The following is a 72,089-nucleotide window of genomic DNA, read 5'->3' on the forward strand; positions in this document are numbered from 1 at the left end:
GAGATGATGAACGCGTTGTTGATAAGTTCTGGTTTGCCACAAAACTTGATGGGGGGAAGCCATTCTTACGGCTAATCGAATATTAAATCGAGTGCCCCATAGCAAAACACAATCCATTCCATATGAAAAATAGAAAGGAAGGAAGCCCAACTTGAATTATTTTAAAGTATGGGGGTGTTTGGCAAAAGTGCAAGTTCCTAAACCCAAAAAGGTAAAGATAGGACCGAAAACCGTTGATTGTGTTTTCATAAGATATGCGACAAATAGTAAAGCATATCGATTTCTGGTTCATAAATCAGAAAATCCCGACATTCATAATAATACGGTTATAGAATCAGATAATGCTGAGTTCTTTGAAAATATATATCCGTATAAAAAGGAATGTGAGTCGTTTGGTGAAGGATCTAAATGACCTCGGGAAGAAACAAAAGAAAGTACATGTAATCAGGAGGATCCAAGACGTAGTAAACGTCAAAGAACTTCTACTTCATTTGGACCAGATTTTGTGACTTTCTTATTGGAGAATGAGCCTCAAACATTTAAAGAAGCTATGACTTCTTCCGAATCATTGTTTTGGAAAGAGGCAGTCAATAGTGAAATAGAATCCATATTGAACAACCATACATGGGAATTGGTTGATCTTCCTCCTGGAAATAAACCTTTGGGTTCTAAATGGATTTTTAAGAGAAAAATCAAAGATGATGGCACTATTGATAAATTCAAGGCAAGACTCGTAGTCAAAGGGTATAGACAACGAGAAGGTCTAGACTACTTTGATACATACTCTCTAGTTACAAGAATTACGTCCATACGGATGTTAGTAGCATTAGCTACAGTGTATGGTCTTGAAATTCATCAAATGGATGTTAAGGCGGCTTTCTTAAATGGAGAGTTGGAAGAAGAAATTTACATGGAACAACCTAAAGGGTTTGTGGTTCCAGGTAAAGAAAAGAAAGTATGTAGACTTGTTAAGTCTCTTTACGGACTAAAACAAGCACCCAAACAATCGCATGCGAAATTTGACCAAATAATGTTGTCAATTGGTTTTAAGATAAATGAATGTGATAAATGTGTGTACATTAAAAATATTCCAAATCACATAGTCATTGTTTGCCTATATGTGGATGATATGCTGATAATGAGTAATGACATTGCCAACATAAATGCTACTAAGCGTATGCTCAATAGCAAGTTTGATATGAAAGATTTGGGAGTTGCTGATTTAATTCTGGGAATTAAGATCCATAAGACTCCTCAAGGTCTGGCATTGTCACAATCTCATTATATTAAGACAGTACTTGAAAAATTCAAGCACTTGGTCTTTAAAGTTGCAAAGACTCCAATTGACGTGAATCTTGCATTAGCAAAGAATAAAGGCCAAAGCATATCACAATTGGATTATGCTCGTGTGTTGGGATGCTTAATGTATATCATGAATTGTACTCGACCAGATATAGCTTGTGCTATAAGTAAACTGAGTCAATATACGAGCAATCCAGGCCAATCTCATTGGATGGCAATGAAACGAGTTTTGGGATATTTAGAACATACCCAGAACTTTGACTTGCACTACAGTAAATTTTCTGCGGTGATTGAGGGATACTGTGATGCAAATTGGATCACCGGTTCAACTGATTCTAAGTCCACGAGTGGATATGTATTCAGTATTGGTGGAGGAGCGGTATCTTGGAAGTCGTCCAAACAAACATGTATTGCCCGCTCTACAATGGAGGCTGAATTCATAGCCTTAGATAAAGCCGGTGAAGAAGCTGAATGTCTCCGAAATTTCTTAGAAGATATTCCATTTTGGCCCAAACCGTTGGTACCAATATGCATACATTGTGATAGTCAAGCGGTAATTGGAAGGGCTGGGAGCGTTATGTATAACGGTAAATCTCGTTATATACGACGAAGACATAAAACCGTTAGGCAATTACTCTCTAGAAGAATTATCACGATTGACTATGTAAAGTCAAGTGATAATGTGTTGGATCCACTTACAAAAGGCCTAACTAGAGAGGTAGTTAAGAAATCATCAAGGGGAATGGGGCTATGGCCGAGAACAAGTCATTGTGGCGGTAACTCTACCTAGAACACTGGAGATCCCAAGATCTAGGTTCAAGGAGATCAAACAAAGTCATTAATGACAGTTCAACATTGTCAAATAAAATTTTAGTCTATTCTCGTGATGAGACAATGTTCAGTACCAAGGATAAAGCATTAAGGCTTTTCAATGATTTCTAAATTTGATACAGGGTATATCAAATAGTGTATCTATAGGATGACACGTTTAGGAATCACCTATGTAAGTGTGAAGTGTTAGCCGCTTCAAGAAGAACTTTGTAAGGCCAGTTCTCTACGCACTTATGAAACCAGGCGGTGTTCATGGCTGAAACGAACACAACAATGAGAACCAAAGACGATTAAGGGTTGATTGTGTGACTTATGGTTGTCTAGGAATACACCAAAGTTCGACGGTTCAAAGATATCAAATCTACCGATTGACCGAGTATATCCGACATAAGTTCACTACGGAAAGTTCAAAGGGAAACCTACTTATCCAGATGCGATTAATCCTTGCTTGCAAATCACACAGTTTTTCCATGTATACTTCCGTGATATAGCCATTCCCCATTCATGTGGGGGATTGTTGAGGTTTTTGTTATTTAAGATGAAATAGTCTTAAAATGAGGGTGAATGGGAAATGGAGGGAAAATAAAATTTTTGAGTAAAATTTTAAGTTTTCCCCTCTTGACAATGAGACATTGTCCCATATTAGAAGAGAAAAAGAATTTTGGTGGGTATATATATAATTGCTCTTCTTGTAGCTCTTAAAGAGTTAAGAAGAAAGCAAGCCTCGCGCTGTCGTCGTCGCTCGCTCGCTCGGCTCGATTTCGGCTACGGCTTCGGCTTCGGCTTCGGATTTGGATTTGGATTTGGTCAAATGATCGATTGATTGATTAATATTTTAGACCAAATTTATTTATTAATAATAAATATTAACGTAAGATTATCCGCATTTGTAACGGATATGTTCTAATCCGTGTACTGACCACCAGCTACGACAACAAGCCGCCTAATGCAAACAAGCTAATGTATGCTCCACCATGGAGGGTGGACGGTCGTTCTTCTTCAACACTGGCTGCTATATATATGTGCAACAGCTGTTGAAGAAAGACACATACAATACACAAGACACAAAACTGAAAACGCTCAACAGATTTGGCTATACATTGCACTCCTTCCTCTCAGCATTTTCATACGATTTTCTGAGTTTCTACTCTTTCGTTCTGCATTGTTTTAACTTCAAACAAAGCAACTGTAAGTGTGATTTGCTACCAAACTTTGTGTTCGCTGAAACACTGGGGTTTGAAGTACCACTACACCAGTGTGTTATTCGTTCTATCTTGGGAGGAAATAATCCATAACCTTGGGTACTAGGAGGGGATTAAATTCCTTAAGGAAACACTGTGAATTCAGTGGGCTCGAATTAATTACTGTTTCATTACGATAACTTATATTTTGCAGAATTATTATTTATAAATACAGCAATATTGGCGGGACTAACAAAGTATACGTGCGTTTATGTCATATTAATTTTTACAAAATCTGAGCCTGATAGATTATCAACAATTGAAAAAGTTTTATCGGTATTTTATTAATTTATGAGAGTGCTAAAACTTGTGTCCTTATTTTGATCATGCCTTAGTAATCAGATTAGGCATCCCAACTCAGCCAATACTAATCTTTATTATAAATGATATCTCAATCGTATCTTATTATACATATGATGTCTTTCTAAGGTATTTCGTCTTACGTGCGACATATTACATAGGACAATTAATTTTATTCCTATTAGCGAGACAAATAATATACACAACTTTTATTAAAATAAATTATCTTTTATATATATATATATATATATATATATATATATATATATATATATATATATATATATATATAAGGCGTGCATTAAGATTGTACTTATTATATTGACTAATTAGATGAATATTAAAACAAAATCGTTTATCCTGCTTATAAGCTTACTCAAAAATATTCTTATTCATTTTTGCCTGATTTATTGGGTCGGTATCGTAACTGCTTGGATTAAAAATAATAGCATAAAAGACTAAATTTAAAATTAAAAAAATAGTAGTATTAGACAACTAAAATTAAAAACAAAATCGGATACACGACTAAGATGAGAAGCCATAAAATATAGACGAATGCATTAATGAGTCATTTTGACACAACAAAATAATATTCTTGGAACAAAACAAAATGTAAAAAATTAAATAGAAAGTCAAATAATATTTCGTTCAAAGTCCATACAATTAAGTAGTAGATTTGGTAAATCTTATTTGATTTTGAAATTCTAAATTTTAGAAATTTTTACATAATTTAAATAAGGAAGCACTTAATAATTAAAATTTTAGTATATTTCAAAGTCCTAAAAATTAGAAAAAATAAGTAAATAAAAATTATGTCTTATATAAAATCTGGTTTTAGAAGATAAAAAAGACGAACGACATTTCGTTAAGGGTTTCGTGCTTTTAATATAGTACTAGTTTTTATGGACGTGTGTTGCACGATAACAACTACACGTTGATGTTTGATCGCTAATTTTTTTGACATTCATACTTTTCAATTAAGTTCTCAATCAATTATTTATATATATTAAGGAACCAGGAATTAAGTTCACTTATTATCTATATGAACGCAACATTTGATCTGGAAAAAAAGGTAATAATCGTCAAATGTTATTACACTTACATAATATTTGAATTTAAAATGATTCAACATCATCGGCTGAACCTGTGTGAATGATGTATGTACTTATTAACAAGAAATGTAGTCATATCTTAACTAATACTTTTTTATATACAATATTTTTTATGTTTGTTCCCTTATGATACTTTGTATGCTTGGTTATGATTATAACTCTAGTTGTCAACATTGATATCCCTCTTGAAAACACAACATACAAGTCAATTTAATAATAAAGGAAAAGATATTATATAGTTGCTCTCAAAATAATAGCCATAAAAATATACTCCCTCTGTTTCAATTTATGTGAATCTATTTCTTTTTTAGCCTGTGCCAAAAAGAATGACCCATTTCTATTTGAAACAATTTACTTTTATGCAATGATTTATAGTCACACAAAATATATGTGCCTTATTTTTTATACTACAAGTTCAAAAGTCTTTTTTTTTTTCTTAAACTCCGGGCCCAATCAAATTGGTTCACATAAATTGAAGCAGATGTAGTATATTTTTTTGTGAATATATATACATATTGTATGTTATACGAAAAATATATAAATTTTATACATTTTTGCTGCTACGGGATATAAATAGTTTCGACCGCAGGTTAAAAGTGATCATTGTCCATGTAATAATATGTTATATCAATTATAGTCTACACATTTGAAATTATTTGGCTATGTATTTTATTTAATGTAATGACAGTACATAAGCGTACATGCAATTATTTTCGGGCAATCCTAAAAGGATATCTATATCCTTTATTTTCTGTGGTAAAAGTTGAATTTTGTGAATAAACACATATTTAAAAGCACATACGACCATTGTGATTTCTACATAATGAGAAGAGCGAAAGAAAGATTAATCTTAATAAATGAACAATAACTCCGAAAAATTAAATTAAATGTAGTTACATTTCTATGGTTTTTAATCTCAATTTTTATAATTAAGTTTTATTGAAGTAAAATATTGTCATATCAAATTTAAAAAGCAAAAATACTTACGGCATGGCATAGATAATTAAGCTAAGTGTAGTTGGGTTTTTGGGCTTATTATGATTAGATTATAAATTGAGGTAATAGATATAGCTTGGAGAAGACTTTTGTCGCACTTTTATTTTAGTTTGAACGGGTTAATTTCTTAGAATTCAAACAACAATAGCATATTAGAAATCAAATTGTCTGATTAGAATGAGTGTGAAGGAGTAACTTTAACTTTACAGTAGCTCGTCTATTAGGTTTAGTTTTTGCTAAATACTTTTTAGCTGAATTTATGATTTTATCAAATAAGAAACATATAATTTGGGACAAGAATAAAGTTTTAAAACTTTTATAATTCTACACGTAAACTCATGTACAAACTTATTATGATAAATGGAACAGTACTCGTATATACAATATGACAAGTCTTTTTAGTGCTCGTAGAATTCTATTTTGCCAACTTTTTTTATATAAGTAATTATCATAACTCTAAATATTATAATTTTATCCCATTATGGAGTTGCTTCTTCGAAGGAAAATTTTATATTTTAGAATGGATTGAGTCCCAACGGAATAAGGTTACTTAGTCCTAATTCAAAATTATATTTATACCCATCATAAATTGTTATATAGAGGATATATCAACTATAAAGGACAAAAATGTCGATCAATAATTCATGGATATTTTTGTCTCCTAACATTTAGCTTCATAATATTCGTATTTTTATAATAATATAGAATATAGATAGATAGATAAATAGATTTGACCTTACAAGTTTCCAAGTTTTAAAACTTATCAATCGTTATTGGAGCTCTATTTTCAAGCTTCTGTCTTCGTATTAATTTATATAATCTTTTTCAAACTCGTTTTATATAAAAATAAGTTTAAAATAAATATATGAACCCTAATCATGTAAAACTAATAAGAAAATACTTTCCTTTAAATACACATAAATCTTAACAACTAAACCTAATATAAATCTTTTTTATTTAAATTATTTCACAAATTATAAAATTAAGAGATTAAAAATTAAATAAAACATTGCATTATATATATAAAAAATCTTTATTCAAACTATATAAAATAATTCTAATTCATTTCATAATACTTTTCCTAATTTGGGATTTTGAAATGGGAGTGTGAATGCAGCATTAAATTGAACGTGTAAGTTTGCCTCACTATTTAACTATGAATCGTTGTTTTACACAATATATGTTAGAATGATTAATATGAATCCTCTAGTAACCATATGTTTGAAGATCTTCAAATTCATATTTGGAGGAAGTAATGTTTTTCTGTATTTTCTTTTCTCGCATAATGTACGAGCTTCAAGTTATTCTAACTTAGATATAATTTAGTACAAAAATCACCAAGAATGTGTCCAACAACCATCACGAATTCATAATGTAAATTAATGAACCAAGAATGTTCAAACATGTTTGATCGTACGTATACGTGTAACGACTCGATCGGTCGTTTTGAGCTCTAGCATGTCGTTCGACGGTTTGATACCTTAAGTAGTTTCACTTCATGTATTATGACTTGCACGTGTGGTTGATTTTGATTTTTGAAAAGTTCGGAGCTTATTTGGAAGGTGATTTCGGAGTTAGGCGTATGTTCGGGTTGAGTATTGGATGGTCCGAGAGCGATTTGACGCTTATTATCAGAAGTTTATATTTTTTTAAGGTTTGAAATTTGCCAAGTTTGACTTAGAGTGTACTTTGGTGTTTTTGGACTCCATACGGTGTTCCGGGACCTTGGATAGGTTCATTTCTATTGATTGGTACTTGTGTATTAAGTTTGGTCATGACCCGGAGTGTCTAAGTATGATTCGGACGCGTTCGGCGAAGTTTGAATGTTTGGAAGTTAAGAGGATATTTTGATCATCGATTCATGATTTTGATATTATTTGTGGTATTTCGAGTCTTTGGATATGCTTAGATAAGGTATTGGGGCTTATTGATGTGATTGGACGGGGTCCCCGGGGCCCCGGGTGTGATTCGAGGTAGTTTCAGACCAATTCTAATTGTTTGGCTATTGCTGGTTTCTGGTGTCAGGCGTATGCTTCGTGATCACGAAGGACGCATCGCGATCGCGAAGGGTCGTTGGAGCTGGTGAAGATTTTGTTCTTCGTGATCACGAGAAGAGAGTCGCAATCACGGAAGGTGATCAGGTTGATCGCGAGAAGAGGGTCGCGATCAAGGAAGGTTATCAGGTTCTTCTATGCAACTTCTATGCATTCGTCTGGTAGGAATCGTGAACGCGGTGTGGTTTGTGGGTCTATCCTGTTGGGGCAGTTGTTCTACATGATCGTGTGAGGTATTTCGCGATCGCGGAAAAGGAAGTTACTATGGCTGGAAGATTTGCCTTCGCGTTCGTATAGGCTTGGGTTGTCTGTGCATCGCGATTGCGAGAGGGACCTCATGTTCGCAAAGAAGGAATTTTGAGGCAAGGCTGGTTTGGTCTTCGTGAACGCGAGGGAACTTCCGCAATCGCAAAGCGGAAAGATCGGGGCAAAACATGAATTTAATACGTGACTTAGATCACATCTCTCATTTTTCATTTGGGTTAACCGATTTTCGGAGCTCTTTGAGGGGAGATTTTTATCATATATTACAAGGTAAGTGATTCATGCATTGTGAGTTAAATACATGAATTACATGTGAATTATAACATGAAAATTTATAGAAATTATGGGATTTTGGAAGAAAACAAAACCTAAAAATAGTATTTTTGGATTTTGACCATGAAATTGGATATGGAATTGAGAATAAATTATATATTTGAGTTTGTGGTGTTATGGGTAATATTTATCTTCGAAAAATATTTGGAATCCGGACACGTGAGCCTCAGGGGGTGACTTTGTTGACTTTTCGAGCGGAGTTGGGAATTATTATAAATTGGTTAAATTACGAACCCATTAGTCATGAGTAAGCCTAGTAGAGTCTTGTGGATTTGAACGGATACGTCTGTACTTATCCTCGAGAGGCTACATGGCTATTTGGAGAATTTTCCTTTCTTGATTCCTTGTCGTGCGATTTGATTTTGTTGAAGCTTATGTCTTCAGTTCCTTCCTACTCGTTCTAACGTGATCTCAAGCACTTGATATTAGTTGGGCACTGACGAGTAGGGGTATTCATAAAAACCCGAAAAACCAAACCAAATCGACCAAAAAACCCGATACTTTTTAGGTTTAGTTTTGAATTTTAAAAAAAACGATCAAATTTGATTTGGTTTTGGTTTAAATAAAAAAAATAACCAAAAAAAACAGAACCAAACCAACTATAGAAGTAGCTATTTAAATTATTATTTACACCTATATATATGTATATTTTTATATAAAATTTTTAAAATTTTATGGTACGATTAGTCGTTTGTATTTTTAGTCTAGTTCTTTGCTATTATAACAATCTAATTCTTTGCTTTTACATTCTAGTTTGAATGGTAGTTTTCTTTTGCAAAGTACAAGAATTTATTTTTTGTTAAAAATAATTAATTTTTAATTGAGTAATTAAATTATTCATCACTATTTTATTCATCTATCATCAATACATCTTGGTAAATGATATATTTCTCAAAGAGCAATTAGTTTGGTAATGTTACGTTGAAAATGTAGTAGGCGGAATATGTGTTTGGTAGTGTATGTCTCATATTTAAGAAAACCCCCGATAAATAACCGAAAAAACAAAAAAACCGACAAAAAATGAATCGATAAAAAACCGATTTAATTGGTTTGGTTTGGGTCCGATATTTGAAGAACTGACTTACTTGGTTTGGTTTCTTTTTAGGAAAAATCGATCCAAACCGAACCATGAACACCCCTACCGACGAGTTATGGAGATGCTACAAATGTGGTGTAGGATGTATTTGCCTGCGTATGTAGGCAGACTATTATCGTTGTCTTGTGGAGGAGTGCTCTGTCGTTTCAGCCCAGTGTTATGTTGCCCATGGTTTCGAGGCTTTACACAACGTATTATGATGTTCATGTGGTGTTATCGCGCAGTATTGGGTGAACAACAGGGTGTTTACTCATGTGTTGCGGCAGTGAGTGCTTCAGGAAAAGGATTATTTGGTTCGTGATTGGAAGATTCAGTATTTAATTCTAGCGCCGGAGAGGTAATTGGGCAATGGATGTTCAGGCTTTGGCCGATGGAGTAGTGAGATTTGATATCTCCAAACTTGGTCGAATTTTTATCTCTGTTGTGGTGTCGTCGTCCTTGTTTGAACGCATTAAGCCTCGTCAGTATGATGTTCTTCATTTATTTACCTTTGGGGCGCGATATTGTGAAATGGTACCTAAGAAGCGGTCATCGGAGATGACAGTGTGTTGCGACTTCGGTGTCGAATCAGTGTTTCCAGTGTTGATGGTTCGAGAGAGACGATCCTTGAGGAAGCTTAGACTTGATGGAATTCTATTTGTTCGGGTACTACGGAGATGGATCGTGATATGTGGTAGCATTATTAGTGGCAGAGGAACAATAGAGGCCAAATAGTTTGATTAAGAAGATAGTTTAACCATAGTGGGAGTGGCAGTGTATCGTATGAATTTTGTGGTATGATAGCCATATTCTTTTAGAAAGTTTAGAGATATTTTGGTCATGGTGGACATATGACTAAGTCTGTGTATTTTGTTTGGGATGGTGGCTTCTGTACTTGAAAAAAAATCGAAGTTGACAAATGGAGTTGTTTATAATGCGGAGGAAACGTGAATGCTTGATTATCATCTTGGGTATTTTATATGACTTCGAGTTTTGAACACATTGTTGGATCTTCAGTTGATTTTAATGAAAAATAAACAGACTCTTACAGCTGGTGGACGAGTATGCGATCAGGAGGATATACTGATTTTATGGTGGTTGTAACAAGAAAAATGTCGTTGGAATACGTCGATATGGAATTACATAGGTAAGTTATATCTTGTGAGCAGGTTAGGGGTTATACAATTTATGATGAAGTTCCTATGAAGAGTTCTACTTTTCATTCAACGGGATGCACGTACTACGATGTGGGCTTGGATCGCGTGAAGAAGATGGTGTGACTATTAGGAGGTTAAGAATGCGTTTGGGGATGGTAATTCATGGTGTGTTATGATCAATACAACAAGAGCATGTGAGAATTTGGCGGAGTAACAATGTGAGATCATGGTAACTAGAAGGAGAAGTCATTGTGGGTCCTTGAATTTTGCGATTTGCGGCTTAAAGCCAAGTGGGGGTGCCTACCTTCGATGATTGGGTCACGTGGTTATGTGTCTTTGCAATTTCTAGTTATCAGTACGTTGATGGATCAATTATGATTGAGAAAGAGAACATCAGGGGGAAATTCGAGCAACGAATCTAATGGATGTGTGCTACATTTTGCCTTATCAATTCTTGTGAAGATTGTGGGATTTATTCGATTGCTCTTTAAAGTATTTATATGCTAAATGAGCACTAGTTTTTTGGTTATTTAATTAGGACTCGATTAGAGTGGGTGACTATCGATAATGGTTCAAGTGGATTCGAGATTTAAGGTGTGGTGCCTATGGATTTTCGGGATTCGTGATGTGGCTAAAGATTGGGTTTTGCAGCAAAGGGTAAAGGGTAGTTGGAGTATTTCTATATTATTATCAGGTCTACAGTACAATGTTAGAGAGATGGAAGAAACAATTTCTGGTTCACAAGAGGCCTCATCGGAACATATGTAGAAATTGGAAGAACTATTGAGAGTATGAAAAAGTATAAAATGGCTTATGGATATTGAGATGACGCAGTCTCGTGACTTGGGGTCACTTGGGATTAGTGTTGATTGAGGTCCATTATGTGTTTGGAAAAGAGGTATTGCTTCGAAAGCAAGTCAAGAGTAAATCTGAAGAAGGGGGTTCAGTTTAACATTGGCTTGGAACAGCGTGGTAAGGAAAATGATCGGTTCCTTCGGTATGATAAGGCTATATAGTTATTTTGTGGCTATACTTGTGGATTTGGTAGTCTGTGTGACTCATTTGATTTAGAAGACTCAGCTTAATGGTCCGGTTATGTGCAAACTGGTCCCGAAGAGTTATGGCAGTTTAAACCACAACTTGAGGTTTGTGTCTTCTGCGGTTATGGGAAGTGGGTTGCGTGTTGCAATTTTTCCTTTTGAAATGAATCAAGTGAAAGGCTTCTAGTCGATAAAGTATTTATTCTACTTGTGGTTCAGGAGTTATGATGAAATTCTTGTACTATCGTGTAACAACATGAGAGGTGCAGTGAGCGGTATGGAATTGGAATTGAAGGATCAAGGTTGCGATTCACTTTTGACAGTAACGTCACGGGCTCAGAGAAGTAGAGGGATGTCTCAGGTGTTCAAAGTATGCTGGCACTATTTTCGAACAGCCTGAGGATAGTCTGTTTTGTGGAAGAAGTATTGGGTATTGATTTGTGGATGATGGACCAGCACTACATAAAATAGCATGGTTGGTGGCCATTGATGTTCAAATTTTACTTCCTAGTGCGGAAGGTCGTGGGAGAGTATCCCATGGGATGATTGTATAAGTGTGACATGTCAATCATTTAAGTGGTAGAGATTAAAATCAGGTATGAAGATTTTGGTATTGTCGCCGATTGGAGAGTTTATGTATGAGAGACACTCTATTTCTTTGGTTGTGGACAGTGGAAGTTTATTCCGGATTGGACGTTAGATCGTATGTGTCATGTATAAGGTCATTGTGGATCTTTGGAAGGTTATTGACCTATTTTGGGATGATCAAAATCGGCTTTGAGGTCCGTTTGTAGACCTAATATGAATATATATTCTACACCACATCATATATGCTTATTCAGCATAGCAATTCTTATGGATGAGTCTTTGGGTGTTGGATGTTGTTCATGTCGTCATCTATTCCATGTATTACTCTATTATGCCATGTGGGTGGTGAGACAACTTGATTATTCACACGTGTGTTGTGATCATGTGTAGTCTTGTGGTGTTATGTGAGTGAGATGGCTCTCGAGATGTTGATTTGTTTATTGCACCTTAGTCGTTCTTGAGCCTTTGTAGCATATGATGTTATCTGTCTCCCCAGGTTATGTTTATGTACTCAGCGTGCTTGTGGTTGAGATACGGGTGTCTAGTGAGTATGAGCATTTGGCTCGATGGGCATTCCCATCAATGGCGTACGCCGAACTTTTCATAAGCAGTGTCACTATTTTAAGAAGTGAACACGTAAATAAATTATTGTAGCAATATCATATTAAAAAAGTAACAAAATTTGAATCATATTAATAAAAAATAACTCAAGTATATCATTGAACTCTTTATGATGACTTTTCATTTTTTGAAATTTATTCAAAATAACCTGATTAGAAATAATACTAAATTTTGTTAATTTATTTTTTTATAGAAGGCATTAAACAATCAGTCAAAAGCTCATTATTTATTTGATTCTGTAAATCATTTTTAACTTCATAGCTGAGAAAAAAAATGAAGAAGAAAGAAAAAAAATAGCTGAGCAACTTATTGAAATGGATGAAAGGAAATGGTTCGGTGTTTTGTTAATATAGTAATACAAAAGGCACAAAACTTCTAAAACAAGGAAATGAAGCTACGGAGATTCGAATCTTGGCTTTCCCTAGAAAAATAGTGCGCTTGACCAAGAGAGCTTCTTAGCTCTTCATGCCAAGAGGTGTCAATGTATTATATTTATTTAATTTTTATTTTTATTTTTTAATTATATATATTTATTTAATAAAAATTTTCGACAAAGCGGTGTCATGTGACACCGCTTGGTCAAAGGTAAATTTGCCCCTGATTTCCAGGTAGATTTTTATGTGTGGATCGAGTGTCACGCCACCACGAGTATGATGTTTGGATCGGGTTGCACGCCGCTACAATATCATGTGTGGATTGGGTTGCATGCCACAACAGGGAGATGTTGGGTACAGTTCTTTATACTTATTTTGTGTATTTTGTTTCTCACCTCTGAGATAGGTTCATAGTATTTGTTTGGTTGTATTATTCTTTACGCGGGGTGGATAGTTCTGTACTCATATTCGTTTTTCCTTATTGGTCATAATCGAGTTGTAGCTTGTTGTCTCATTCATAACGTTATATGTGATTTTAGATAGTTTTGATGTGGCTTGTCGACCGACCAACTTGTATTGGTTGAGACGAGGTTGCTGCGCTTGGAAGTAGTATAATCAGACTAGTATAATGTATGTTGGAGGGAAAATGTCACTAATCAGTTCAGAAGGCGGTAATAGTTCTTGTCAAGCAGAGAGACTCCATGAATTATTGATTTGGTGGGTGGTTAAGAGTTTCAACACACCTCTTTCATTGTTGCATTATTGCAAGGGTTGGAACAGGGTTTGTGTGTGTCATGAGGTGTATTACGGACACCGATATTGTAAATTTACAGCTATTGTGGTTGGAGGATATTACTATGGGCAAATGAATTATGTGGTTCATTGTATGATTACAGTATTGGTGTATGATCATGTTTTGGTACAAGTTGTTGAGATTGATACAGTGTACGTATACTGAATCAGACTTTGTAGAGAATTTTGTAGTTGGAATTTGATTCTAAGGCTTGCGGGCTAAGGTAGCAGGAAGGATCTTCAGTCTGGATTGAGCTAATGTACTCATATGGATTGTGGTGGTATGGATAGGTACAAGAGGTATTATACATTGATTTTTGCAAACTTTGGAACAATTCTTGGCACGTTCGAGGACGAACATATATTTAAGTGGAGGAGAATGTAACGATCCGGCCAATCGTTTTGAGCTCTAGTTTGTTGTTCGATGGTTTGAGACCTTGATTAGCTTCACTTCATGTATTATGACTTGCACGTATGGTTGGTTTGGATTTTCGAGAAGTCTGGAGCTGATTTGGAAGAATAATTCTCAATTCGGAAGCTTTAAGTTGGAAAAGTTGTCCAAGGTTTGATTTTTGAGTAAATGACCTTGAAATCTAGATTTAAAGGTTACTATAGGTTTGTAAGGTAATTTCAGACTTAGGTGTATGTTCAGGTTGAGTACTTCATGATCCGAGGGCGATTCAACACTTATTATCGGAAGTTTGTATTTTTGAAGGTTTGAAATTCTCTAAGTTTGACTTAGAGTGTAATTTTGTGTTATCAGACTCTGAACAGTGTTTCGGGACCTTGGATATGTTTATTTTATTAATTGGAACTTGTGTTTGAAGTTTGGTCGTGATCCGGAGTGTCTAAGTGTGATTCGGACGTATTCGGCGAAGTTTGAATGTTTATATGTTAAGAGCAGGTTTTGATTGTCGATTCGTGATTTTGATATTATTTGTGGCGTTTTGAGTCTTTAGATATGTTTGGATAAGGTATTGGGACTTGTTGGTGTGACTGGACGGGGTCCCAGGGGCCTCGGGTGTGATTCGAGATGGTTCAGACCAATTCTCATTATTTGGCTATTGCTGGTTTCTGGTGTCAGGCGTGTACTTCGCGATCGCGAAGGGTTGTTGGAGCCAGTGAAGATTTTGTTCATCGCAATCGCGAGAATAGGGTCGCGATCGCGGAAGGTGGTTAGGTTCTTCTATGCGTTAGTGTGGTTGGAGTCGCAAACGCGATGTGGTTTGTAGGAGTGGCTTGATGGGGGAATTGTTCTACGCAATCGCGTGAGGTATTTCACGATTGCGGAAGAGGAAGTTGTTGAGGCTGGAAGATTTGCCTTCCCGTTCGTGGAGCTTGGATCACGTTCGTGTAGGCTTGGGTTGTCTGTGCACCGCGATAACGAGAGGGACCTCGCGTTTGCGAAGAAGAATTTTAGGGTAAGGCTGGTTTGGCCTTCGCGATCGCGAGGGAATTTCTGCGATTGCGAAGAGGAAAGATAGGGGCAAAGCATGAATTTAATACATGACTTAGCTCATTTCCCTCATTTTTCACTTGGGTTAGCCGATTTTCGGAGCTCTTTGAGGGGAGATTTTCATCATATATTATAAGGCAAGTGATTCATACTCATTGTGAGTTAAATACATGAATTATTTATGGATTTTAAGATGAAAATTTGTAGATATTGTGGGATTTTAGAAGAAAAAAACCTAGAAATAGTATTTTTGGATTTTGACCATGAAAGTGGACATGAAATTGAGAATAAATTATATATTTGAGTTTGTGGTGCTATGGGTAATACTTATCTTCAATTGTTTTTCAAATCTGGGCACGTGGGCCCGGGGTCGACTTTGTTGACTTTTCGAGCGGAGGTAAAAATTGTTATAAATTGATTAAATTATAAGTTTTTGAGTATATTTTGATTGGTTTGTACGTTGCTTGACTAGTTCCGGATCGTTTGGCATTGGTTTGAGGAGTTAGAGGGGGCGTTGGAGCTGGTTATCATATTTCGAAGCAAGGTAAGTCTCATGTCTTACCTTATGAGGGGGAAATCACCCCATATGTGTTATATTTGCTATGTGTTACATGTCGTGGGAGTTACGCACGCATGAGGTGACGAGTGTCGTGCGTATGCTAGGATTCCTGATTAGGTCAGGGTAGACTTAGACTCACGCCATACTTTAATTGTAATATTTGAGTTATTCTTTAATGTTTAAATTCTTTAAATTACATTTTTGCGTGAGACTACACTTGAGTAAGTATCAGACTTGCTATTTTAGATATTTGGTGAGCTACTTCATTAGCAGTAGAAGTTGTACTTCTTTTTACGGATCTCTCCCTCATTGTACGAAATAGTCCAAAGAGTTTCTTGAATTCCACAACTCACACATATATTCGTGAGTAGGGCTAGTAACCTGTCAAGTTTCACTATTCCTATGGGATCAGACTAAACGCCTCAGTAGTACCATTATGGATCGGGTCGTACGTCCTTGACAGTATTATGAGATGTATCTATGGTTCGTGCCGGTCTACCTTCGGCAGTGTACACGATTATGGGATCAGGTTGAACGCCTCAGCAGTACTGTCATAGGATTGGGTCGTACGCCACGATAGGAAATCGTGCCATTACTCTTATGGAATTAGGCCGCTCGCCTCGACAGAATCGTGTGTAATATTTGATAAGGAGTTAGAGTACCTATGAGTTTTCGTGACTTGAGATGTGTCATTCTATCTGACGTTGACCATTATGTATCCAATGCGAGGTAGCATCTGGTTACCGAGGACTCCATATTTATTCTTCTGTTGAGGATCGTGCTATGCACGTATATTTGTTTTGTTGCTTTTACCTGCCATGCCTCATACCTGTTTATTTTTATTATTATACCTCATTTATTGGACCACTAGTAAGTGTCAATGTCGACCCATCGTCACTACTTCTTCGGGGTTAGGCTAGATACATACTGAGTACTCATTGATTTACCTACTCATGCTACACTTCTGCACTAATTGTGCAGGTACTAAAACAAGTTCATTTGGTGGTCATCTTGGCGCGTAGGCGCAACTGCTGAGGGGACTTTATGGTGAGCTGCATTCCATGATACGATCCGCAGCCCACACAGAGTCTCCATAATATTCATTTATTTTATCTTGTCTATTTTTATATTCGAGACAAAGGTTGTATCAGTATTGTACTCCCTAGTATATGCTCATGCACTTGTGACATCGGGTTTTGGGGATGTAGATTCTCGTTCTTGGTTGTATTTCTGTATGATATTCATATTTATATTTCGATCTTGTTTGAACGTTTAATATTCTATTAGTATTTTTTTTATTTTATAAAAACGGAGAAATTCCACTCATTTACTTCATCATTTGTTATAAAATTGTATTATAGACTAGCAATCGGTGTGTGTTAAGTTGTTGGCTTACCTAATGACGGCGTTGGACGCCATCACGGCTATAATGAGATTTGGGTCGTGACAATACGAATAAAAATCAAATTAAATATTTTCTACATACATGTTTTAAAAATATTTGTCCGAAGTTAGAATATATTACAAATTGATATTATTTTAGGACCACGAAGTATATGGCTACATAGACTGTTTGCGTCTATGTGAGAAAAAAAAATTGTATACCTAACTTACATTATGAAAATGCTAGCTAGAAAGCTACCAAACTAACCTCATAAGATATAATTGACTACAAAAATAAATTTATTGTAAATTTAACCACCTAATTGGAATTCTATTTACATATATGAATTGCTTCAACTTCTTGGATGAGTTGTGCAACATTCATGGTCCTCCAAAATTAAGACTGTGAGCAATCAGTTTCTTTGGCTTCAGAAACGAATCAAGATTGTGGAAATAAAAAAGAGAACCATTGGAGTTTATCCAAACCCCTAAATATGATTAATATTTACCATTTTAAAATTATAATTATTTATGAGTTTTTATTTTATAACACAAATACATCTTTTGAATATTTATGTTATTTTTTAAGAGTTTATTCTTATTAATATGGGACACACGCGTGCACTAAGTCTAGTATTATACATATGAGAGAGGAAAGGAGAAATGGAAAAAAAATTACAAAATAGAGAATAGAACTCTCACCGATAAAGTAAAAATTTCAGATAGTCAACTAACTAAACTATAAAAATTTCCCAAAAAAGGCTCATCAAAAATTTGTCTCAAATATTAAATTTACCTTTGGAGCTTAGAGCTTGCAGCAAATGAGATCGGAGAGATTCAGTAGCTGATCTAGCATATTAGCTACGGCTTCAAAGTTCAAACAGACCCAATATTGTAATACAGAACATGAACAATTTGAATATTATTAAATTAACAAATATTATATTTTGAACTTATAGTTTCAATTCAAAGAGTCACAAATTCAGTACTAAGAGTTTTAAAAATCAAACCCACTATAAATCTTGAACACCTCTCAGACTCTTTAACTCACATGAATTGGCGATGAATGAATACATGTACGTAAGAAGAAAGTATAGTTCGGATTTACACGAGCAAATCCTGTCCTAAACAAATCGTAAACTAAAATTCTGAAAATCTTAAATTTGTGTACAAATTATTATTATTAGCTGCAAAAGCTGCCTATATTCTATATTTGGCCTTCACTTTTGAAGAAAAAAGGCAATCAAAATTTTGTAACCAAAAGATAAGTAATATTGTTAGGCAAGAGCAAACAATTGGCAAGCTAGTGCTTGTTCAGTTCTTCTCAACTTATTGCAACCCTCTAATTTTTTATTTCTAACCCATGCCTTAATTTAACTTTGTAGATTGATAAAAGTATTTTATTACAGAGTATTTGTTATATGAGGAACGCGACCAAGTTTCCAAGGATTAATTTATCTTAAGATTGACACTCCTTGACTCCTAAAATGAATGTCAATTTCAAGATTTTTTTTCACCCATTCCTGGAGTTTCCCACTCTTTTTTTTTTTAGTTTTTTGGTGGCTCAAACCAACAACCTCAAGATTTAAGGTTGAGGTTTCTTGTCATTCAACCTTGAAAAGAGTTAAATAACAATAACTATTATTATAAGGATGATATTGCATCATTAGAAATTGATAAATATTCCTGTCATTTTTTGCCCTTTAAAATAGTAAGGCATGACACATGACTTGTTATTCCAATACTAAGTCAAATTGTCAAATGATGGAATTAGTCATTGGTTATTCAATACTAATGTTACTATAATCAATTTATCATGATCATACACATCAAACCAATCAAAAAGCGGTCGCTTCTATTAATATGTATATCAAATTTATATATAAATAAGTTTCACTAATATATAATCAAGAATATATATATTTAAAAAAAAATTAGTTTCACATATATATATATATATATATATATATATATATATATATATATATATATATATATATATATATAAAATCAGAGGCGAATCCAAGATTTAAATTATATGAGTTCAACTTTTGAAGTTTTTAGCATTGAACCTATTATATATTTAAAGTTATGAGTTTATATTTACTATTTTTACAATTTTAATGAATTTTTACATATAAAATTTTACTCCGCGTCGAAAATTATGGGTTCAATTGAACCCGTCGACAATGCACTACATCGGCCCCTGTATATTAATATTACTAGTACTTACTGTTGTGATTGTGTTATTGACTTGATGTTGGGGTAGATAAAAACGTGTTTTTTACTGTTATGATAGTTCATTGTGGAAAAAGAAATTAGCTATCACTATGTCAAAATATACAAACCAAATCAAATCAAATTAATGGGATTGGGCCCAATTTTTTTTCAGTTTAGCAATAATCGAATAAATTGATGAATGTATAATCAATTGAAAAATCTGTATATGATAAATTTCACCATGTAATTATTCAATTTCACAAGTCAAACAACAACCTTATGACTTAACTGAGCTAAATGATTAAAACAACAAATATCACTAGTATAACTTCAATATAGTTCTAAAAACTCAAACAAGTACAATGAAATATGTCTTTACAACTTTTCCATGGCTTAAAATTTATAAAGTTTTAAATATATATCTCTATAAAGATAAATATTATGTGAGTGATCAGTTGGTTCTTTTTTTTCGAAAATACAAAACTAACCTAATATTACTGAAAGTTTTACTTTTAAATTTAATGTCAAACTAAACCAAGCTGTCAAAGAACTTGTAGATTTTTTTAAAGGTAAAGTGGTACTTCTCAAAGTCTTTAAGGTATTATTATAAAAATAGGATAAACAAAGAAAAAGAAATTTAAAAAGGAAAAAAAGAAGAAGATGAAGCAGAACGAATGTTGTTTTATGGACGGTGATGAATTATCGAAAGATAGAGCATTATTCGTGCTTTACATTGCCGGCCAATATTGACGTGATGCAGTGGAACTAGCGCCACTTTATGACAGGCAGCATATACAAAAATGAAAAGGAAAAAAAAGGATCTTTCATAAAAAGAATTAAAAAGAAAAAAAGAAAGAAAGAGTGCATGATGTATTGGTGAAATTTATGGCAAAGCGAATTAAAAATAATTTCTTAACTACGTAATGAGATGGTTGAGATTCGTTTAGCTTTAATTAGAGATCAGATGTCGAATAAATGGAATCAACAAATATCTTTTATTTTTATTGATAAAATATGAGAGAAACTAAGACAAAAATTAAACGAGTACACAAAAAAAAAATCATCGTAGTGACTAAGTTCTCAAATAGTCTTTGCGGAAATAAGTTAAAACGTGAAAGGGAGGAGAGTATTGCAAATTTAAGAAATTAGATGGTTTTGGTATACATCTATTTAATCATGCAAAACCACAATAATTCAATAGCTCAAGGGTCTAAGATTTGCTGATTTGATATAAAATCAGGTTTAGAAAAATGTTTACCTCCTCAACACTAAATTCCACACCTGAAATAATGTTGTTCTTTGAAAGTGCACAAAGTGATAAAAAGATAAAGAGTAAAGAATTTTTGTACCTATCTCTAAAGTCAAACAAAACAGTTTGTCATTTTCATTCTTTTTCGCCTTCTCAGACCCGTTTTAAATCAATCCACGAGAATATTCAAGGAAAATAAAATTGAATGCCAGCATTTAGCTCTTGAGACGAAAAAAGGGCATATAGAATATATTTTGGCTTTAGAATTAAAAGAGGAGCATGTTTTTGGGTGGAGAATCTCAAGAATTCCCATCATATATTTACTTCTAGTTTATCTCTTTCTTGTTACATATTCTGATTATCTGCGCTAAAATTGCCTTTTTAACTAAAGTGAAAATTCGCAGGCGTTTGAGGCTGAAAACAACTACAAGTTTGTGAAGAGTAAGCATCTGGACAATATTTGAGTTGAAGTTGAGGGGAAAAAAACATTTGAAATTGAAGTTGAAGTGAAATTTAACCAGCATTTCACTTGAAATGCACATTTAAAGTTTTAAACCGATATTCTATTTTGCAAAAACTCAAATATACGTATTTATGACCAACTACATTGGAGTTTCTTCACTTGTGGCTCGAACTGGTGGCTCGAACCCGAGTTCATAATGGTCAATTCCTAAATCACCTCTGCTTCCAAGGCTATAAAATCAATTATTCGTAAGACGTTCAAGGTGTTCAAAGACCTTCTAAGACTTCATAATATATAGTCAGCGCCAAGGAGTTAGGTCGATTGGAATTTGCGCTCATGATGTACAGAAATACGTTTAATTCCGTAGGCATGAACTTGTTCATATTGTCGATCTCAAAGTCGAATAAAGGAGTAGGGTTGCGATAGGTTGACTGTCAGCGTAAAACTTATCAACTCATGATAAATTCTCGTAATTGATAATACAAAATGAGTTAAGCAAAATGAAAAGAATGAAAATGTACGGAAATAAGTTTGTATACTTATATATATTTAGCTATTGGTTTCGTGATGTTCACTTTTAGATTCAAAACTCGAGTATAATGAAGGGTGAGAATAAGATTACTTTTAATGCAAAGCAAAAGAACTGCATGCTAGGAAATAATCCTCAATGTTAACTTAATATAAACCTTATACGTAATTTAAATTCTTGGTTAATTAAGCCTGACTCACTTCATCCATTCATATTAAATTGGCAGTAATATAGGACTTATTAATATGGAATAAAGGAAAAGAAAAGGACAAAAACCAAGCTCACTCACACAAACTTAACTTTTTTCACTTCAAAAATAAAACATAACCATAAATGCGGTAATTGAAAAATAATCACAGTTTCAAAAGTAATCGAAATTTAGTTATTTTTTATAAAGATAAAATTTGAACAAAAATACCCTTAAAAATTCAAAAATATTCTAACATAATATACTAAAGTTCGAACGAACTTCCAGCATAATGTGTTGAATTTCATAATGTGCTGAAGTTTCAACACAATAGGCGAGAAGTTTATATGTTTGAGTTCCAATATAATAAGATTGAAGTTTATACGCAGGAGCTCCATAATCCTGCATATTATACTGAAACTTTTCATGTTTCAGCAAAATAATAACTATTTTTCAATAATTTTACAAATGCTGACTATTTTCGATTACCAGTCCGAAAATTGACTAGCATGTGCTATTTGATCCATCAACAAGACCATATCTGATTGCCACATCCGTGAAGCCTGCAAAATCACCAAACAGCAAGAACCCAAGAAAGCAAAATCAACTTCTTTCACGGGCCTGGCCCGCAGATCTAAGCCCGATGAATTGGACCTAAGCAAACATCTAAGACCAGATCACCAGTACATACGACATAGCTTATAAAGCAGCCTAACCCAGCCCCAAATTAAACATAGTTAAGAATCTAACATATTATAGTGGAACAAATCTATCTTGTATGTGTTTCTTGTAGTAGTAATATCTACCATACTATTCATCAAAATTGCAATTGCACAAGGAAAATAAAAACAAAAGATCGGCTTAATATCCAAGGGATGAGCTAGGCCTGGAAAAGAAAACTTAAAGAGAACGCATTTACTTGATTAATTTATCAAACTAAGGAGGTATTTGTCAAAATGAGCTACTTCTTTTAGAGTTAATTGGGAAACATTAAAGCGCATTAATTACGTTAAGTTCAAACTTATTTACAAAACCAGCATACTTCAAACTGCCAAAATTGTCACATTGGTTGCTCCATTACATCCCACTATTTTTGGAGCTAAAACTTTTAAAACCACAACAAAGAAATTTGTAAAAAAAAAAAACAAATACCAAAAACATCATTAGAATTCCACAAAGATCTCACTCCTTGTTATGTTTATGTTTCCCTATACCTTTCCCTTTAACACAAGCTTTAACAAAGGTTTTCAGACCCTTCTTATAAGGTGACTTGTTCTTCTCTTCTATAACAAGATTCTCTTCTCTTTTCTTCTTCTTCTTCTTCTTCATAATCTCCAACTCTGATTCTAACTGCAAACACATATTCAACACCCTGTTTTCTACATTGAGCAGCCTCTCAATGAGTGTGCCCTTGTGCTCCGTCTCTGTAATGACGTCGTCTATGGGGCGACAATGCTTCTCCATGCTTCGTGGTGAGAAATCCAGTGATGAAGTTTGCCCGTCGCTCGTTAGTGTCTCGCTTGACGCCGTTGAAGTCTTTGGGGAATGGTCACCTCCTCTAACTTCCTCCAATTTCTTGAGCTGAATGCATATATAAATAATATATCAACTCATTTTTGCTTTTCTATTCAAATTCTAAACCGCTCACCATATACTCGCGTAAAATAAATTTACCACTAATTTTTGTTTTAGTAATTAGAGGAATCATAGAGATTATCAAATAACATAACAAGGGGTAACACACACCAGTTTAAGTACGTCGGAAGCCAACCCAAAACCTTGTTTATCCCTCACGTTTTTGCCACGGTTTGGTACTTTTAAGTGCAAAGTTATTTTTTATACAGTATTATTCTTTTTAATTCAAAGACGTTCCACTCTTTTTTATGAAATCAACATAGGAGAATTACGGAATACAGGTTATCTACCAACTTAAAGGCAGGAAATGAAAGAAACAATTCAAGACCTTGCTAGTTCTAATTATAACTTGCCTTAATTAGACAAGCGTAGAAATACGTACTACAAAAATTAAATTGCACGTCTCACGCATCAAAAATGCCAAAAACAAAAAAATCTAAAAGGTGACACAGCAAATATATAGAAGTAAATGTAAGTTGTATACTCACAATATTGTCAAGTCTGTCTAGTCTAGAGAGTATTGGTTCTTCCACAGCTGCCATTTTCTTCTTCTTTCCCTTCTCGTTTCTTTAGCTCTTTCTCTTCTCTTCTTTGTGTTGTGTTAAAAACTCGCGGGAGCAGAAGGGATTTTAGTAGTGATTTTAGGCGGCGAGAGCAAAGTGGGGGAGGGGATACGTGGGAGGATGCAAGAAGAGCAACTGGCACTTGACACATTACAAATTGTAATACTCGTATGTTTAATGAGGGATATATATGATGATGTTTTGGTATCTATGTTGTGTTGACACGTTTGAGGTTGCATGCAGTGGATATGTATGAAATTGTCAGGTTATCCTCTCGTGCCATTGGATTCCGATCCCAAGTGTACCCCCGAAAATTCCAAATCAAGAACCATGTGCTCATTGGTCTGTCTACGTGAGCCAAATCAGCGTTATAGGGCGAGCATTGTTCTTATCACGTAAGAAACCAGGCTGCCAAGAATAAATATTGATTTTTTCAGAAAATGGCCTCCAGTATTAGAAATGGCTCAAAAGTTACTTTCTTCCACCTATGAGTTCAAATTTATCCTTAATGTTATTTTTAGACTTAAAAATATATCTCTCTTAACGAAAATATGACATGACATTGATGAGCATTATAACATTAAGGGTAAATTTGAACTCATAGGTGGAAGGAGGGCATTTTTGAGTCATTTCTAATACGTTAAGGGTATTTCTGATCCTTTTCCATTTTAATTAAACATGTAGCATTTATTTAGTTTGGAAAAAAATGAATTTCTTTTTTACTAAAAACTGCAAAAAATAAAAATATATTTTTTTTCAGTTTTTATAAAAAAAAAAACTGCTTTAAAAAAAGCTGAAAAATATTTTCTAAAACAATATTTTTGTAAAAACTGAAGAAAAAAAACTGAAAAGAAATTTTCTAAAGTAATGTTTTTGTAAAAGCTGAAAAAAAACATTTCCTCTCCTTCCTTCTTGTTTGTCCATAACTCCATATGCTTTCTGAGTTCATTTTTTATATATTGCAGTTCTTCTAATGAGTTAGTACATCAAAATTGAAATATTTTTATTTTTTTTAGTTTTTAGTAAAAAAAAAATTATTTTTTTTCAGACTAAATAAATGCTACATATTTAATTAAAATGCCATTTTTTCAGAACTCAGAAAGCCAATCTATTCCTAAATAAATAATACATGTTTAACTAAATAAATTCTACATTTTTCGAGACTAATGAATTGTTTTTTACTAAAAACTGAGAAAAACGAAAATATTTCAGTTTTGATATACTGACTCATTAGAAGAACTAAAATATATAAAAAATGAACTGAGAAAATATATGGACAAACAAGGAAAGAAGAAGAAGAGGAAATATTTTTTTCCAGCTTTTACAAAAGCATTGCTTTAGAAAATTATTTTTCAGTTTTTATAAAAATATTGTTTTAGAAAATATTTTTTAGCTTTTTTTAAAGCAGTGTTTTTGTAAAAACTGGAAAAAAAATATTTTTGCTTTTTTCAGTTTTTTGTAAAAAAAATCACTTTTTTTCAGACTAAATAAATGCTACATGTTTAATTAAAATGTCCATCAATATCATGTCATATTTCCGTTAAGAGGGGCATTTTTAAGCCTAAAAATAATATTAAGGGTAAATTTGAACCCATAGATGGAAGGAGTGCATTTTTGAGTCATTTCTAATACGTTAAGGGCATTTCTGACCCTTTTCCGTTATTTTTTTTCCTCGTATATGCGTCATACTACCAAAAAGTACGAATTAACTATCGGATAAATTCTGTAGCTAATTAACAGAAAAATTCGTCGTTAATCTTATTAGGGATGCATTAGTAATATATTATCAAGAAATTTTATTAGCTATGAGCAATTCAACGACAGATTGATGATAAAGTTCGTAACTAATTTTAGATTTTTTTTAATGTCAGAGTACAAGAATCCGGACTAGTCTAGTATACTTGGTCCGTTTTACGTCCTGTACACATAGAGCTATGTTTTGTTGCAGGTGAGAAATCATAGTATAAAGTCTTTCAATAAACTATTCTTTCTAAAATCCTTTGAGCTAGGCAATTCGCAAGTTGATCTGTTTCTCTTAAGTATATATGTACTAGGAAGTGAGTAAACTTCTTTCTTTGTCAGTCTCTATTTGTTCTGGTTTGCATTTAAACCTAATCTACAGGACAATGGAACTGTAGAACAAGACTTAGCAAAAGTATGTATGCTTCATATTATTTCTATTCTTTCAACAGATTTTGTTAAGCAGGTTTTACCAATGCACTATGCAAATCAATATTTAAAGCAATGTAAGGACTGCTGATAACATATTTTGTAATACATACTAACAATATTAAGTATACATAGAGGCTAAAAAAGGAAGTATTTGAAAAATGATAGGTGTACATACTTCATCCCTATCAGAACAATAAAAGTTCAGGTCATACATGGATGATGTATAGATCAAAGCATGATATATTTCTCAACAGGACGCACTGCACATCCTCCATTCCTCCGCCCACTCGCAACAACCGTCTGTCGAGAATATGGTTCCACATCCGGAGCTGAAATTAGTACTTTAAACCAATGACAACCACCAAGAACAGTTTTGCCTATCAAGACTAAAGGATAAAGTAAGGGCAAAACCACCAAAGAGAGCTACTCCCATTAATCAATCCAAACTTCCAGCAATCTCATCATCTTCAGATAGCCATATAACAGTTTGAGCGAGTCGTTCACGCATCAGTTCCACGTTCTGATCAGATATTCTATTATATAATTCAGCATGATCACATTTCTACATCCAACAGAAAATATTCATTAGCTTTTCTCTACATCATTGCAGTTGAAAACGTACCGGGTTTCAGTAGCAAATCGCCACTTGTCCACGACACAACGCAGACAAATGATAGATAGAAAATAGGGATTAGTACTCCTTTTGCCATGAATTAAACCATTAGCTTGTCATAAAGAACTAACTCCAACTAAGCAGTGCATGGTGATTGCCAATAGAGTGCTTTTGAACAAAGATATATATAATTCACAAACGCCCTACTTTTGAAGGAGCGAAAAAATTTAAATCGAGCAGTAGCTAAAATGAAGGTGGCATACCTGCATCCATATGCTGTAAAGGTTAAGACGCGTTATCATCACCCTCTCAGCAAGTTCCCGCTTTTCCTGCAAAACTTTTAGAAACTATCAGACACACAGAACAATACAGACAAAAGGCAAAACTCAGCTAATATGAGACTAGTTATCCTTAAACCTAAAGGGACATTATTATGGTGCTATTTCCTTGAAATCATGTTTTTATTGGATGCGGAAGACGTGGGGAAATCCTTGCCGCATATCACCTTTTCCATATAGAAAGAAGATTTATCACTATCTACTGTTACCTTGAAAAGTTGTTGAAGGAAATCTTTCCCGGTGTTAGGCACGTGGTTTACTATAAAACTGTAAAAAAAAAAGGCAAAGAATTTAGTGAAACAACTAATGAACAAAACTATCAAAAGGCTCATATCTCTCGATGTCATTGAACAAACAAGATTCTTCGACAAAGACTAAAAATGTTTTCAAGAAAGAGCAGTTTTGCTACTTTTTATAAGGTGATACACTCTAGACCCTGTACTTCCAGTTTGGAGCTTTGTTTTTCTTTTCTTTTCTTTTAACAGTGGTGTCTAGGCTAGCTTATGTGCACCTTGACTAATCCCACCAGCAGGTATATATTGGGTAACTCAACTTTGTCCATCAAGGCACAAACAAGAAGAATTTACCTAGTATCGCCTCTACTGTGATTTGAACCAAGCTTCCCGAGGTTGTTACTCCACTTCTTCGACCATTCAGTCACCCCCTTTAGCGGCTCCAAATCAGAGCATACTAAGTTTTACATTGGCAAAAGTGGTAGTATAATCCAATTTAAAAAGGTATACTCTCGAGAATGGGTGATTTATAATACGAGTCTCCAGGAGAATTTTGGTGTTACTTTTCAAGTGGAAAAGCAAGCTTGGACAAGATTTTTCCAAATTTCCATATAAATCAAGATCAACAGATATCTTGGCAAGGGAAGAAAGAAGATAAAAAATAAAAAATAAAGTTTCAAGGCAACCGAAGAATGTTAAATGAAAAATAAAATGCACTATAAAAGGAGAAACATAGAAAAGCTCAAAAGATAAAATGCTCATAGAATTATAAAATAGAAAAATAGAAAAGCAAGGGAAAACGAGAGAAGCATAAAACTGTCTCAGCTGCAGTCCTGGTCTTTGCATCTATCTCTCCTCATTTTATTTTGTTTAAATTGGATTAAACTAACAGTTTTTATAACATCAACAGCCTAAGTGCTAACTTGAATCATTGAGCTAAAACTAGGGGTTCATCTTATCTGGATTATAGATATACCCTTAAGAGGAAAAGAAATCTAAACTTACTTGTAAAACCATGTGTACTGTGGCGGGTTCATCTCATAGAGTTGTTGAAGAACAGTCCGTACAGCTTTGTAAGTGATAACATTGATTATTTCCTGCAAATGCCAATCACTTAAGGAGTTCAATATGAATCAAATGAAAACGGAACTGCAAAAAGAAATTGGGCACAGTTCACCTTGAAGTCCTATAGTTACAGCAAAACGAGGACAAAACAGTTTCAACAGTTTTTAATTAATGGATGACCAAAAAATCAAGTGATAGAATCAACAAAGAGAGCACTGTAGTAATGAGTCAAAGTTCAGGATAACTACTTATCACATAATTCCAGTTGATATCTTTTACTTTAAAGAAGGTTGACTTTTTCGCAATTATAAGCTAAACTGCACCTGTGGAGGAATCGATTGGCTCTGCAACAAAAGGAGTAGTGAAAGCCATTTGACAAAAAGAAAAGACCAGAAGACAATTTAAGCGATGAATTTATATTATTGAGCTACCTCATCCCCTGCCTTCCAACATTCTTCAAACCGTTGTTATAAAGTATAAATTGGCAAGTTTTTTGCTAGAGCCCAATGAGAGCAATCTATAATAAAATGTAAAAACCGTCAATTTACACAACACAACCGTAAGTTTCTCGAAGGGGAGCTTTGGAGCAACGTTAAAGATGTCTCCATGTGAAATCAGTCATTGATGCTTGCATCAAGGTAGGCAGCCTACATCACACCCCATCAAGGTAGGCTGCCTACATCACACCCCTTGGATGTTGCCCTTCCCCGACCATGTGTGAACGCGGAATGCTTCGTGCACCGAACTGCCCCTTAACCATAAATTTCCTGTTTGACCATACCCCTTACTTCACTTATATCTACTTTCTATCCGTTCACATTTCTTCCTAGGATGTATAACCCACCAGAAAACCAGGAAATTTTCAACATTTAGACAAGATTGCTCTGTATACAATCTATTAATGTCAGTGACAAGAGAAGCTATTTTTCATCAATATAAAGAATCCACTATCATGTTTTGAGCAGTTAATAAAGGTCACAAATTGATCACTATACAATTCACATTGGAAATTCTGGTCTAATTCCTAGTAGTAGTAGTAGTAGTAATAAACATGATTAAAAGTAAGAATTTACAACAAAGCTCTCACATTTTTAACATCTTCGCCTGAATCATCATCCTCCACTTCCAACCCACCAACAACACTGAATTTCCCAATCTTCTGTCTTTTCCTTGAAACCCCATTTACAGCCAAAGATATCATCTTTGCGGATAACTTCCAATCACACCATGCTTCCAAGAAACTGCTGCTTAAATTCAACTGCTTCCTCCCCTTTAAGCTTCTCCAAAATCCCAATTCCCCATTAGTCTTGAAATTAAAGCTGCCTGAGTTAAGACTAGGATTCAAGCATAAACATGGAGAAGAGTGAGTTTCAGCTAATGATCTTCCAGTCCCAGATATAGTTCCCACCATTATGTTCTTTTTTGGCCTTTGTTATGGGAAATTGATGGGGTAGAGAGCAGTTGGGGTGGTGGCTGAATCTTTCTGATGTAGATTCTTGAAAACACATTTTGGGATTTTTATGTACGTAGTTTTTTTCTGAGGTCCAAAATTGTTTGACAAATGAGATTTTTTAATCAAGAAGCAATGTACCAGATGGTTGAGCTTATTACTTTCTCTTTTGCCTGTCAATCGTTTGGAGAACACGGGCCAACCTTTACTTAAGAATTGGACTTCAGACTTCTTGCCCAAAATGGTAATTTTATTTATTTGTTTGTTTGTTTATTTATTTTGGAAGGAAGAGTTTTTCAGAATTATTCGAGACACAAGCAAATCTTAGTTGAGAATTGCTTTCCATTTTAAAATGATCGTCTCAAACGTTGACCATCAGGTATATTTTAAGTGAGGGATGAATTTAATTATATAAAAAAAAAAAAAAAAGCATAACACGTTTACACATGGTCAAAATACTCCGTGGATAACATTTCTTGATGCAAGCATGAATGACTAATTACACGGATCGAACCCGTGACTCACAGTTAACATGAAAGACTACTTTATCGTTACTCTAAATTTTTCATAATTTAATTATGAAATAAAAAATCAATTACAGTATCGAAATCGTGGGGTAGAAAATTCATTTTTGACATTTCTTAACCGTTCTGTATAGTGAAGTGCAAGTTTTCAAAGGGTGAACATTTTTATTTGCTGCAAAGACAATCTAATATACAACGACGACATACTCATTCTAGATTAGCGCAGAGTTGGGTAGAATGTATATTTAGCGATTATGATTTCTTCCGATCTTTGCTAATTTTGCTCAGATGAAGTGAAATAAGAATGTTTAAATCGTACGTTGTTTAATTCATAAGAAAGTAGACTTCACGATATAACCTAAGCAAATTTTACAACTTATACATATATGTTAATTTATAGTTAAGTAGGAATATATGTTACATATTACACTTCGCCTCGATCATCGATAATATTTTATACCTCGAGATAAATGATCACATATATCCAAATGGAGAATGGTTTGATTTGTTAGAAGCTAAACTTTATAACTATACTTTGACGAAATCAGTTGTTCAATCTCGACTAGATTAATAATTTTATGTATACTAATAAGTTGAATCGAAGAGTGTCAATTAATAGATATAACTATTATTATGTGTTATGTATATGTTGATTCGAATTGTAATGAGCGATTATTTTCCTTACAGATTTCACTGATTATTGGATCGAGGAATTTATTGATCCTTGACTAATTAAGTATCCAAATCATAGTCAATAACAACATCCAGTCATTTACAATATATTTTCAACCATTGCAATGCGCATAACTAAGTATGTAGCACAACAGGCGCATCCTATAGGCACATCCTATGGTTAGGATAAGAAGATGTGCACTTAGGGGTTCAGGATAGGGGCCGCACGGGTGTGATGTAGACAATCTTCCACGGCTCGAACCCGTGACCTATACAACTTTACGTTGCTCCAAGACTCTCTTTCAAGGTGGTGCATTCAGTCTTTAGTATATATTTCTCAAACTCAATCTAGTACAGCTCTCCAGAAGTCGAACAACGACGAAGATTCATCATTAGCTGCAAGAGAGAAACTCATCAGTCAGTAAACAGCAAGTAATGGAAGATCCAAAAAGTAGAAAAGCCTATTATAGCATGAGGAGAGGGGCAAAAAAGAAGATCCAAAGGTAGCAAGCAACAGCCTACTCATATATTAGGGGCATAATCTAATCAATATTAGTTTGTAGAATTTTGAGCATCTCAAGGAGTAATTTCATGAAATACTTCATATCAAGAGCAGTCAGAATTTGAAACAAATGCTAAATATTGAGCTGATATTTCTACAAACTTACCATAAGCACGAACATCAAGACAAGAATTTCCCATGCTCTCTTGTTCTTCTCGAATTTCTGTTGCTGAATTCTGAGCAGAAGTGCTGCAGCAGATCAATTCAATTACCTCCAATGTACATATCTCCCCAATATCATTCGGAACTTCCTCAAGACGTATGCATTTCCGTAATACTAATTTTTGAAGAGTTGGGAAGTTAAAACTACCGGCTTCCCAGTTCACTAGACACGGCTCAGCAAGCAGTAGGAACTTTAGCTGATTGAACTCATCTTCATCACTTAGTGTCCACGCCTGACCTTCAAACTCGTTATCTCTAAGTTTAAGCACTTCAAGATTGGGCAATGTAGCAAGATTTGCCATGTCTTCAGAAAGCAGAAGACAACCAGATAATATTAACCTCTTAACAGATGTTAGGGAAGCACACCAGTTTGACAAGGAGAGCCGCTTTTGACCATAGCAGACGCACTTCAACGTTTCAAGTTTCCCCAAAAGGACCAGATTTTTTAAGTATTCAGATGCATCGTCTGAAGCAGCATCGAGAATACCCAATTTACGTATATTGGGAAGGCATGAGAAGACTTCCGCTGTACAACTAGCAAAACATAAATGAGAAAGTTCCTCTAGATTTCTCAGCCCCAAAACGGTGTCTGTTGCTCCTTCATCAGTTCTTTTAGGCTTAGACAGATAGTTGCCACTCAGTAGACGCAGACGCCTCAGCTGTGTCATGTTCCAGATTTCCCGAGGCAAAATTAAAGTTTTGTACATATAGTATAATTCCGGCTGTTGAAATACCAATGTTTGCAGATTATAAAGTTGAGACACTGATGCAGGAAGATTACCATTTGATCGAATCCAAAGGTACCTCAGATGAATTAGTTGCGTTATCTCAACTGGGAATGAAGAAAACAAATGAGAAAAAATCGCCAGCACTCTGATAAGTTTGAAGCTCGTGAATAAGGAAATTTGCCTATGAGGCGGAGCATGTATTAATAGTTTACCCCAGAAAAACATCAATCGAACAACTTGAGATGATAACTCACTAGAATCATCCAGAGAAATGTCGGAAAGAAAGCTAAAGCCACGACGCTCATGCCTCTGAGCCAGAAAGTTTGAGACATATCGAATTGATGTCACATGCAGAAACTTCTCTTTCTGAGCTTCTCTTAAGCTCAAGTCCCTCAACAAATCATGTATGCCACAACTTCTGATCTCGCCGTTAAACCTCCTCTTTCTTATCATTATCAGATTTCTACTACTAAGATCCTCCAAACACTCTTCTGCAACTTTTTCCAAGCTCTTGAGCCTTTCGGCTTTTAGAAATCCTTCAGCAACCCAAACTTGGATCAATGTCCGAGCTTTAATTTCAAAGTCTTCCGGAAAAGCCCCTATAGACAGGAAGCATGGCTTGAGGTGGTTGGGCAGGTAATTGTAACTCATACCAAGCACTCCTAGGCATTTATCAGGATCATTAGCAACAACTGAACTTACAGTCTTTGCAACAATAATCCAACTTTCGCTTCTCCTAGCAAGTTTAGAAAGATGCCCTGCAACCACCAGAATTGCCAAAGGAAGTCCACCACATTTTTCTGCTATTTGCTTCCCGATAACCTCCAATTCAGAAGGACAAAGATCATTTGCCCCAAAAACCTTAATAGAAAGTAATTTCCAACTATCATCTAAACTTAATACCCCCATCTCATGCAAAGGGCTATCAGGATTCGCATAAGTGGCCACATCCTTAAGCCTGCCTGTTAATATGATTCGACTCCCATTGTTGTCATCTGGAAAACATCTTGTTACATTGTCCCAAACTTTGGTACTCCAAATATCATCAACGACAATAAGATATCTTCGATCCTTTACTCTTCCATATAACAACTCTGCTAATTCATCCTCAGTCTTCTCTAGAAATTTATCAGCCATGCCTGGAATGCAACAGACGAGGCTTAACAACAATCTTCTCATTTCATACTCTCGAGATACTGTAACCCACGCATGAATGTCAAAGCGAGACCTAACATGAAGATGATCATAAGCTTTTTTAGCGAGTGTCTCTTGCCAATACCACCCATACCTGCAAGGGTTGATCTCACACATAGTTACTAAACTTCATCCATTCCAAAAATAAAGCAGTTGAACTTTACCCACTAAAAGCAAAGTCACTAAACTTTACTCACTATAACAATAGAGTCACAAAACTACTTTTGTCACATTAAAGTACTGAACATAGTCAGTAAATTTTTACCTACTATAAAAACAAAACCTAGCTGTCAAGGTAACTTTACTGTTATCGTGGGTAAATTTAGTTACTTCAATGTGACAAAAAATAGTTTACTGACTATTGTTATAGTGGTTAAAGTTCTAATTTTATTATGAGCAGAATTTAGTTTTGTGACTTTACTATTCTAGTGGGTAAAGTTGAAGGATCATACATCAAATTAACCCTACCTGTAATTGCAACAACTTCTCTCTCGGATGAGGACCCAAGTAGTCTTTCTATGATCTTCTCCAAATCATCATCAAGACCCACAACAGCATTTGTATTAAAACTACGTCTAGACGGACTTCCAAGCATAGATTCCCGAGTTTTGAAATGATCATCAGCAGGTTCAATGTCATTGCCATAGCTAGTGCAAGTCTCAAGACTCAGCGCCAACTCTTTCCTTGTTATCTCAATCTTCTGTACTACTGGTAGTAAACTTGCTAGTAAATCTTCACTTGCGTTTTCAATACCACTCAAACTTTCCCTTTGATGAATTTCACAAATCTTAAGTTCAATGATATCTTCAGCTTCATTTAGTGCATCTCTAAACTTTCCAACCAAAACTGTGATTTTTTCTTGGTGATAACTTCTGTTGCTACTGTCATCAAGAAAGCCTTTGAAATATTCAAGAGATCCAGCTAGAGATTCTAATGTTGGGTCAGAAAACAAACCTGAGATTCTGGAACTGAGTTGGTCTACAGTTTGAGCAAGAGAAACAACAGAAGCATAAGCCATCAGCCTCACTAATTGAAAAACAAGGAAGGATTTATAGATCCAATTATTCCAAGAAAGCTCCTTTATTCAAAATTTTGAATTCCCAGATCAAGAAGAAATAGAGTGGAGAAAACCAAAATCAATGCTGAAAAGGGATAATGCATGAAATTATTGAGAAGCAACTAGTATGTGAACCTTGTTGCTTAGTTAAATACTGGGGCCTGGGATAGTTATGATTGAAGTGAAAAGTCTGGTAGAGAAAGGCCAAAAAAGGCAAAACAGTAGTACTACTAGTAGTGTTATCAATTTTTACACCAATAAACTCAAATGTAGCTAAGTCATCCTCCTCTATTATGATAATCTTGATGTTGGCAAAAAATAATGGAATCCACAAGGCCCTCGAATTCATATTACTACAATGATGGGTCTCGAATTTATCTTGACACTACTTCCAGTATCACATCTTACTAGTTACTATTCCTCACTTTAACTTAAGTCGTTTTAAGGAGAAAATTGTCATTTAGGAGATATATAAGGTCCGAAAAGAGAAAAAAATGCCCAATATAGAAATTTGACATTGTTTTAAAAATTAAACTGAAGATAAATGTGGCTCCTCGAATTTGGAATTCAAAAGTTTTCTGATCTCTGCCAAGATAACTTTCGGATTGGATAAAGAAATTACTACCATAGTTAAAACAAGATACTCAACGCTGTAGAGAATTCAGAAAAGGAAAACAATTTTTTACCATATAAGTAATAATCTTTGAAGTCCTGACATTGCAACACAATTTGAATGAATAAATAAATACACGAGAGCATTAAGGGCACTATAAGTTACAACATTGCATCCATCAATACGGGGCAATACAAAATAAAACCTAAAACAGAGCAAACTTTGAACTTGGTGTTTGTTGTTTGATCTTGGATCGACAAGGAACTTTTACATGGCTAAATTCTGCACAAATAAAGTAAACTTGACATGGACTAATAACAGGTACACACCCAAGTTCCGATGAAAACGATGATAGATTACGCAGCTAGAGAGCATCTCGAGTTTGTTTGCTTGCATGGTTGAGTAAATGGTACTTCAATAACCTTCAGGCTAGTTGCATGCAAAACTTGGGAGGTTTATTTTCTAGCAATTGATACCACACTCCTGAACATCTGGTCCAGTAACTCTTGTGGTGAAGGGATCAATCCGCACCCATAACAAAGAGAAAATGGAGGCCAGAAGAATAGACCATACGACCACAATAGTGGGTGTCCGGTTCTGGCGACCCATGAGACCTTTGAGGAAGGGGTAAAGGTGAACAATCACCCAGAAAGCAAAGAATAATTTACCAAAGAGTGGACCCCATGATTGGTAACCACTGTTGACAGCGTATGAGATGCCGGCCACAACTCCTACCAGGTTTACAATGAGGAGTGTAGTGGGGGGTATAAGAAGAGTAGTCCACTTGAACAAGTAGAGTTCGGCAAAGTCACCATCTTCATCTGATGCCTTGGATGTGACAGTAAAGTTGGTATCAATACCAGCAAGCACTTTGAGCAACCCTTGGAAGACAGCAAACAAGTGAGCTGACACACCACCAATGACCCAAAACTGTTCATTTCTCCACCATTCATCAATTCCAACACCACTCCATCTCATCTCCAGAATACCAGTTGCGAAAATGGAAAGAAAGAGGGATATAAACCAGATGCTAGCAAGGTTACTAATCTGCAAAGCAAGAATTAAGATTCCATAAAACCCTGTTAAACAATATATTGGCAAATGTATGCTAAATGTGATTTAATGAAATGCTATGCAGTTAGTTACGTTTGTATTCAAATTATTTTCCAAGTTTAGAAAACTATACACAGTTTAAGGCCAACTGACAGTTTGCTTGAACAGAAGTATCAGTCATCAGCCGAATTAAATAGGAGACCATAGCTTTAGCAAATACAATACTCTACTCCGTCCATTTCATTTTATGTGAAGGTGTTTTGACCTCTTATCATATAAGAATGTGGAGGTGTTTGACTGGACACAAAGTTTAAGAATGAAAGACTTAACATGCCATGACATTTCCGTGCCTATAAAATCATGACATTAAGGGTAAAATGGAAAGTTTTAAGTTAAATTGTTTCTAAATATAGAGAAGTGTCATCCTTTTGGAACAAACAAAGAAAAAGGAAAGTGTGCAAGATAAAATGAAACATGAGTATTAAATAACCTTGAACACGCAAAAGAAGAAAAGATATAACAAGCATGCTTTTCAAGTTGAAAAGAATTTATAGATCAAAAAGCTAACCTGAGGGATAATGAATTTCCCAGTAAGTAGACAGATAGCTGGAAGTGTGCAGTATATAAGAAGTGGAATGGAAGTGATTGGATAAATGGTGGTGTTGACATAAGCAAATCTCTCCAGCCACTTCAACCTTCCACTGTATCCATACCATATGGGACAATGCCTACTGAAAAGAATCTCCACTGACCCTAAAGCCCATCGAAGCACTTGGTTCAGACGATCTGAAAGATTGATAGGAGCTGACCCTTTGAAGGCAGGTCTCTTGGGTATACAGTATATAGATCGCCAACCACGGGCATGCATCTTAAATCCAGTAAGAATATCCTCTGTGACAGAACCATAGATCCATCCAATCTGCACATATACAAAGAAAATTAAGTATTCAAACACATTTCTTTCATAGCAGTAACAACCATCATGGTCCGGATAGAGTCTACAACAAGTAGTACCACAAAAGAAATTCACATGTTTATAACGTAACAAAACCTATGCATCTGGGAATTTAGTGATCTAGAAGTAGCTCATCATTTTCTTGAAGGGATGCATGGTTGCAGCATGTTTCAGTTCCAGTAATCCATTTATCATATTATACAAGCAGTTAATATTCATTGCAGGGATAGACAAGCTTTTCTTTATAAAGGGGAAAGACAATTCCTTCACTAGATTGAAAGAAATGGAGTATGATTTTTGTTAAAAACATTAACACTGGATCTCTTTTTGGTTTCTTTACTGTCAGAAGGTCAAACACTATGCAATAAGTCATCTCAAGTTCAGTCAATACAGTTCCCCTCGCAACGAAATTATCCATCTACAATTTCCTACCCATCCTAGAACATCTTTTTTAATGGTGGTCTTTGGTCCAGCTTGTGTGTATCTCGACTAATCCACCAAGCAACCTGCTATGGCTCATAAGCACAAATGCGGAGATGAGCTTATATTGAGTGTTCTAGCTAGTATTTGAATTTGGAATATCCAAGTTGTTACTCATCTAACTCAACCACTCAATCATCCCCTTGGAAACCTACCAATCCTAGACTTTATGGAAAATTATTCCAGAACACAGCATTACCTCACTTCCCCATTCTGATTTATCTTCATAACCACAACTGATAACATGAATAGCCTCTTTCAAAAGGGTCTCTGGTGTAGCAGATTGAGGAACGCCGCCATTTTCCATGAGAGTCGAAGCAACAAAAACAGCTGATTGCCCAAATCTCTTCTCCAGACTCATTTGTGACATGAGAAGTGACTTCTCATCATCAAATCCAGCACCTGATTTCATGATTGAGAGAGAGGAGACAGTGCATGTGAGAAGTTAGCAAAACTTCAAGAATATATTGAAACACAACATAGACTTAAGGGTCTTCAAGCATAAATAAATAGGATAATCCTGTAAATAATGAGTGCACAGGAACATAATGAGGACAAAAGGTCCTTTAATCCTCAAACTTGATAAAACACGAAAGTGGTGTCTATACACAGGGATGAGTTGCATTCCTTGCTTATAATTTTAGCATGCTAATCAATTCTCAATTCTTCACAAGCATTTTCTTTAAGAAGATCGGTTACATGCCTACAATTTGATTTTTCTGTTTTTACGAAAGAAGTGTGGGCAAGCAACAGAACACACATAAGTATACGCATACCTAGAATACTTCTTGCAGTATGTGTATGAATTAGCAGTTACAAATTTTACAAAACCATATTCAACAAGCTAATCAACAAAGCGAAGTAATGGATATGAAGAATTCCTATAGCAACACCCAAAATAATTTTGGATTGACACACAATTGGTTGATTGATATTCTACAAGCTAGTCAACAGCATAAAGGTTATCTTCTATTTTTAGTTCAGAAGTAATTACATGAAGAATATTTGAGGTTATCATAAGTAATGAACTACAAGGTAGATGAAGTCTATATGGAGAAGGAAGTGACTGTTGAAAATTATTGGTATCTAGAAAAGCCTTGCCAATTAACTTACTAAAAAAGGAGTTGCTAAGCAAGGTGTAGCAGGACAAGCACCAGAATAATCATTCTGGGATTGGCGAACTACTCAGACGAAGATAACGTCGATAAGCATGAAGTGAAAAAATTTAGTAGTTTGAACTATACCTTCAACTCCCTCCTCTATATCCTCCAGATTGAATATTGGCACAGTGGGATCAACATTCTTACTAGATTTCTTCTTGTCTGAGCCCTTTTTACTTGATTTAGAACTCTTCTTTCTTGATCCACCGAAGCAGGAAGAGAACAACCCTGCTTTCTTATGCTTTGGCTTAATAGGAGGTTCATAACCATACAAAGCTGTTCTATTAAAGACACATCCAGTACCCACATACACTGGGCCTTGAATTCCATCCAAACCTCTCAAGTTAATCTGGTTCAACAAAGAACAGTAATTTCAAACCAAGATCCACATGAATTAATCCGAGTATAAAAGTGCATGAGCTGCATACTATTCTAGCCTCTCACAGAGTATAAGTCAGTAGCTGTCACTGAAGTTCAAACTTACATCGAAGAAAACTGTATTCCGGTTGGCATATCGATCATTCCTATCAATACCATCGAATCTCTGAGGGAATTGAACATAGCAGACATATTTTCCAAGGTTAGGATCCATTAAAAAGCACATCGCTTCTCTCAATGCCTTGCTGTTGTTTATGTAATGATCACAATCAAGATTCAGCATAAAAGGTCCATTAGTAAGAACTGCTGACACTCGAACCTGCACGATCATTTTATATGACAAAAGATGTCCCGTTTATAATCAACATTGTCCGGAAAGAAAAAAAATACTAATTTTTAACTTACCAGTGCATTCATGGCACCAGCCTTTTTGTGATGTTGGAAGCCTGGACGTTTCTCACGAGAAACATATACTAGTCGAGGCAACTCATTTCCATCACTGTCAAGCCCTCCACTTTGGCCCAAGAAAACCTGTAAGCAACAGAGATAATACAGTTATTCCCAGAACTAAGTTCAGTCCTGCTAAGGAATGAACTTGAAACAGAAAATGCCCTGGCAAATTTAAGAATTTTCAGCGAAAAGCTAATTAGAAGTACGCAAAACCAACGTCAAACATGTGTAGCATAATTGAGCGACACTGATATCGTTTGTTCTAAAAAGCACAGCCAACAAAGAAGAAGGTACGGTGTTTGAATCAATAGAGAACCTTTTCTTCTGTATGAATCGATATTATTCCATTCCAAATCCTTCCCGATACCTCCCAAGGAAAATCTCGAATTCGGATCCCAAATTGACGGGTTAGTGTGAGCTTAACAATCACTAGCCAATATGCTTTTCTCTCGTGCCTTTCTTCGTTCATGGTTCGATATTCTGGTGTCCTAGTTCGGGTACTGTTTTATTCAATGTTTGTTCAATTAACTAAAAGTTACCTGAATCATCCCAGGATGATCCCTGGTGTTATTTCCAGGCCATGGTGTACCATCTTGCATTATCCATCCTTCTTCAGGGACCTTTTGAGCTTTTGCAACAAGGGCATTGATGCGAATTTTGAACTCTTCATACTCCCTCTGTATTATGATTCCAAGAAACATTATGAGCACACAACAATCAGAAAATAAAAAAGGCTGTGCAAAAACTAAAACTGACCTTCATCGCCCTTCGGTCTTTTACAAATGATGGTTGAACTTTATCCTTCAAGTAATCAACCTTCTGAGAAAAGTACCACTCTGGAGCTCGTGGTTCTATAGCGTACTTTTTAGAGAAAGGAACCCATTTCCTTGCAAACTCTGCCGTTTCAGATAGGGCTTCAAATGTCAACATGGCAGCACCATCGTCAGACACATAACAAGAAACCTTATCAACAGGATAGTCAACTGCAAGAATGGACAGGACAGTATTTGCTGTAACAAGTGGCGGCTCCTTTAAAGGATCAACAGTACTGACAAATATGTCAACAGCAGCTAATTGAGATGGCTCTCCTTCACGATCATATCTATCATACATCATGATTAAAACTGAGTATAAAAGATAAAAATGGAAACAAGCAAAAACAAAAAGGAAAAAAAAACAAAAAAATGAAGAGAAAAGAACAAGCTCTAACCTAAGTGCAAGCCTATCAAGATATGTCTCACGGTTAACTGGAAGCCACTTGGGGAACTGATCCAAAATCCAGGATATTGCAAACCAAATCTCACATATTACAGATAACAACCATAAAGGAATTGCATTGGGCACTGGATTCGTTATTCGATAGTGCAAGAAAATACAGAGAATCACAAGCCGGAGGACAATAACCATCCTGTAAGGATTTATCCTAGACGATGGAATAGACACCTTCCTTGAAAGAGGTTGTCTAGCCTCATCATTCCTGCACCAACAAAGTCGTACCATTAGAGAAAATTCGCTATATTCAAGGACAACACAAAACTCGAATGCTTCAACAACCACTTCAATATTCCATCACAACGCTGAATCGCGAACACAGATGCTTTGTTTTCTTCTCCTTTTTCTTTGTAATAGGGAGATATCAGAGATGATCTATCAAAACAATCACTCAGAAACAAGAAAATACATAAACACAGCCCAATGAGAAAAAACTCACAATAAAGAGTCATCCACCAGAATATCAGTACTAGCATCAATATCTCCAACTCCTCGTTCCGAAGGAGGAGCCGAACGAGGATGGCTAGTGGTCAGTGGCACAACATTCTTATCCTGCTTCATCTTCCAGCCGTCAACTCTTTCTTTCCAAGCAACATTGCCAAGTCCAGGGGATCCAAACTCCCTTACCGGATCTACAACCCTAATGTTAGCTGCCAAAATAATTGAAAGTAAAGCCTCAAAAATCTAGAAGGAACAGATAACTCAGTAAGCACTTGTAGAATAAAACAGGAACATACGTGATTGGTTAGTATCTGTTGGATATGTGAGTGGATGGATGTGTTTTGCACCACCGTTAGGTCCAGGAGATGCCATTGAATAGCGTTCGGGTGATGCTGCAGACAGTTCCCCAGAAACCTAAAGGTAAGACGCCAAAAAGGATCCAGTCACTCATTCAATTATTTATACCAGGCAAGACAGCCAAGGAAAGGTGGAAGATAATAACATGAAAAACTAGCAACTGTGAATCATACATCTGTTCCATTTGTAAGCAGAGGAATATGATTGTGGGAGACCTCTTTATCATACTTTGGAGCACCAGTCTCCTCACCCCGCCCGTAAGTCGCATGCCAGCTCAACATACGGTCAGCCACTTTTTGCTTCTCATTCAGGTTTTCAGAAGAGTAGTGAAGATCACTGGCACCATCATCAGCATCACCATCTTCTACACTTTCACCACCAATAGCAGGACTTCCTATAACAAATCAAATAATACAGCACATCAACATCTCAAATCAGAATAGTCTAGGACTTATTCTACCTAACAGGACTTCCTATAACAATCAAATAATACAGCACATCAACATCTCAAATCAGATTAGTCTAGGACTTGTTCTAATTAACTGCCATTCAAATCTTTCAGTAGATTAGCAAGGTGCAAAACCTTTTTTCTTTCTCTTTTAGTTTGTCCTCTGTCACTTAGAATGAAAACAAGTTAACTTCATCCACAATCTCTTGATAGAAAATCATTATTTTACCATCTTAAATAAAAAGTTGCCAGTCAGCATATACAATCATGCACCAGAATCAAAAACTTAAGATCTTCTCTTGGCCAACAAATTTTGACTGATATATAAGCTATTCAACTCAATTGCTCAAATCAGAATCATCCATACCTTTATGTCTCTTGTATCTGGTCTTGCACTGTGGGCAAGATTGATTCCCGTCCTTCCTCTCGTATTCATAGCATGGCCTACAAACAGGGAAGGCACAGACATCGCAAGCAACAAATGGCTCGCCCCCTACAGTAGTGCCAACACCATCACCACAGATCTGACAGACTTGACCACCTAAGGTCTTCAAGGACTTTCCCTGTGCAAGCAAATCAGCACAATCAGGGACTTCCTAACTTTTATATAAGCTTGTTAAAATTATCATTCAAGCATCACCGAATATTATACAAGATCAGAACTACTTCTACTCATCATTTGTAGAACAACACCAAATTAAGCTTCAAATCAAAGATCTACACATTCTAATACCTTCTGAATGTCAATTGGAAAAATAGCACAAAATTGAAGTTCCGTTCTTGACAAATTACAACAATCATTTCAACCTGATAGTGACAGAGAGCACAGAGTAATGGAACACCACAGACAAATTAACTGACCAAAATACCAAACCCATATTGGAAAATGACGGGAAGTGATATTATCATATCAATCCGAATACAAAAAGTGCAAAACCACAGTAAAGGTAGAGTCTTTATTTGTTTTAATAAAGAACTAACCTTAACATCAGCTTCTGGATCCATTATTACTCTACTTGAATCGATTTGCAATCAGATAACAGCCTCAGCCAGATAGGTTACCGACCAACATGCCCAACTTACAGAAGCCACTCAACAAAAGCTAAGGATCTGCTTTTTTAGAGTAACCAAAATTACAGATCAGATCTGTTTCAATCACCAGGAAAAATAAAAGCAGAAATTATAAATTAAAGAAAAAGAAAAGATTTAGCTCATTGTTCAGTTAGAAGGAGAATTCAAGAAAAGCAATCACAAGCATTTTGATTAAAGTAAAGCCCTAGTCAAAGCTAGCCCACCCTACTGAAAAACCCCACAAATCAAAACATTTCAACAATTTCATTTCATCAATTTGAATATAGAGAAATCATCAATATTTCCAAAAAGAGTACCTCAAGATCCGGCAGCTCTAACAATCACCACCACATGAAAAAAAACTAAATCAATCAATTCAACCCTAGATCCTTCGATCCACTAGAGCAAATCAGATTAGAGAGAGATCCAGAAACCAAAATAGCAAGAAAGTGAAAGATCCGCAGCAATGCCGACAAATCTCTCTCTCTCTCTATCTCTCTGTCTAACAGTCCGGTTGTCTTTCTAAATCTGTGTTCTTGGGGGCCAATAAATACACAGATATATATGAAAGGGATATTGGTGTGTAGAGTGTGTGTATTAGCTGGAGATATTGTTAGTATGTCTGTGTATAAACAAATTATTATAAAGGTACAGTTGGCTACTTGACTTAGACGAGACGAAAGCGACACAGGAGCTGCTACCCAAAGTGTGAGTGCGAATGAGTGAAGCTGAGTTTCAGAGAGAGAGTGTGTCCACTTTTGTGGACTATGTCCTTCTAATCACTCCACCGACAGCACTAGAGAGAGAGAGAGAGACAAAACAAAGAAATATGGGGAAATGGGGTTGGTTTGTTTTACTCAGATCTTCAATTATTTCCATTTTATTTTATTTCACCATTTCTTTTTATAGTTTTTCTTGATATTTCAACTACTCCTTACATCGTTTCTTCTCTTTTTATATTTTTGATTTTTTTGTTGTTTACTTTTTCAATTGTGGGCTGTCGGTTGACAGTGAAACGGGAGAAGATGAAGATGAGATAAAGGCTTATTGAAAATTCTGTTATGAACTACGTTTTTATGGATGTTTACTTACAAACTGTCAAAAAGTATCTCAATGTTTTAGAGTCTGGACAATTCATCTTGCTTCTCAAGTTTATTTTACGTTACTTTTCTATAGATGTATAAAAATAATATATTTAAAGAATTCATAATATTCTACATATAGAGATTTTGTGAAGGTTTAACTTTTTCTTATACTAATTTGACTATCGCTTTATATATCTATATCTATTTATCTATCTATATCTTTTATATATTATTATAAAAATATGAATATTTCACGCCAGAGGTTGAACGATAAAAATATACCTAAAATATTGATCGACTATTATGCCCTTACAAGACTAAATTCATTCTAAGAGATAATCTATATTGGATAGAATTATAAATTTAATTTCACCAAATATTTCGAATTCTGAATTCAACTAAACTTTTGCCTAGAGGTGCTTATCGGGCGAATAATTACGCTTAACGGTTTGCCTTAAGGTTATTAGATTATAAATATAGTAATCTGCTAGCCATCCAATTATCGGGCGGTTATCGGGTGCTTATCGACTAAATCAAATAGAAATTTTTTGAACAACCATTCAATCAATACCAAGCAGTTTCAAATCAATACCAAATTTTTAATACTATCTAAGATCTAATCAAACGGTATTTTTTAATTGAAGAGTCTTCAAGACTACTCATACTGTCATACACGTATTGACCAAATTTTTAATACCATCAAGACTACTCATACAGATATACACGTATTAATCATTGAGATTTCGAATTTTCGACTTCTCATTTCTCAGTTCAAGAGAGAGACGAGACTGATGACTTTTCTACCTCTGGTGACTACAGACAATTGAGAATTAGAAAATAAAAATTAGGGATTTAGCCATTTAGGGTTTCAATAGTACTTTATATACATAGGGGTAAAAGTATAAATATAAAAATTCTTAACGGGTTAACGGTTTACCCGATAAGAAAATTGAGTAATCCGCCCCCAAACTGTTAAGTTGTCACGACCCAAAATCCCATCACAGGCGTCGTGATGGCACCTAGTCTCTAAGACTAGGTAAGCCGATTTCAATTACATTTTGAAGCCATTTTTTAAAAATAAAAAAAAAAGTAATCAAAACTAACAGCGGAACAAATATGAATATACAACCTCCCAAATTTTTCAGAAATTTCGGCAGAATCTTCCTTGTAAATGGGGCCTATCCACCTGGCAGAGTAACACCAAAACAACTTCTAACAACACATCCACTACCCAACAAAGCACCACAATGTATATATCAATAGCACTAATCTTAACATTACAAGCACCGCATTATCATAATGATATCAGGACATGAAGCACATCGATTACAACATCGCCAATTAACCTCGTATTAACCAAAATCTCATTTCAACTTCTCATAACACTGACAGCAACATGCGAGACATGAATACCTCATAATTATTTACCCGAATTAACGAGTCACATTTAGTGCCACCCGGGCACTCACCTCGTAGGTTAAAACTCAATAATTACAGCACAATTATGCCTAAATATGCACAGAAAGATATACAAGAATTATCAAATAAGCCCACCAGGTATGACTCCCTATTAATACTATAGTACAAATTTAAATTTCACAAAGGAAAATTTTTAACTCATAAAAAATTTCACCACAAGGACCTCGTCCTTATACAACTTCCACCACGGCTTGTAACCCGGTTTAAATATTTCACATCATATAAAAATACGAGGATCTCATCCTCAACTCTGAATCACAAGTATTTTGCACACCGTGCCAACTGAAATTTTCAATTTCCTTTCTTTCTTCTTTTCAATAAATGTCGTAAACAATTTTCTCAAGACATAATGAACCATCATCCCGATAGGGCATATAATTCATAAAATTGAATTCTATTATTACGAAATACATCAAACCCACTGTAATGAATAATAAAAATTACTTTTGGACTTATAGCCCTCAATGGTGCCCAAAAAAATAAAAATGACAAACACAGGCTCACATCTTAAAATCTCCCAACATGGACAAATATATAAGTGAGTCACAAAATTACGAAACTCACCCATAAGCGGAGCATAATAGGAGGACTCACCTCAATATTCAGAATTGAATCAAAATAAGAATGGTGCTCCTTTTATTATAAATTAAATCATGCATGTATGACACCATTTAGTGTATTGGTCTCAACCAAGTCATAGCAATTATATCAATGGGTCGGGCCTCCCCCTCTTGGGTGCCCTCTACCCGCATATCCTCCACCCCTAACTGGTTGTACACGTTGAGTATTAACTGGAATAAAGCTTGTAGCCTAAGTATTCTGATGAATTCCATCTCTCCCAAGTCTGGGACATTCTCTCATGAATTGCCTAGTACAATCACACTGATAATAATCCCTTTGCGGGTTCGGCTACTCATACTGAGTCTCTGACGGATAACTGAAATAACCATTGTAGGAACTCCGTGTTGGTGGTGCATTAAAAGAACTTACTGTAGCACCCTGAGTATTCTGAAATTGTTTCTATGACCTCGCTGGTACTGAAATGTAGATTTATTAAGGAAGCGGGAATACCGCAAGTCCGAGCAACATCCCATACAAATCTCAACTCTTAATCATATACAAATTTCGGAGAACCTTTCAATACCACATAAATATATCTCAGGACAAAATTGATATAACACGTGACCCCACAATCTGATCGTTGATAGTGGACTCCTCTCACTTGCCGCGAAACTATAGGACACAGTCCGATGATCCACAACACTAACCTGCATCGCTCGTACGACACCGGTCATAAGACACCTCAAGCCATTTATTTGGCGCATGTCATCCCGGTGACAGTTAAACTCGCTTCCTCCAGTGCCTTGGCTGCTAGTATATACCCTTCGCTAAATAGAAATCTCATACGAACTACATAGTCTCTGATACCACCAACTATCTTCAGATCTACATCTACCTCGTGAACCTACCACGATTGTGACGATTAGGAAATCAATTAAACCTTCTCAAGATCATACTTATCAACCAAATGTCAGAACCTGTTGCACCCCATGTGCACAACTGAATGATCTCTCAATACTTCCGCATCCTCGATCTGGACGACACGTTATAACAATGGTTGAGCAACCCGGGCTCCTTATAACCACTATGTAGTATCACGAACCGTTGGCGCATAGTTGATACCGAGTGCGCAGTTTCATACACGAGTAGATGCAAAAGAACATAAGATATATGCTTCAAGCTGAATAAATGTCGCACGATAAGGAATGAAAGAAGTGGAAATTTTACTACTAGCTCTGTAGCCTCTCGAAGATAAGTACAGACATCTCCGCACCGATCCGTAAGACTCTACTAAACTCGTTCGTGACTCGTATAACCTATGAACCTAGAGCTCTGATACCAACTAGTCACGACCCAAAATTACACCACAGGCGTCGTGATGGCACCTAGTCTCTAAGACTAGCTAAGCCGATTTCAATTACATTTTGAAGCCATTTTTTTAAATTAAATAAATAATTAAAACTAACAGCGTAACAAATATGAATATACAACCTCCCAAGACTGGTAGTATTGAGTCACGAACTCTAACTGAATACATGGGATGATCACGAGGACAGAATATACAATATTGTTTGATTAAAAATTAACAGTACAATGAAATGAAAAGACTCCAAGGGACTGCGACGATCAAGCAGCTCTACCTTGAATCCTTACGATCCCGCTTTAACTCTACTTAAGTCCGATATCTCCAATACATGTCTTTGCACAAAAATATGCAGAAGTATAGTATGAGTACACCACAGTCGGTACCCAGTAAGTATCAAAACTAACCTCAGTGGAGTAGTGACGAGGTATAGTTAAGACACTTACTAGTCAACTAACCTGTGCAATACAGCAGTATACCAAAAGTACTGGAAAATAACTAACAATGATAACAATAAAATCAATTAGTGATATAACATCAAGGCAACAAGAACATCATAATTATTGCTCAGACGAATAAGGAACACAAGTACAATCAATTAATCAAGTCCTACAAATATAATTCCTTCACATATTATTATTTAAGACAAATATCTTTCGAATATACTTCTTTTAAATAAATATATTTTGAATGAACTTCTTTCAAATAAATATATTTTTCAAGTAAAAGTCACCGCGTGACACCTCATTTCACAATCATAAAAATTACGGGTCTCATCCCACTTTCATATTTTTCACGGCACCTCGTGCCCATATTTCTATCACAATCACACGGACAACTTATGTGTCAATAATAAATGTATATAAGATCCGCATGATCAATTTATTCTCAATAAAGTAAGTTTATAATTTTTAAATCAAGTAAGAAATCAACAAAGAAATGAATTTATTTTAGAAATTATTTGGGTGAAGAAAATAACATTTGCACTTAAATTAAAGCATCAGTCAACTACTAATTTGGATGTAAAACTATTTAATTTAAAATATAATAATTTATTTTATTTAAATCAACTCAATCATCGAAAATCAGTAAGAAAAACCAAAAATATACTTCTTCAGAGTCACGTGCTAAAAAGCCAAAACCAACACAATATAACTAGGAGCACAAAACACGTAATAATTTACAAAGTCAACTAGTACATCACAGAAGAAGACAATAATTTACATATTAAATGAAACAAAATCACACAAGACAGAAACATAAATAAAGAAATATCAACAGGGCACTCCCGAGGTACCGCCTCGTAATCCCAAATCATAAATAAATTCACAATATCTCATTTTCTTATATCACCGCAGGAGCCTTCACATATAATTTTAAAAAAAATTATTTTTTTCCGAAATAGAATCCCACGTTTTAGCCACCCTTATCGCACCGCATGACTTCTAGTAGTTCCCCTACTAGCCACACGTTTCAAGCCACTCTTATCTCACCGCATGATTTCTAGTAGTTCCCCTACTAGCCACGCGTTTCAAGTCACCTTTATCTCACCGTATGCGTTTCAACACCCTGACCTTATATCACCGCATGACTTCTAGTAGTTCTCCTACTAGCCACGCGTTTCAAGCCACCCTTATCTCACCGCATGCGTATCAATATCACAATATTTCACAAATTGTACCTCAAGTGCCCAAATATCACAACATAATACAACTTGCACCTCAAGTGCCGAAACATATCATAAATTGCACATCAAGTGCTCAAATCTTACAACATATCACAAATTGCACATCAAGTGCCCAAATATTACATATTGCACGTCAAGTGCTCAAATATTACAACTTTCCACAAAATCAACAATACATTATTTTTTTTCCACAACAAAATATCCAGGAGTGAACAGCTCAACAAAATAATATTTCACATAAAATCAAGGTGGCAATCACACCAAATCATCGTATAAAATAATTTCAACAAACAAGGTCCTAGGCATGACAAATAGAGGATTTAATAAGTATCAATAATTTTCAATTTAATACCTAAGGGCATCTAAGGATTTTAATCAACGAATTTTGCACATATAAACCAAGTATGTACTCGTCACCTCGCGTACATGGTTTTTAATTACACAATTTGCACATAATACTCAATGCCTAAGGGGTATTTTCTCCACTCGAGGTTAAGCAAGATACTTACATTTTTGAAGTTATGCCGATATTTCAAAATCACCTTCTTGCTTGAATTGACCTCCGGACCGCTCAAATCTATCCAAATTAATTGTATAACTTCATTAAAATTCATCAAAAATAATTCCGGATAATAATAAGTCAACTAAAAAATTTATTCCAAAAAGTCAACAAAAATCAACGTGGGGCCCGCCCCTCGGAACCCGATATAATTTTCATGAAATCCGAACACCCATTCCGATATGAGTCAATCATACCAATTTTATCGAATTCCAATAACAACTCGACCTCCAAATCTTAAATTTTCGTTTTTGGAAGATTTTACAAAAATCTTGATTTATTCCATTAAAATCCGAATTAAACGATGAATATAATCATAGATTCATGAAATATAAATACTTTAGGATATAGAACACTTACCCCAATCCATATAGTGAAAAATCGCCTAAAAAATCGCTTCAATCCGAGCTCCATAGCTCCGAATATGTTAAAAATGGTTGAAACCTCGAAATATAGCTACTGCCCAGGTATTTACTCTTCGCGATCGCGAAGTACAAAATTTTTCAGCCCCAAAATTGCTCTTCGGGATCGGGGAAAACCAATCGCGAAGAACAAATTCCCCAACTCTTCGAGACAACCTCTAGTATAATGGTCATAACTTTTTGTACAAAACTCTAAATTATGAATGGTTTAACTTTCTGAAAACTAGATCTCAAGGGCTATACCTTTTATTTATTTCTCATCTCCCGATTCCTTATATATTTTGAGATATAGGCATCTAAAATCAGCCCTATACAACAGAGATTTTTAAATTCTTCCCGGATAACCTGTAGTATATCTACCATAACTTTTTGTATATACCTCCAAATGACAAATGGTTTACTTTTTCGAAAACTAAACACAAAGAACTATAAATTTTATTTTTGGATCATTTCCAAATTCCATATATATTGCGAGATATGAGTTTCCAAAGTCGGGTCAGTGCGGCAGGAGTTTCCTCTATGCGATCGCGAAAAGTCTTCCGCAATCGCGATTCACAGTGTCGAAACAACAAAATTGCTCTTCGCGATCGCGACCGTTTATCCGCGATCGTGATGCATACCTCTGTGGCTAAAAACCAACAATTAAAAAATGGTCTAGAAATGGTCAGAAACCACCCCGAAACTCACTCAAGCCACTCGGTACCCTGTCCGAGCATACCAACAAGTCTCAAAACCTATTACGGACTTAGTCGAAACCTCAAATCACATCAAACAAATGCTAAAACCACGAATCATATCCTAGTTCAAGTTAATGAAACTAAGAAATTTCAACTTATACATTCGACACCGAAACCTATCAAATCAAGTCCGATTAATCTCAAATTTTGCACACAAGTCATAAATGACATAACGGACCTATAAAAATTTTCAGAACTGGATTCCGACCCCGATATCAAAAAGTCAACTCCCCGATCAAGCATCCAACTTAAACTTCCTATTTTCGCCATTTCAAGCCTAATTCCATTACAGACTTCCAAATAATTTTTCGAACACGTTCTTAAGTCCAAAATCACCATACGGAACTATTGAAATCATCAGAATTCGAATCCGAGGTCGTTTACACATAAGTCAAATCTCCGATCAACTCTTTTCATTTAAATTTCAAAAATGAGAATTGTTCTTTTAATTAAATTCCGAATCTTCTGAAAATCAAACTCGACCACACTCGCGGGTCATAATACATATTACGAAGCTGCTCGAGACCTTAAGTCACTGAACGGGGCGTTAATTCTTAAAACGACAAGTCGGGTCGTTACATAAGCCGTTAATTATAAAATCTCAATCCGTTTACCATCCATTACCCCAATAATCCAATACCAATAAACCGATAAGCCATCGGTTCGATTCGGTTAACAGTTTCGATTCGCAACCCTACTTCTGTCTACTTGAATTTTGGTCAATCCCATATGAATTTGAAACCGTTCCCAATTCAAGTTGCAACTGTTTCCACTCTAATTTCTCCACTCTTCTTTCTTCGACTAAATTACAGTTTAATAATAATTATGTGATAATTTTTTGTATACTTTATTTATGTTCTACATAATTGGGTTAAAGATTTAGCATTTTAATGTACAATTTTTCTTATTATTATAAAAGCACAACACTAAAAGTGCCACTTTAACTAATAAATTTAATTATATGGACTTCTAATCTTTATCGAATTCCAATAATTTAGCTATTTGGAATATCATGTCCTACCTATAATTGGAAATTCTAAAAGCATACCAACTCTACAAGTACAAAAGCGATTTTAACAACTCTTACCTCTATTCTTATGAGTAGAAATTTTATTTAGTACTCCTATCATAATTAAAGAAAATCAAAGTACTCCTATTAATTATGGGGTTAGCATGGAAAAGATGGCGACTGCATAATTCATAGGTCTAGACAACTATAATGGTAAAAAATTATGTTCCTGAATAAATTATAGTGCTCGAGTCTCTTCAAGTAAGACATAGAAATCGACATCAAATACAATTTGAAATGGTAAAAAAAACAGATTTGTTGTATTTAAAAATAAACAAGAAATTCAGAAGGACAAAAAAAGGACCTAGATTTGACAAAAAAAAAACCAATATAGGTGCCATGCTAAGGACACAGAGTTGTTTAAATAAGCACCTTTGTTAATGTTTTTACTTCTAAGTACTTCCTTCTTTATTGAATGGATGTTGGATTGATTTTTGTTCTTTATTACTCATTTTATATTTGACTGTATATAACTTTAAACTTACATGACTATTTGACTCTCTCTCTATATATATGAATGTATGTTGCTTTGTGTAAGTTTTACGTACAGAGTTCTAGAAGAGATAATTATTTGTCAAAAGACAACACATAGACATCTTAATATGACAAAAATATAGCTTTTTAATTTGTCCATGAAGTGTAAGTTTTGTGTTTAATTTTTTATTCTTTTGAATCGATGCAAAAATATTGATAGGCTTTTATACATAGAGTATTTTTTTTTTCTTTTGTCTTCTAATGTTTTTGAGTTTTATTGATAATGTGATGTTATTTATTACGATCGAGTTTATCTTAATATTATTGTATTTAAATTGCTCTATGAAAACTCTAGAGGTTATAATAGGTATATGTAATTACTCAATTTTTATTGTATAAATTGAGGTGAATTGTTTAAATAACTTACTTCCATAACTTCAAAAATTGCTTTTTTTGGTTCAAAAAATTTATTTAAAAATTAAAAAATATAGTAGAAAATAAAATTTATTTTAAAAAACAAACAATAGACTGAAGATACTTCAAACTTATTTAAAAAAGATCATATCTTCAAACAAACTTATTTCTCGTGTATAATTTTCCTTAAGTTTAATTTTTTGCTCCTCTATATAAATAATTGACCGAAGATTTACGTGCAAAGCATGTACATAAAGACAAGTACTATATTAAAAACACGAAGCCCCTTAACGAAATATCGTTCGCCTTTTTTACCCTTTAAAAATAGCCTTCACATTAGACAAAATTATAATTTTAGTTACGTTTCTACTATTTAGGACTTTGTTATAAGTTAAATATTTGATTATTGAATTTTTCTTTATTAAACTAGGTAAGAAATCTTAATATTAGTATTATTAATCACATCCAAATTAAAGTTCTCCAAACGTATGCACATACTGACATAATGACTCAAGGTAGTCTTCTTTTGATTTTGGTATCTTATTTAAACATTTTCGATGGATTTAAATTTTCACACTCTAATAACGAAGCTAAAGAAATAATTAAATTTTAGAATTTATTATAATAAGGTGTAGCCAATTTTTTATACATTAAAAGTAGATTTTATATTTAAAAACATAATTTAATTATTTTATAATATTAGGACTTTAAAATTAACTAAAAGTATTCTGACAAACTGTTAGATCAATTTTTATCTTTTGAACATTGAATTCTTATTGGATAAACATATACGTATAGTTAAATATTTAAAACTTGGAATGAGCTAATATTATAGATTTAAATTTAAAAATATTATTTTTTTAATATTGATAACAAATAATTAAGTCTTTAAATTTACAAAAAAAAAAATCTTTGAATCAGCTAATTAGTTAAAAATTCCAGTTCAATCCTTCCCAAATTCAATATATAAGTAAAATTAATTTTCAAGTTGTTATTTTCCATAAGAAGAGCACTGGGGCGAAAGAAATCAGAAAATAAAGTAAAATCAGTTATAGTATAATATCGATAGTGAAATTGATCGAGAGTCAAATTGGTAAAAATGCAAACTTGAACTAGTAAGGATGAAATAGTAGAAGATAAAATAAATTCTAAATGGGTTATCATTAAAAAAAAATTTCCGCATAGAAATATACAATAAGTCATATGTGGACTTCTAACTAAGGGCATAATTTCATTCTTATTGAGCTAGCTAAATGAGATCAATATTCTTTATTTTTAGGAATTTATACCTTTTTCTTTAATTTTTTATTTCATAAATTAAATACATTGTAATAATATTCATGTATTTCTTATAAAAATTATGCACTTATTAATATGAGGAACACGCGCAATGCGAGTACTATATTAAAAGCACGAAGGCCCTTTGTGAAATGTTATTCGCCTTTTTACCCTTTTAAAATAGAATTCATACTAGACAAAATAATTATTTTATGATTTTCCTAATATTTAGGATTTCAAAATTAACTAATGATTTTTACTATAAAACATTTTCTTATTTAAATACAATTTTAATATTTTAAAAATATTTCCTTATTTGAATACAATTCCAAGATTTTAAAAAGGCATAAGAGCAATATATTTTAACTAATTTAGACGCTTTTAATAAAGACATCCGAATTCAATTGCTACAATAAGTTTTAGTAATTAATTATCATTATTTAAATATTTGCTTCCACGATTTCGTACAAGATTTTGTTAGTAGGCCTAATACTTAGGACTACTTATTCTTTTCCAACATAAAAAGGAACCCTTACAAGCATAAACAGGTTATATGGTGTTTGACCACTTTCTTTTTAAACCACTTCTATTTCTTCTATCTATCTAATTTTTTAAATACAAATTAAATTTGACAAATTTTATCTAACTTCTTAATGATCATGTAATTTAGAGGATGGTGATAATAACTAAATTTAGTAGCATTGTTGCAGGAAGATCAAAATAAAATCTATATTCTTCTTTATATCCGGTTAATGATATTAAGGATATTATAACTAATGACCTTGAATTGGATGTGATTTTTGATAATTTGTCATTATTTTTTATTGAGCGATGGGATTTTCTTAGCTACATAATTTATTTGATGCAATTTTTTTAATTAGTTGACCTGTCTAGAATACACAATACCTAAAGCAATCATTTTCATACAATGTTAAAATAAAAGAAGCGGATATGTGATAGATCATTAAGCTTTTAAATTTATCTAAATTGTTTCCATGCTTATCTAGGTCATATGTTATTTTTTTTATTAAATAGGATCAATATTTGTCATTGCAAGAGCTTATATTTTTTAAATTTTATTTTATAACTCAAATATATTATTTATTAATTTTTTAAAAAGCTATACTCATACATATAAGGTACACGCGCATATCCTTAAACTAGTATTATTAATAGTAGAAGAAAATATTAGAGTAAATCTCAAAGTTAATATATCGGAGACAGTATTGTAAACACCTAATTTTTGTACCATTTTAAATCATCTAAATTATAATTTTTTGGGTTAACTTTTAGTAAAATTTTAGCTATTTTTCTTGATCTGGCTCGGGTCGAAACACTGCTACATTGTCGTATACTAATGTTACTGCCAAATGTCCCGTGCACTTGAATTCGGAATTAGGTAAAACCTAATCCCTTGTTTTATTTATTTATTCTTAATTTTTTGATTTCTGACGGTTTGTTTGTGTTTAGATTTTAACTTTTGTTCAATCGTTAATGTTAGTTAGTAGTGTTATCATTAATCTAAATTTCAAACATTATGTAGTTACAGTATTATCGTTAGTCAATGCTCAATTACATGTGTTAATTCATGATTTAAGTGTTCAATACATGTTTTAGCTTATATGCTGACGAAGGGCAAGGCTAATGATTCCATCCATTTGAAATTGAGTGCCTTTGAAAGTGAACAGTAAACCATAGTAAATGAGTGTTGCTCATATAAAGATGGCCCTAAAATCCTGCATTTAGCGGCTCGCCGGTGATTTCTTCCTGAAAGGGGGAATAAAATGACTTGAGTTTCTGTAGTTTATTCCGTGCTTTAAAAATATTTTCTTCTTCTATACTTTTGTATGTAAATATCAAGCATATGCAATAAATATTTAAAACTATAACATTTCTTTACATTTTAATTGATACCATAACTTAATCTATTTTTGCTCTTAAACACTTGGTCATTTTTGGTTCACCGATTACTTTTTTGTGTGGAAAAAATTGCATTATTAATCCAACAAGAGTTATCTTGTTCTTCGGGTTATGTATTAATGTTAATTAGTGTCTGAATTAAGCAAAACTCAAAAAAATAGAAATACACATTGAAGTGTTTAAATTTAGCAGCAACCAATTTTTTTTATAAATTATTGTATTCTCAAGTATCATGTTCCGAAAGTATGTGATAGTCATTTGGGTTTTTATCATTTTTTGTTTCATAATGTTGTAGTAGAAAGGTTCCTTTTCTTTGTTAAATTTGTCAAAATAAAAAAAGTGTGATTAGAATAATTGAGTGAGCTATCAAGATTAAGTTAGGGACATGAGTAGCTGATTGGACAATGTTGGTTGGGGATTTGGGCTCGAGTTGTTTGAATTTGTTATTGGGGCGTGTAATCTAGAGCAACATGAGATATGGACTTATAAAAATTAGATATGGGCCAAAATGAATTTAGCCGGTCCAGTCTCTTTTAGTATCAAGTGTTGGGCAATTATTAGGTACACTTTAATAAAAATATTAACTTTATTGCATACACGTTATGATGTCATGTGATTATGATACACAACAAGACAAGGATATATTCACGTCACTTGTCATAAATAATTTTGCAAGAATTTTGATATGTTACTTTACTATTAGAAAGGCTGATGGTTTCGACATGTATGCTTAAAAGTATTTTTTTAATAAAAATTGAGTGCAATTAAGTTATTTTACATCAATTCTTACAAATAAACCATATACGTGGATGTTTTAAATGAATCCACGCGTGTTCTATAGAGCATATTAGGTTTTCACCAGATTTCTTTGTGCATAAAATAAACTTTCAAATTCTGGATTGCTTCTCCAATTCTCTTCGTCTTCCTCAAATTCCTTCTACCTGCAGTGGTACGATTTTAATCAATTTTGCCAATGATTTTTGTTGTGCATCTAATATATTAAACAATCCCTTAATCTTCAACTTCAATTTTGTAGTTTTGTATTTGTTTCTCCTTCTTGTGCTTTTTCATTAGTTTCATCCGACATGTAAATTTTTTGGTTGAGATCAATGATAATACTGGTATGGGTACCATGGCTAATTAAAGGAAGAAAATCTGGATTCTCCATACCTTCTAAATTTTGCAATGTCATGGCTGATTTTCCTCATCGTTTTTCCCCTTCTTCTATGTTTTGCCTTATCTTCTTTTGGGCTCTTTTGATGAAATTTAATTTTGCAACTCCATGGTTGGTATGTGTTAAATCGAGCGATAACAATGCATTTTTAAACTCGACGCATGCTCAACTTTGGATTGTTTTTGGTTTTCTCAGTTGTTCGCCATGAGGCAAAACTTCTTATGCTGGATTTGAGAGAGGGGGCAACTAATAAACTTGAATTTAAGAAAAGCTATAATTTCAACGTGTTAGCTTAAAGTCTTTACAATTTTATTTGAGGATATTTGAGACTTTTCACAATGCTTAATTGAGACGTGGCTGTTAAACCTTGGAAGATGAATAGTCACGTATCGGAATAAGAAGGCTCCAGTATTTTGGATAGCGTGCGACGCAAATAGCGACGAGGGCCCGCTTCACTGAGAAGAGAGGCGAGCAGCGAAGCGCTCGCCTTTTTGATGTGAAGCAACAATTTATACAAAAAAATAAAATATTATATATATAACTAAAAACTCAATAGTAATAATATATTAATAAATATATCAATTCAAAAATTAAAAACTCAATAGATAGTCATAGTAGATTCATAAATTAAATGTCTAAAACAAGCTACATCTATTCTTCTTCATGATTTTTAAATTTTTGAACTTCAAGAATGTTAGCATTATATTGGCTATCGTCTTCTTCATCCTCGGAGTCTTCATCAATTAGGTACCGGCTTGAACTTGCTACTCCCTTTCCCTTATAATTTGAACTTGAAGAACTCCCTTTAAGACCATAGATATTCTGCTCAACTCTAGCCGCCATAGAAACAGTAGACCAATCAAGATCATCTCCTGCATACACTTGTTCATTTTCATGATTTTATGAGGCTCCAGTTAACTATTCATTTGCCTCGTCAATGTTATCCAACAAATTTGGATCAATGGTATCGAGAGCTTTATAATGACACCTCAATGTTCTATTGTATTTAATATACACTAGATCATTGATATGCGATAGCTCAAGCCTATTCCTTTTCTTGGAGTGAATCTGCGCATAAGTTGTTTAGATTAATTAATAGATACTAATAATAGTATAATATATAATATATTAATATAATAAATCTACTTCTTACCAATTTCTCTCACATTCAGATGCACTACAAGTTAGGCTTAGTATTTTGACGGCAAACTTTTGCAAGTTTGGAGTGTGATAACCAAATTGCATCCACCATTCAACTGTAGAAAATTATTTTAAAAGTTAATAAGTATAAATAAATCAAATAAATTAAGTTAAAGCTATAAAGATATCTATATTAAAGTTAGTTACCTGGCGACCTTATGTCTCTAGCTCTAATGGCCGACTGTAAACCAACTAGGCCATCTGCTTGTGAGTACCTACCAAACTCCTCCCCTATTTGATCTACCATCGCTGCATCGGGGACCAACTTCTCAAGACATTTATGGTATCCAACCCACACTTACGAATCCAAAGTGCCATCTCTACTATTCTTGTAAAATAATCCCGGGTTCAGAATATGGCATGTTGCATGCAAAGGCCGATGAAGTTAATTCGACCACCTGCTATCAATAATCTAAAAAACTTTCTCATATTTCCTAACATCTCCCTCAAAAAATGCTTCAATAGTTTATTTGGCTCTATCCATAACTTCATAAAGATAGTCCATTGGTGGTTTTCTCTCCCCATCCACCATACGAAGCACCCTAATCAAAGGACCATCAACTTTAAGAACCCGAACGACGTCATTCCAGAATGATGGAGAAATAAGAATTTTAGCATTTTCTTTCCCCGCAGCTTCCTTTGCATATCTATTATCTTTCCATTCATTTGAAAGAACTAGCTTTCTCAAGTTTTTCTTTTGCAAGTAAAAACTATGCAAAGTCAAGAAAGCCGTTGCAAATCTAGTCTTTGCCGGTCTCACCAAATTTCTTTCATTTGTGAATTTCCTCATCAAATTCAACAACAATGGCCTCTGACTGATGTAAGAATATATCTTGACGACCTTAGTGAAAACAGTAAAAGTAACAATAACAATTTTATAGTTAATACTTAATAGGACATAAGTATAAATAAAGCTAAAGCTTTAAATATAACTATATTAAAGTTACCTGAAGCTAATGGGTTTTCCTTGAATATGTCACCAAATATCAAATTGATACAATGGGCAGCACATGGAGTCCAATAAATGTATGGATGCATAGCTTCCATCATCTTACCCGCACTAACATTCTCACTAGCAATATCGGTAACCACTTGTACAATATTTTTCTTTCCAATTTTATCAATAGTCTTTCTAAACAAGCTGTACATTTTGTTTCCATCCGTAGAAGAGTTGCTAGTATCGTAAGATTAAAGAAAAATACTCCCTCTTGGAAAATTCACCAACACATTTATGACCATTTTTTCATTCCGTGCTATCCATTTATCCATCATAATGGAACATCCAAACTTGTTCCATTCCACTATATGCTCCTCAATAATTTTGCTTATCTTTTTCACCTCTTTTTTAAGATGGGTACTCTAACTTCATGATAGCTCGGAGACTTCATTCTTGGGACATAGTGTCCTATGGCCTCAATGAATTTATCAAAAGTTTTGTAGTTAACACAATTGAAAGGAAGCCCAACATCGTACATCCATGTCGCAAAGGCACTTACGGCGTGATCCCTCAAAAGTTTCTTGGCTTCTAAACCTGAACTAGAATCACCTTTTTCCTTTTCTTGTTGTTTTGCCGAGAAATAAAGATTGAGAGGACCTTTTTGTCACCGAACGCGCTGTGGATGACCCACTAGAACTATTTAAAGATGTCTTTTGAGTTTTCTTTTTTGGGGGGGGGGGGGAGGGGGTCCCATGATGCTTCATAACTCATTTGAGTTCTTGTCATATTTTTCTTCTCAACAAATGCTTTTACTTTCTCCCTGAACTCATGCGACAAAGAGGACATCGTAATACATTTTTAAATCCACCTATCAAATGTTACTTGTGACGAGTTATTCCACCATGGTATATTTTTTCACAAAACACACCTTAATTGCGGATTTTTATGATCCTTGTATAGCATAATTCCAAGTTATATAATTTCTTTTATTACTATCGGATGACGCCATTTCAATGATATTTTATAGAAAAAAATTTATCAATATTCAATTAATTCTACTCTATAAGACTATAAGTCTATAACTGAAAAAACAGAGCAAAAAAAGAGACTCTACTACCTCTACCCCTGTATCATGATTAAAGAAACATAGCCAAAAAAATAAGAGAAGAAGAAAGAGTAAGGGAAGAAAGAAAGAAAGAAAGAAAGCAATAGCCTATGCGTTGCCTCTGTTGCTTGCTCGAAAAATAGAGCACAAAAAAAAAGACAAGAAGAAGAAAAAGGAAGAAAGAAAAAAGAAAGAAGACTGATCACCGAAGAAAGAAGAAAGAAGAAGAAAAAAGAAAGAAGACAACAATGGTCAAAGAAAAAAAATGCACCTGGGTTACTGTCTGTCACGACCCAAAATCCACTATAGGTTATGATGTCGCCCAACATCGCCGTTAAGCAAGCCAACGATGAACTACCAACTTAATTATGCATTTTATTATTTTCGAAATCGTGAATTTTATTAGATAGAGAAATCAACGCATTAAAATCATGAAAACTTATAATTTAAATAGAATAGATTTATGCGTGTAAATGCTAAGCTAAACCACAAACAACTTCCACTTCAATTTTGTAGTTTTGTATTTGTTTCTCCTTCTTTTGCTCTTTCGATTGGTTTCAACCCACATGGAAATTTTTTGGTTGAGATCAATGGCTTCTTGATCTCAGCCCGTTGATGGTACTGGTATGGGTATTAAGCCTAATTTAAAAGAAATTATTTTTTGGGTACAGTGTTATATTGCTTACTCAAATTTCATGGGTTCTATTCATACTTCTTTTCTACATCTTTATTTCCCTCCGCGCTTTTTCTAAATTCTCCATACCTTCTAAATTTTGCAATGTTATGGCTGATTTTCCTCATCGTTTTTCCCCTTCTTCTAATTTTTGCCCTATCTTCTTTTGGGATTTGTTGATGAAGTTTAATTTTGCAACTCCATGGTTGGTATGTGTTAAATCGAGCGATAAAAATACATTTATAAGCTCAACACACGCTCAATTTTGGATTATTTTTGGTTTTCTCAATTGTTCGCCATGAGACAAAACTTCTTATGCTGGATTTGAGAGAGGGGCCAACTAATAAACTTGAATTTAAGAAAAGCTATAGTTTCGACGTGTTAGCTTAAAGTCTTTACAATTTTATTTGAGGATGTTTGAGACTTTTCACAATGCTTAATTGAGACGCTGTTAAACCTTGGAACGTGAAAAATAATTTGAAGATGAATAGTTACGTATCAGAATAAGGAGGCTCCAGTGTTTTGGATAGCGTGAGGCGATAAATAGCGACGAGGTCCCGCTTTACTGAGGCGAGAGGCAAGCAACGAAGCGCTCGCCTTTTTGATGTGAAGCGATAATTTATACAAAAAAATAAAATATTATATATATAACTAAAAACTCAATAGTAATAATATATTAATAAATATATCAATTCAAAAATTAAAAACTCAATAGATAGTCATAGTAGATTCATAAACTAAAAGTCTAAAACAAGCAACATCTATTATTCTTCAAGATTTTTAAATTCTTGAACTTCAAGAATGTTAGCATTATATTGGCTATCATCTTCTTCATCCTCGGAGTCTTCATCAATTAGGTACCGGCTTGAACTTGCTACTCCCTTTCCCTTGTAATTTGAACTTGAAGTACTCCCTCTAAGATCATATATATTCTCCTCAACTCTAGCTGCCATAGAAATAGTACCCCAATAAAGATCATCTCCTACATACACTTGTTCATCTTCATGATTTTGGGGGGCTCTAGTTAACCATTCATTTGACTCATCAATGTTATCTAACAAAATTAGATCAATGGTATCGCGAGCTTCATAATGATGCCTCAATGTTCTATTGTATTTAATATACACTAGATCATTGAGACGCGATAGCTCAAGCCTATTCCTTTTCTTGGAGTGAATCTGCGCATAAGTTGTTTAGATTAATTAATAGATACTAATAATAATACAATATATAATATATTAATATAATAAATCTACTTCTTACATGCTCAAATACGCTCCAATTTCTCTCGCATCCAGATGCACTACAAGTTAAGCTTCGTACTTTGACGACAAACTTTTGCAAGTTTGGAGTTTGATGACCAAATTGCATCCACCATTCAATTATAGAAAAATATTTTAAAATTTAATAAGTATAAATAAATCAAATAAATTAAGTTAAAGCTATAAGGATATCTATATTAAAGTTAGTTACATGGCGACCTAATGTCTCTGGCTCTGTAAACCAACTAGGCCATCTGCTTGTGAGTACCTACCAAATTCCTCCCCTATTTGATCTACCATCGTTGCATCAGGGACCAACTTCTCAAGACATTTATGGAAGGAATACACACATTTGAATCCAAAGTGCCATCTCTACTATTCTTGTAAAATAATCTCGGGTTCAGAATATGGCCTGCTGCATGCAAAGGTCGATAGAGTTAATTCGATCACCTGCTATACTTAATCTAAAAGACTTTCTCATATTTCCTAACATCTCCCTCAAATGACGCTTCAATAGTTTCTTTGGCTCTATACATAACTTCATAAAGATAGTTCATTGGTAGTTTTCTCTCCCCATCCACCATACGAAGCACCCTAATCAAAGGACCATCAACTTTAAGTGCCCGAAAGACGTCATTCCAGAATGATGGAGAAATAATAATTTTGGCATTTTCTTTCCCCGTAGCTTTGCCGGTCTAGTCTTTGCCGGTCTCACCAAATTTCTTTCATTTGTGAATTTCCTCATCAAATTCAACAACAATGGCCTCTGACTGATGTAAGAATATATCTTGACGACCTTAGTGAAAACAGTAAAAGTAACAATAACAATTTTATAGTTAATACTTAATAGGACATAAGTATAAATAAAGCTAAAGCTTTAAATATAACTATATTAAAGTTACCTGAAGCTAATGGGTTTTCCTTGAATATGTCACCAAATATCAAATTGATACAATGGGCAGCACATGGAGTCCAATAAATGTATGGATGCATAGCTTCCATCATCTTACCCGCACTAACATTCTCACTAGCAATATCGGTAACCACTTGTACAATATTTTTCTTTCCAATTTTATCAATAGTCTTTCTAAACAAGCTGTACATTTTGCTTTCATCCGTAGAAGAGTTGCTAGCATCGTAAGATTCAAGAAAAATACTCCCTCTTGGAGAATTCACCAACACATTTATGACCATTTTCCCATTTCGTGCTGTCCATTCAAACTTGTTCCATTCCACTCTATGCTCCTCAATAATTTTGCTTATCTTCTTCCCCTCTTTTAAAAGATGAGTATTCTAACTTCATGATAGTTAGGAGGCTTCATTCCTGGGACATATTGTCCTACGGTCTCAATGAATTTATCAAAAGTTTTGTAGTTAACACAATTGAAAGGAAGCCCTGCATCATACATCCATGTCGCAAAGGCACTTACGGCGCAATCCCTCAAAATCTTCTTGACTTCTAAACCTAAACTAGAATCACCTTTTCCCTTTTCTTGTTGTTTTGTCGAGAAATAAAGATTGAGTGGACCTTTTGTCACCGAACGCGCCGTGGATGACCCCTAGAACTATTTGAAGATATCTTTTGAGTTTTTATTTTTGGGGGGGGGGGGAGGTCCCATTTTATCATCTTCATCAATTTCATTATTGTAACGACCCGGCCAGTCGTTTTGAGTATTACAATCTCGTTTCCCCATTTACTTCTCAAATTGTACTTTACAGTTATTGTGTAAATTGCCAGGGTAATAGGTTCGGGTCCAGTCATACCAAAACTATCTGACTGTACACATACCAAAAGATAAGTAACTCCGGGAGTAAGTAGAGTGACTCCAACAGTTGGTGGATTGCCTAATGATGTGGCTCAAATGTTGATCTATCGGTATATGCATAACATGAAATGCAGCGCCCTGAAAGGGATGTGAGTACGATATGTACAAAATATGTAGGGTGGAACACATATGTGAAGCATACTGAAGTATTATTGTAAGCTAGAAATCTCAATAAAAGCTGTAAGCTAAACAATAGTCTATTTACCAACTGGTCTGGAATTGAACTGAAGGTGCTAAACTGTGCTGAAACTGAACTACTATCTGAACAGGTACATGTCAGGTGAAATGGGCAATGTCCCCCAAATAAGGTAACGGTAAAACTGAACTAGTCTCATGTATAGTAATGCAATGCAAACTGTTTCTATATAAGAGAACATAACATGCCTGACTAGTATTATGGGCCATACCCCCTGCAGTAGATAAATATATAATCAACAGGCCCAACTGGTGTTATGAGCTATACCCCCAGCATATAATCAATAGGCCTCATTGGCGTTATGGGCTATCTCCCCCTATCATTTAATCTATAGGTCTCGCTGGTGTTATGGGCTATATCCCCCCAGCATAATCAATGTAAGCATGTTTGAGACATAAGACATGTGGCAACATCATATGGACTCAAGAGATCGTGATGGAATCCATAAACAGAATCACAAACGTAATCTGACGCTCGTCATCCATAGGATGGACGGAGGAGCCTATCCCAATTTTAGGGAGAAATTGAGTAAGTACATGAGATACAAAGATTAATTAACTCATTATGAGCCCTCAATAATTAATTTAGAACCAAGGAACTCAAGATTTGTCCATCTCTTCAAATTTCAAAAATTTTCGGCAGAGTTTCCCCTAAAACATGATGATCCCCAAAAATAGCATAAAGCACCATAATATACACGGGAATAAATACCTAGCCAAGACGATAACATCAAACTGAAGGAGATCTAGTTATCCACAATAGTGTCAAACGATCGCCAAAACGGAATTGTGAATGTAATGTCGACTCATAGTGGCTAACTTGTGATATGAAAGTCTAACTCATGTAATCTTATGTAAGCATAAACACATGATAATTAAGCTTATGAAATATTAATTGAATCTATTAGGATCATATGATTTTATGTATACATGAAACATCAAAGAAGGGAACAAACGAAAGTCCAGATGGCATAGGCTAAATGGGCAATTTTCCCTTTTGCTGTTGTTATGTTTTGAAGTTACTGCCTAAACTATTTCCTTCCATAATTCACATATGTAATTGAATCACATACAATTATACAATATATTCTGATATTTCCCTTGAACAACCCTAAAAGATCAAGAAAAAAGGCTAGAACATAGCTAAACCAGATCATGCCGAAAACGAAAAGAAAACCCTACATACCTCTTGTGTTCTTGCTTACAAACCTTATTCCCTTTGATTCACACCCTTAATTATGCCTGTATAACTAAAATAAAGTGGTGAAAATATTCCCTAACCATGAAGCTCTTACCAAAACCCGAGTTATAACGAGAAAGGGGGTTGGCAAAGTATTGCCTATGTCGTAAGGATCGCGTTGATGTGTTCACATCTTGATTTTGAATTGCTGATGATGGAATTGCTTCAAAACCCTAAGGATGCTTTTAGGATATCTATAGACTTTTTAGGTCTGATTTGGGTCTATATGAGCCTCAGAGATGAAGGCTACAACTTTATGTATCAAGATAAACTTCAATTGACCTTGTGGGTCCCAAATGGAGCTGCTTGCGCAGTCTCGCGAAAACGCGAATATTCAAATTGGTGTGTAGATCACTGTCACTCCCCGACCTTAAGGAGCGCGACCGGCACTCAACCAAGATACCCTGGTTAAGCAGGCCTAAGAGATGCCTTCTACCCAACCTTGCCCATTAAAAATATAAGAATCAGTATAAGTGATAGACAAAAGAAGAGTCAAGTGTTCCATATTCTTTTTCCATTACTCAAAGGATATTCATTTACGATTTTCAAAATATTACAAGTTTATAGATATGATGAAAAACATATTGGCAAAAATACCAATACTTCTAGTTCAATTCCCAACATCAAACACCACCCACACTATGTTTACGGAGCCTCTAAGTACAACATAAGAGTATAATGGAAGTACCGGTGACAAGACCCCGACTACACCTCAAAGCAAAAAATACAACGTCAAATGACATAAAGCCTTGAACAGAGTAGGGCTCACCAAAACTTGCAGAGTAGAGAGTAACTGCTAATGAGGATCAAGACCGCCCGCTGATGAACTACCTGCATCCATTGAAGATGTAGTGCCCCCGACAAAAGGTAAGTTAGTACATATGGAATAGTACTAGTATGTAAAGCTAAATGTCCTCTTACAAAATAGAATGCCAATAAAAGAAGGGGAAACACCATGGAAGCAACAAGTAACAATCAATGATATCCAAATGCCAAGTTAAAACATAACAATTTTCATAATACGAAAATAATATACATTTTTGGTTGAGAGAAAATTAGCACCGATATACCATCGTGTTTTTAGCACGGAGTCCGATCACGCCCGATCGGCTAGGCCATCTCCCCATGGACAATGTGGTTTGACATGTGATGCGAAAAAAGTTATTACCAAGAGTAGTACCACCATGTGCGCAACATGGCGTCCGATCTCAACCTGATCGTCTAGGCCCTTCCTACATATGCCGTGTGGGTTGACTTTCCAATTCACAGCTAATATCAATCTCATCCCAAATAAGGGTAATAATCACAATCCACCACAATCCACCCGTACACCGGCTCATATAGTTTCGGGTGTGGGCCTTATGACCCACCCTTCCTCTGTTTGCTAATGATACTACCAAAAAGTTTTTTTTTTGTTTATTCACACAAGGTAACATAAATACAAATGTATTCACCTCATCATCTTTCACATTATATAAATCTTCATTAGTATTTTCAACCACTCACAACAATAGTATTTCCTTGGCTATTTTGGCCATTCACAAGTTTCTTTATTCATGGCACAATGTCTGTATTTCAAGTTTCACACTTCCATTTCTTTCCTCTCATGTATCATCATCATAAATATCAACATATATAATATTTCAGAAATCACAACTTTAAGTTCTTTAGAAATGAAGACTTTAAACACAATAGATTTTTCCCCATGAAATAGAGTAAAATTATTGGCAATCGAAGCGCAAGTTAAAATCATAGACGAGTAACACACCATTTATTCTTGAAATACTTTTCCCAAAAAGGGAAATACACAATTTCAACTCACTTCTTTCATTTTCAAGCATCTTTATAGATTATCAACAATATGAGTTTTCGAAATCAAGGTCTTAAGTATTTATATGAGCAATAGGAGTTTTGGATGCATGGAGTATTCTTTCCAAGTTAAGCATAATGGGCATTCATTTGAAACACGACTAAAAGTAATAATATTTTAATACACATATCATACTTTGAACACGTTCCCAAAGGATAACATAATATGATAAGAGCATCCAGAACACATTTTGAACATACATATATATAAATATATTTCGACACAAGGTTCATTCGGAATAGTCGAATTTATTAGGAACTTGAGCCAACCATACTTGAAACTTGCCGAAACATCATGGAATTTAATTCTAAGAGAGTAGTTTAGCCAACATACTTGAAATTTGCCCCTTAATAGTACTACGATGGTCTACCACACTAAACAACTTGAATCTACAACAATGCAACACTTTTGTACCAATATTAGTAAGATTTCTATACTTTAAGTCATTTAGACTTTTTATCAAACATCTAACGTGCATATCTTTCTACAACCTCCTTCAATGGAGTTTCTTCACCTAACAACCACCTTGCATACCAATAATTCACCTTACCATCATCTCTAGGCCATCCACAACTTCCATTAGCACATGCATGCCTAATAATTCACACCCAAACCATCAATCTCATTAATTAAACCATTTTACAATCTATACAACACCAACACAACCCAAGTTAGGCATTTATGGCTTCCAATCACCACCCCATAAGTCCTAACATATATTTCATAAATAAATAATCACCATAGAGTAGTTAGAGATGGTAGACATACCTCTCGTAGTGAGACTCTTGAAAATCCCAACTTGTAGTGTTCTTGACCAATTTGGGGATTTGAATGGAAATCTATGGATCTTCAAGATTAATCCTAGTTAATATAAGTGTTTAGGATTAGTAATCACTCAAAATTACTCCAAAAATATTACCTTGGTTCATGGGAGGGAAGTATAGGATGGGTGCCCCTTGATATGCAAGCCCTAGCTCAAAGAAATGACTTAGCCCCTTTCTCTAACTGGCCTTGTGTCATGCCATGGCCTGGGCGTAACACGACACTCGATGCTTGACAACATGTGACCGAGAAAACCAACTGTATGGCTGGATCAACATGTGGTATAACTATAAGCTAGATATAAATATACAACATGATGATGTACTAAAGAGTCTGACTGAAATATCATAGATGCAGAAAATACTGAAAAGTCTGCAAGTTTAAATGAGTAGCTGACAAGGCTAACACATAAAAGTCTGCTAACATCTGACTGATTGAACTATAGTCTACGAAGCTCTAAGAATACTGTAATGCTAACTGTTTATCGGGACAAGGTCCCTGGCATACCTTACTACTGAAATACTATAAATACTGAAGACTACAAAAAAGGGATAATGCCACAAAAGACTAGGCTCACCAATAGCTGATACGAGATGTCCTAGCAGAATTGCCAACCTGTAAATCGTTACCTGCATTGCGAGATGCAGACCCCGGGCAACTGAAAGACTGAATAACCATAAACCTGCTAACTGAAAGACTGCATAACTGGTAACCGAGGTAAACTAATAACCATAAAACATGATAAATGCTTTTGTACTTTTTGATGAGGTTATGCTATAATATGTACTACTATCCATTGCATCCCACTTTCAACATCCTCTCAAGTATCATTTGTTACCAACCTGTACTCCATAATTTACATGCTCAAAGGGGTTAACCAAAATACATAACAGTTAGGTGGGTAAAAGATTCTGGCTCAACAAAGAAATGCCTATATCACTTCCAAAACTAAACAAGACTACTATTTCGCTTTGCAAATACACGGGGCAAGTTCTAGACATCAAATATAATGCACAGAATACACCAAACCTCACACACACATGGCACATAACTCACTCAAGATTGGATCATCAAGACACCCTAGTCAAATAAGTTAAGCAAAGTTAAGATCATACAATTTAAGGTACTTATACAAGAGTCAAAAATTGAGTCTAAGCACCACAATTAAAGCACTCACTATTCTCAAGTCATAATTAAGTGAAGAAACATTGTCTTCAATTCAATTTATAGCACAAGGTTTCCCTACTACTAAAAATAAAAACTAACTACACCCAGTTCAAACAAAACCCTTGGAAAAGAACCGCGACACAAAAAAAAATCAGGGGGAATTGATATACTACCTACAAAAGAATTTTTCTTTCGACTTTTATCCCTTAAGAACCCTGTCGAATGATATCCATCATCGGAAAAATCAAAAATTTTAAATTTTTTATGTTTTTGTTTTTCAATTTTTTCTACTACTCAAACTAACAAAAGCAAAAACAATCAAGCTAATTAAAGAAAAAACTAAGACATCAAGCTAATTAAAGCAAAAACTAAGACTAATCTGCATACAACATACAAATATCCCCCACCCCACGCTTTAAGTTGTGGCATGTCTCCATGACACACAATTAAAAAGCATAAAGTAGAGAAAACTTCCCTGAATCTCTAGTCAGGGTATGAATCAAAGTCGAGCTCCATTCCACGCGCCCGAACTAGTGCACACATCCATGTAGACAACTTCTTCTCAGCATTCTTGGGGTACAACCCACACTTATCTTTTTCACTAACAGCAGACTTCTCTTTCACACCCTTCACCTTCCACTCAAACACTTGCAGCTGGCTTCTCCTTTTTCACTCCAGTTGCAACATTCATCTTGAAAGTCACAGTCTCCTCACCCACACTAAGCATGAGTTTTCTATCATGTATATCCAGTATAGCTCTACCCGTTGCTAAAAATGGTCTTCCTAGGATGAGGGGGATCTCTTTGTTCTCCTCCATATTAACCACTATGAAATCTACAGGAAATATGAACTTATCCAACCGCACCAAAACATCTTCTACTATCCCCTCGGGTGTTATAGTCGTTTGGTCTGCCAGCTGCAAAGATATTGGCACCGACCTTATCTCTCCAATCTCCTTCTCTAGTTTCCTGTAAATAGAGAATGGCATTAGATTTCTTGAGGAGCCGGAATCACATAAAGACTTATCAAAATTTAGAATGCCTAAAGAGCAAGGTATATTAAAACTTCCTGGATCTCCACACTTTTGTGGGAGTTTATTTTGCAAGATAGCACTGTAATGCTCTGTGAGCTTTACCACTGAGGTCTCTTCTATATTCCTCTTCTTTGTAAGAATCTCCTTCAAGAACTTTGCATAAGCTGGCATTTGTGAGAGAACATCAGTGAATGGCAGGTTTACATTAACCTGTCTTAGCAAGTCTAGAAATCTCTCAAACTACTTGTCCAACTTTTCTCTATAGAGCTTTTGAGGAAAAGGCATAGCAGGCATGTGCTTGCTCCCATCATCAGTGTCCTCCCTTCTTGAAGTTTCCTCCTTTTTTTTCTTTTTCTCAGCTCCTTTCTTGCCTTTCTTCTTCTCAGTCTTTTTTATCATCATCTTTAATTTTCAGCTCATTCCCACTTTCTTTTTCAGGCGCAACTTCTTTTTGAATTGGAGTGGGATCCTTCAACACTTGTACGCTTCTCAAGGTCACAACATTTACCATTTATTTGGGATTCTTTTCAGTATCTGCAGACAGAGTACCTAGGATCCTCTCAGATAATACAGTTGCAATTTGTCCCACTTATCTCTCCAAGTTACGCAAACCTGTCCCAAGTTCTTTGATAGCTGCCCCATGAGCATCTAATCTTTCATCAGTCTTGACAATAAAGGATTTCATTAGATCTTTTAACCCAGACTGAATTGGCTGTTGAAGCTGAAACTGTGGCCTCTGCTAATTCACAATACCAGGAGCACCTT

General features: G+C 34.7%; 5 protein-coding genes across 7 annotated transcripts; all 5 read right to left on the reverse strand.

Moving 5' to 3' along the window:
- Nucleotides 1-23,106: 23,106 nt before the first annotated feature.
- LOC107809415 (uncharacterized) lies at nucleotides 23,107-24,432 on the reverse strand. The gene is made up of 2 exons (XM_016634048.2): nucleotides 24,250-24,432; nucleotides 23,107-23,707 (listed from the first exon to the last, which is right to left on the reverse strand). Exons 1-2 carry the CDS (start codon nucleotides 24,301-24,303, stop codon nucleotides 23,309-23,311), a joined length of 453 nt encoding a protein of 150 aa, XP_016489534.1. The 5' UTR covers nucleotides 24,304-24,432; the 3' UTR covers nucleotides 23,107-23,308.
- Nucleotides 24,433-26,578: 2,146 nt separating this feature from the next.
- Nucleotides 26,579-30,373, reverse strand: LOC107809449 (chaperonin-like RbcX protein 2, chloroplastic). Its single transcript, XM_016634086.2, has 5 exons — nucleotides 29,833-30,373; nucleotides 28,686-28,777; nucleotides 27,657-27,714; nucleotides 27,373-27,438; nucleotides 26,579-27,058 (listed from the first exon to the last, which is right to left on the reverse strand). Exons 1-5 carry the CDS (start codon nucleotides 30,154-30,156, stop codon nucleotides 26,933-26,935), a joined length of 666 nt encoding a protein of 221 aa, XP_016489572.1. The 5' UTR covers nucleotides 30,157-30,373; the 3' UTR covers nucleotides 26,579-26,932.
- A 1,046-nt stretch (nucleotides 30,374-31,419) lies between these two features.
- On the reverse strand, nucleotides 31,420-35,262 carry LOC107809438 (putative late blight resistance protein homolog R1B-14). 2 transcript variants are annotated; one of them, XM_075238905.1, is made up of 4 exons: nucleotides 34,992-35,178; nucleotides 34,506-34,918; nucleotides 32,060-34,131; nucleotides 31,420-31,787 (listed from the first exon to the last, which is right to left on the reverse strand). In XM_075238905.1, the coding sequence occupies exons 3-4, from the start codon at nucleotides 34,020-34,022 to the stop codon at nucleotides 31,735-31,737; spliced, it is 2,016 nt and encodes a 671-aa protein (XP_075095006.1). In that variant the 5' UTR covers nucleotides 34,023-34,131; nucleotides 34,506-34,918; nucleotides 34,992-35,178; the 3' UTR covers nucleotides 31,420-31,734. The 2 variants fall into 2 exon arrangements, with proteins under 2 accessions (XP_075095006.1, XP_016489563.1); XM_016634077.2 differs by having other exon boundaries at nucleotides 34,506-35,262.
- A 492-nt stretch (nucleotides 35,263-35,754) lies between these two features.
- On the reverse strand, nucleotides 35,755-44,639 carry LOC107809423 (cellulose synthase A catalytic subunit 3 [UDP-forming]). Of its 2 annotated transcripts, none has more exons than XM_016634067.2 (15): nucleotides 44,090-44,639; nucleotides 43,683-43,811; nucleotides 43,069-43,264; nucleotides 42,427-42,647; nucleotides 42,193-42,310; nucleotides 41,895-42,105; nucleotides 41,394-41,660; nucleotides 40,940-41,285; nucleotides 40,723-40,860; nucleotides 40,139-40,264; nucleotides 39,840-40,052; nucleotides 39,440-39,704; nucleotides 38,395-38,597; nucleotides 37,329-37,679; nucleotides 35,755-36,754 (listed from the first exon to the last, which is right to left on the reverse strand). In XM_016634067.2, the coding sequence occupies exons 2-15, from the start codon at nucleotides 43,704-43,706 to the stop codon at nucleotides 36,170-36,172; spliced, it is 3,264 nt and encodes a 1,087-aa protein (XP_016489553.1). In that variant the 5' UTR covers nucleotides 43,707-43,811; nucleotides 44,090-44,639; the 3' UTR covers nucleotides 35,755-36,169. The 2 variants fall into 2 exon arrangements, with proteins under 2 accessions (XP_016489553.1, XP_016489545.1); XM_016634059.2 differs by having other exon boundaries at nucleotides 43,683-43,847; nucleotides 44,090-44,413.
- A 15,021-nt stretch (nucleotides 44,640-59,660) lies between these two features.
- On the reverse strand, nucleotides 59,661-60,343 carry LOC142173790 (uncharacterized). The gene is made up of 3 exons (XM_075239443.1): nucleotides 60,142-60,343; nucleotides 60,011-60,035; nucleotides 59,661-59,904 (listed from the first exon to the last, which is right to left on the reverse strand). Exons 1-3 carry the CDS (start codon nucleotides 60,341-60,343, stop codon nucleotides 59,661-59,663), a joined length of 471 nt encoding a protein of 156 aa, XP_075095544.1.
- Between the last annotated feature and the right edge of the window lie 11,746 nt (nucleotides 60,344-72,089).

Source organism: Nicotiana tabacum, chromosome 19 (assembly GCF_000715075.1).
Source record: "Nicotiana tabacum cultivar K326 chromosome 19, ASM71507v2, whole genome shotgun sequence".
NCBI classification, from domain to species: domain Eukaryota; kingdom Viridiplantae; phylum Streptophyta; class Magnoliopsida; order Solanales; family Solanaceae; genus Nicotiana; species Nicotiana tabacum.

Coding starts and splice junctions, on each gene's coding strand:
- LOC107809415 (XM_016634048.2), bottom strand. CDS start 24,303: ATGGCAGCTGTGGAAGAACCAATACTCTCTAGACTAGACAGACTTGAC. Junction 23,708..24,249: donor TAGACAGACTTGACAATATT/GTGAGTATACAA, acceptor ATATGCATTCAG/CTCAAGAAATTGGAGGAAGT.
- LOC107809449 (XM_016634086.2), bottom strand. CDS start 30,156: ATGGTGGGAACTATATCTGGGACTGGAAGATCATTAGCTGAAACTCAC. Junction 28,778..29,832: donor CAGGCGAAGATGTTAAAAAT/GTGAGAGCTTTG, acceptor TGGCATTTGCAG/GAAATAATCAATGTTATCAC. Junction 27,439..27,656: donor TCCTTCAACAACTTTTCAAG/GTAACAGTAGAT, acceptor AAAGTTTTGCAG/GAAAAGCGGGAACTTGCTGA.
- LOC107809438 (XM_016634077.2), bottom strand. CDS start 34,022: ATGAGAAGATTGTTGTTAAGCCTCGTCTGTTGCATTCCAGGCATGGCT. Junction 31,788..32,059: donor TCTTGATGTTCGTGCTTATG/GTAAGTTTGTAG, acceptor TCTCTCTTGCAG/CTAATGATGAATCTTCGTCG.
- LOC107809423 (XM_016634067.2), bottom strand. CDS start 43,706: ATGGATCCAGAAGCTGATGTTAAG. Junction 42,648..43,068: donor CAGATACAAGAGACATAAAG/GTATGGATGATT, acceptor GATTTGTTATAG/GAAGTCCTGCTATTGGTGGT. Junction 40,265..40,722: donor ATCATCCTGGGATGATTCAG/GTAACTTTTAGT, acceptor TGTTGCTTACAG/GTTTTCTTGGGCCAAAGTGG.
- LOC142173790 (XM_075239443.1), bottom strand. CDS start 60,343: ATGTACAGCTTGTTTAGAAAGACTATTGATAAAATTGGAAAGAAAAAT. Junction 60,036..60,141: donor GGAAAACCCATTAGCTTCAG/GTAACTTTAATA, acceptor GTTTTCACTAAG/GTCGTCAAGATATATTCTTA. Junction 59,905..60,010: donor CAAGATATATTCTTACATCA/GTCAGAGGCCAT, acceptor GACTTTGCATAG/TTTTTACTTGCAAAAGAAAA.